General features: G+C 34.9%; 6 protein-coding genes across 11 annotated transcripts; 3 read left to right on the forward strand and 3 right to left on the reverse strand.

The window, feature by feature from the left end:
* Positions 1-5,056: 5,056 nt before the first annotated feature.
* Positions 5,057-5,419, reverse strand: LOC120073521 (cysteine proteinase inhibitor 5-like). Its single transcript, XM_039026362.1, has one exon. The coding sequence runs from the start codon at positions 5,417-5,419 to the stop codon at positions 5,057-5,059; it is 363 nt and encodes a 120-aa protein (XP_038882290.1).
* Positions 5,420-5,960: 541 nt separating this feature from the next.
* LOC120073782 (histone deacetylase 14) lies at positions 5,961-14,689 on the reverse strand. Of its 2 annotated transcripts, XM_039026621.1 has the most exons (9): positions 14,539-14,689; positions 13,916-14,160; positions 13,009-13,083; positions 12,501-12,602; positions 11,493-11,564; positions 7,458-7,514; positions 7,010-7,261; positions 6,614-6,795; positions 5,961-6,420 (listed from the first exon to the last, which is right to left on the reverse strand). In XM_039026621.1, exons 1-9 carry the CDS (start codon positions 14,579-14,581, stop codon positions 6,120-6,122), a joined length of 1,329 nt encoding a protein of 442 aa, XP_038882549.1. In that variant the 5' UTR covers positions 14,582-14,689; the 3' UTR covers positions 5,961-6,119. The 2 variants fall into 2 exon arrangements, with proteins under 2 accessions (XP_038882549.1, XP_038882550.1); XM_039026622.1 differs by lacking the exon at positions 7,458-7,514.
* A 3,290-nt stretch (positions 14,690-17,979) lies between these two features.
* LOC120074774 (2-oxoisovalerate dehydrogenase subunit alpha 2, mitochondrial) lies at positions 17,980-21,994 on the forward strand. Its single transcript, XM_039028019.1, has 9 exons — positions 17,980-18,437; positions 19,359-19,496; positions 19,573-19,755; positions 19,914-20,071; positions 20,160-20,259; positions 20,579-20,690; positions 20,772-20,911; positions 20,985-21,170; positions 21,638-21,994. The coding sequence occupies exons 1-9, from the start codon at positions 18,180-18,182 to the stop codon at positions 21,803-21,805; spliced, it is 1,443 nt and encodes a 480-aa protein (XP_038883947.1). The 5' UTR covers positions 17,980-18,179; the 3' UTR covers positions 21,806-21,994.
* Positions 21,995-34,616: 12,622 nt separating this feature from the next.
* On the reverse strand, positions 34,617-38,074 carry LOC120072626 (SAL1 phosphatase-like). Of its 2 annotated transcripts, none has more exons than XM_039025044.1 (8): positions 37,687-38,067; positions 37,306-37,381; positions 36,405-36,478; positions 36,110-36,315; positions 35,583-35,793; positions 35,383-35,481; positions 35,131-35,284; positions 34,617-34,968 (listed from the first exon to the last, which is right to left on the reverse strand). In XM_039025044.1, exons 1-8 carry the CDS (start codon positions 37,888-37,890, stop codon positions 34,802-34,804), a joined length of 1,191 nt encoding a protein of 396 aa, XP_038880972.1. In that variant the 5' UTR covers positions 37,891-38,067; the 3' UTR covers positions 34,617-34,801. The 2 variants fall into 2 exon arrangements, with proteins under 2 accessions (XP_038880972.1, XP_038880973.1); XM_039025045.1 differs by having other exon boundaries at positions 34,819-34,968; positions 35,131-35,295; positions 37,687-38,074.
* Positions 38,075-45,989: 7,915 nt separating this feature from the next.
* LOC120073939 lies at positions 45,990-50,790 on the forward strand. Of its 3 annotated transcripts, none has more exons than XM_039026861.1 (7): positions 45,990-46,975; positions 47,055-47,358; positions 47,825-48,476; positions 48,577-48,776; positions 48,877-49,121; positions 49,299-50,329; positions 50,418-50,790. In XM_039026861.1, exons 2-6 carry the CDS (start codon positions 47,090-47,092, stop codon positions 50,087-50,089), a joined length of 2,157 nt encoding a protein of 718 aa, XP_038882789.1. In that variant the 5' UTR covers positions 45,990-46,975; positions 47,055-47,089; the 3' UTR covers positions 50,090-50,329; positions 50,418-50,790. The 3 variants fall into 3 exon arrangements, with proteins under 3 accessions (XP_038882789.1, XP_038882788.1, XP_038882790.1); XM_039026860.1 differs by having other exon boundaries at positions 45,990-46,330; XM_039026862.1 differs by lacking the exon at positions 50,418-50,790 and having other exon boundaries at positions 45,990-46,330; positions 48,877-49,175; positions 49,299-49,439.
* A 1,915-nt stretch (positions 50,791-52,705) lies between these two features.
* Positions 52,706-54,313, forward strand: LOC120074636 (photosystem I reaction center subunit N, chloroplastic). Of its 2 annotated transcripts, none has more exons than XM_039027821.1 (3): positions 52,706-53,140; positions 53,731-53,856; positions 53,975-54,313. In XM_039027821.1, the coding sequence occupies exons 1-3, from the start codon at positions 52,841-52,843 to the stop codon at positions 54,077-54,079; spliced, it is 531 nt and encodes a 176-aa protein (XP_038883749.1). In that variant the 5' UTR covers positions 52,706-52,840; the 3' UTR covers positions 54,080-54,313. The 2 variants fall into 2 exon arrangements, with proteins under 2 accessions (XP_038883749.1, XP_038883748.1); XM_039027820.1 differs by having other exon boundaries at positions 52,717-53,140; positions 53,971-54,268.
* The last annotated feature ends 17,390 nt before the right edge of the window (positions 54,314-71,703 follow it).

The following is a 71,703-nucleotide window of genomic DNA, read 5'->3' on the forward strand; positions in this document are numbered from 1 at the left end:
AGTTCCCTCCCATGGCCTTTCTTGCACGATAACTACATGTGAGTTGATAGAAGTTTGAGTAGTAGGTGGATAATAAGTCCTATATTGTTCTTCCACCCTCACCACAAGGCAATAGACTTTCCCTTCTCCCTGAATATGTGTCATATCACCACTCTCCACACAGATAAACTTTCTTGTTACCCCAGCTAGCCTGCGTGGATACGATGACACTGCAAACCTTCCCAAATTTTGGACATGAGGGTCATTCACATTCCCAATGGCTACCCAACCACCAAACCTTTCATGAACCATGGAATAATGGGTTGGAGGTGGGGAAAAATGGAATTCCATATCCTAAATTTTGATGGATGATATTCTATGCTCAAGAACTTTGTTGCAATATAATGCTACTTGTTAGTTTCTGATCTAATGAGTATAGTACGTTTGACATTTATATAGCTGTGTCTTGTATGCATCAAGTTTGCAAACTCTAGATATTGATATCATGGAATTTGATTCGTGTGGAACCTATTCGACTACAATAATGGAAGTGGATAACATGGAATTTTATTAATGGCTTACAAGATAGCTTTGAATCCAAGTCGAGACCAATTATTCTTATCCAGATGTCTTAGTTAACCTAATACAATGAGTCAAAGGTGAGCTTGGTTTATTGATAATTTGATATGCACTCCGTTTCTTGAGGTTAGAGATTATATTTGATTTTCCATCTCCATAATTTTTGTAATTTTGTTGTGGCATAATTAGATCATTTAGTATATAGCTTAGATGTACTTGATCATACCATGACTTTCAAATATTTGACATCACCAATGAGTCTAATTTTAAATTTTGATCCACTTAAAATATCTCATTTGTATACGTTTGTTGGTCCTGCCTATTTAAAGTTTGAGATCTCGAGTTCAATGAACAAAAAAATTTATGTAGTCGAACGTAAATAAAACTACAATTTTTAGATTCAATGCTTTCTAGTTCAACAATATGTAACAGGAAATCGAACCTTTAATCTTTTGGTCGAAGGTACATGTGTTAATGTCAAATAGAGCTATATTGATCATGTCAATAATCTAGTGTGTAAGGCAAAGAAAGCTATGTTATTTACCTGTGGATGTTGCTTGTAGAATTGGGTCCAAATGTAGGCAAAATGGCATCAACAGCCCATTTTTAAAGGCCTGGATGGGATTAGGCCTAGGTTTTAAAAATCAATGATTTTTGGTCTTTTTCTTATGTCGATATTGGGTAAAATTATTAAAATGGCCAAACTCTTAAAAACTTGGGTTTTTTTCATTTGATTCCTATGCACCCGCCATCGTTGATGCTTTTTCTTCCTTTTGCGATTTTTTCACCTTTCTTCCTGATCTTCATTCTTACTTCTTATGTGATTTTCTTCTTTGTTTGTTCACCTTTTTCCTTCCTTCCATCTTTTTCTTTGCAATTTTTTCCTTCTTTTTTTGTTCTGGAACCTCTCTTTTTATGAATTCTAAACCTATGGAAGATGAAACATGAAACAGAGTGAGACCAAGGAGTGAAAGGAAGAAGTAAGAGCGAGAACCGAGGAGCGAGAGGAAGAAGCGAGAATGAGACCAAAGAGCAAGAAGAAGAAGCGAGAGCACAAATCTGAACAAAAGAAAAAATTGAAGGAAAAATGTATGATGCTATGTTGATGAGAAACTAGATGGAGAAGCGAGAGGAAGGAGCGAGGAGCAAGAGGATTGGACGAGAATTTGTGGTAGCATGTGTTTTGGGCCAATCGAGGATAAACCGGAACTTTCACATGTAGCTGACATCAAGAAAAAAAACTATTTTTCAAGTGTATTTGAATCCTCGGTCAATTTTCGTCTACCCCTCTAAAAAGAGGTCGTTCATACGAAAATCCCCCAAATGTAGGGGGTTTGAAGGCGTTGTTGGTTCTATATAGAGCTCTATAGAGGTCGAGTGTTATGGGTTTAGGAAAAATTTGTATGGATGACCCCTATTTAGTAGGGGTGTACACGGGTTGGGTTGAGTTCGGTTGAAGAGGTTTTTAGGACCAACCCGAAAATTCGGGTTGGTTGGGTTGGCAACCCAAATGACCCAAATAAAGTATCTAACCCAACCCAACCCAAATTTTAAGGGTTGGGTTGGGTTGGGTTGGATTGTCGGGTTATAACTTTTTTTTTTCTTTTTAATTAAAAATATGTAAATTTATATAACTAATAACTAAAATCTCATAAAATTTAAGTGCTAAATATCAAATATTTATGATATTTATTGCAGACTTTAAACAAAGGCAAATATCATAAAAATCTTAAAAGAAAAATATTAAAAAAACACAAATTAATTAATACAAACGAATTAAACTTTAAATAAAGATGTATATTATATTGCTAATATATATATAATTCAGGTTGGGTTGGGTCAACCCAATTGTTTTTTAGCCAACCCAACCCAACAAAAATAGAAAAAATTAAACCAAACCCAACCCAAGAACAAAAGTGACCCAACCCAATCCTTACATCTTGATTGGATAGTCCGGGTTATTTGAACACCTCTACTATTTAGGAGTCCACTTGAAATTTGGCCTCATTTTTACAATCAAATGAAATATGGCCTTATGTTATCACGCTATGAATTTACCCTAACTCTTCATTCTTCATCCTCCTTCCTCCTCTCTTTTGCAGCAATTTTTTGTTTTCTTTTTTCTTTTTAAGTTTTTCTTTCTTTTCTTGTTTTCTTGTTTTCTTGTTTTCTTTTTTCTTTTTAAGTTTTTCTTGCTTTTCTTCTTCTTCTTTTTCCTTCTTTTCATTTTCGGTGATTTCTTTCCTTTACGTTGCCCTCGGAGGGATTTCCCTCTTTTCTTCTCTAGTGATTTTTATTTATGTTGCCAATCTTTTTCGTTTTTCTCTCTTTATTCTTTCTTTTCCAGTTTTTTTCCCGAAGAAAAAAACTTGTAGGTGTTTTTGATGAAGAACAAGACGAAGGAAAGAGGAGTGGGTGCAAGGAGTGGGAGTGGAGAGCAGGAGTGAGGAGTAAGAGCAGGGAGCAAGAAAACGAGAGAAAGAATTGAACAAATGAAAAGAAAAATTGAAGAAAAAAATTGCAGTTTGTATCTTATGAGAATCAAGACGAAGGAGTGAGAAGTGGGAGCTAGAAACAGGCCATCGCAGGTATTTTGGGGTCAAATAGCATGTGGATGATGTCAGCAGAAAGCCAAATTTAGAGCATTTTTTAAAATGATGCCAAATTTCGAGTTGGGTCCTAAATAGGGGTCATCCGAACAAATTTCCAATGGATTGTGGCAGTAGTCTTTGTCTCCCAGTGCTGAAGTTTTGGCTATTTTTGTGGGCTTCAATTGGTGGAAATGATGAGTTGTCCCGTGTTTTGGTGATATCTGATTCACTAACGGCAATTCAAATGATTGAGGCTTAGGGACATCCATAGTGAGGTGACCAACATTGTGGCGAATATTTCTGGCATTGTTACTTCTTTTCAACAAGCCTCATCCCGGCATGTTACTTAAAAGCTTCAACCGGCCAAGAGAGGATTTGTGGGTTCTCGATCTTTATGGCTAAGCAATTTTCTCGAGTGGGTCATTTCCTTGTATTCGCAGGATTTCTCTTTCCTTGTAGCCCATGGGGCTTTTTATTAGTAACGTTCTATGTGTTCTTTCAAAAAAGAAAAAAAAGAACTTCAAAATATGAAGATCGTTAAAGAACATATAGTAAAATGTTGTTAATTTTATGTAATGCTAATTAATCATTCTAGGGTTCATCAACCAAATAGTTTAATTTCAGAAGAAGAAAGTTAAGAAATTCTTTATAACCGATTTCAAATCCTCAACTTCTTTTGTGCATCCAAACACAAAAATTCATTCAAATCATAAGTGATTTGAAATCCACCCAAATCTGGAGGTTCCAAATAGGGTTAGTGAAATTAAATGGTAGGAGATATATGGCATTGTGCTATAAAGTAATTTTATCTTTTTTCAAGTAAACCTAACGTGCTTAAAAAGTTTCATATCAATGGTTAAACTTTCTTATAAGCTCACCATGAGAAATGGCATATATCTTTGATCGAAAAGACAAAAGATTCAAATATTTACCCTATATATTAGAACTCAAACAAAATGTAGCTATGATCATGATCATCTCTTTTGACGTTAGTTTGGAGCTCAAGGTCATGTCAACCATTGATATATCAGTTTCTAGTGGTCGAGTTTGGAGGAGTTGATTACTCTCCACTGCCGGTTGGTGTGACTTTGACAAATTAAACGAAAAAGGGGTAATACTTTGTTGCATTTTATGCTTCCCTCTCCCGTCACTCGCACCAAAAAATAATTAAACTATTTCAAAAAATAAATTAAAAAAAATGTCACCTGACAAATTATGATAGGACAAACGATACATAAAAGTAGGTGCTCCCTAGGATGCAACTAAGTATTTTTCAACAAATATGTGTGTGTTTGTGTGAGAAGGAAGAAAAAAAAATTAAAAAAAGAAAAAGAAAAAGAAAAGAGGAGAGGAAAGAATATTCTTTCGTGCTTTGTTTGGTGAAAGACATCATTTTAATCAAAAAAAATTCACTTAACTACTAGATACAAGTATCAAATCATCAATCTTTAAAATAGTAATGGGCTCTTTTAACCACACAATTCTTATTTGATAGAATAAATTAAATTCCAAAAAGTACATTCAAAATAATTATACGTAAAAATACATTTAAAATAATTATACGTAAAATACATACGCACCTAAAAAGAAATTCCTACAATGATTATTGTCAATTAATTAATCTAAGTATAACTCAACTGATTAAGGTATATATCATCAACCAAAATGTGAGAAGTTCAGATTCTCACCCCACTTATTGAACTAAAAAAACCACAAATTATGGGAAAACAGTCGCTTAGACACAAGATTAGACATAGATATAAGCTTTATTTTATTGATATTCTCTCATTATTAATAGATAAAGATGATACATCACATGCATTATTTAGAGTAGATAAGTAAGTAGACAGTAATGCAACTTCGCTCATGAAACAACAAGAGGACCAGGACTAAGTGGAAGCCACATTCTAATTAGAAGATACAAAAGATATGAGTTGCCAAGATCGATCTATTGGCTTCTCCAGAACAGTTGCCAAGTAAAACTTGATTGAAACTGATAACATTGGAGGACTAGTTATTATCTGTTCAGCCACTTCCACCACAAGCCTGTATTCTTTGCCTTGGCTCATCGGCCTAGTCTCACCACTCACCACACAAATGAATTTCAATGATGCTCCTACTAGCTTGTGTGTGTGTTCCATCACTGCAAACCTCCCCATCTCTTGCACGTACGGGTCGTGGATGTTCTTGATCGGTTCCCAACAGCCTGGCTCACACCGGTTCTGGAGCAAGGCATCGTTTTGTCCCGGGGCGACTACCTCGTAATCCATTGTAACTTTTGATAGAAGATCTAGAGTAGTTGTTTGGTATTTATAGTTGTAGTTGTATGCCATGCCAATCGATATCACGATATTTGATTCGTCAACCTGATAAAGTTTGATATAATAGAATCTAATACGTGGATCGTATTAGATGAAGATAGATTTGAATCCAATTCAATCTAGTTGGGACCAATATTGTTCTGTTGTCCTCTTCGACTATTATATTTTTCTTGGCATTCTAATTATTTAACATTTGAGAATAAATGAAAAGAGGGTAAATATGATAGACTAAAACTAACAAAATGGGAGCATCTAATGTTTTTTTTCTTTTCTTCTTTTTTTTTTTTTTTTTTGGGATTGAGTTAGATAATAGTAAAACTTTAGGATTCTGTAAACTTCAAAGATGTATAGGAATATCCTGAAATGAGAATTTCACTGGCCCACTCCTTTACATGTTTGTGAGATTCTCCTTCCTCGCCCAAAAAAAAAAAATCCTTCAAATCTAGAGCATGTACACTTGTTGATATGTGATCACTAGGGGTCTAAATCATTACGTACAACAAGATAGCATTGCTTTATATTTCCTTCTCTGAAGATATGTTCATCAAATATACATCAAGTTACAATGCAGGTCTATCTGAAAGTACACATAATAACTAGGATGAAAGGAAGGTATCTAGAATAAATTGCAAAGAAGTTTATAATAACCTTAAAGTGAATGTATTTGTTTCACTTTCTGGATCACTTGCTTAAACCTCTTTGATGGTTCTTCATACAGGATTGCAGGGTTATCAAATTTTGATGCCAAGCTCGGCTCGTCAAGAAATGCGCGGAATGAATCAGCCACTGAATACGAAAGAGACTCGAGGTTGTAACCTCCTTCCAGGAAAAAAACACAACGACCATCACATAATTCCTTTGCCAGTTGTTTAATATTGGATGCGAGCATGTAGTATGTTCCGGTCGTGAATTGCAAGTTGGCTAATGGATCTAACACATGAGCATCATAACTGCAGAAATAAGTTCCAAGATGTTCAGACTAGAACATAATTAATTAATATGAATTCGGAAATCAGCATATTAACACATTCAAACATAATGAATAACATATGCTTAAACGTGCATGAGTAAGCAAATGTCATTACACAAAAAGTTGTTTGATACTGCAAGCTTATTTAAATTTCCTAGAGGTTGGGAACTCACCCAGCAGAGACAAGAATGATATCAGGCTTAAATCTTTGAGCACAGGGTACAACGACTTCGTCGAACACCATTTTCATGGCATAATCACCTGAGCCTCCCGGTAGAGGAATATTCAGAGTTGTTCCTTCCCCATCTCCACGACCCACTTCATCGATTTTTCCAGTTCCAGGGTAACTTCCATCCTGAACAATAAGGGATCAAATTACCAATGGGCAATGGAAGTTAATGCCACTACGTAAAAGAACGAGTGCAAAGTCCAGGAAACCCCAAGTCTGCGGTTACCAACACTTGTGCATTACAGGTTTACAGTTAATTTCTCATGTCTGAGTTGTTCACGTTTTTGATAACTACATCAAAAAATGAAATATATATACATTGTCCTTAAAGAATGCTAACTTGGTGAGTTGAAAGGAAGAATATGTCTGAATCGTCATAGAATGCATCACTTGTTCCATTCCCATGGTGAGCATCAAAATCTATAATAAAGACACGCTTCAATCCATGCACACGTTGAGCATAGCGAGCTGCAATAGCTACATTCCCAAAAACACAGAATCCCATCGGTCCCTTGGGGACTGCGTGGTGTCCTGGAGGTCTTATCAATGCAAAACCAATTGGCGGATTCTTGTAGGTTTTTGACGCATTGACCTGAAAACCAAGTACACAGGAATGTGAAACTTTAAATATGTATGCATATGCAAAGGATTGAACACTAAGGAACTAAAATCTAACGTCTCAACGCTTAAAAGTAGAAAGCTATAAATTGATAGTTTGGCTAAATATATGGGATAACATACAAAAATTATCATTAAGAAGTGATTAACGGGCTGGGTTGAGACATCACCACTGAATCAACTAAAGAAATTCCTGCTCCAGCTGCAACTAGTGATTCATTAAATGTCTGCATTGGCAACAGTATCAAAATGTCATCATTCTAATTGTATTGCTCCAAATAAAAACATTGATGCTAAATTATCATGTGATATGTTACATATAAGACACTTGCATACGTGGCATGAGTGAGCTTGACATGTGTGCGAAATCAAAGATCAAACTGCTATGGTTAGGAAAAAGGAGTCTTGAGATAGTTTTTATGGGTGAAAGGTATTCACAATCAATCAAGTGAAGGTATTAAAGGATGAAGGACGACTGCTATTTTGTAGTTAAGAGTGACCTTAAGGACATGCAAGTACATCAAAATTCCACACATCTCCACCATTGTACGATATTTTCCACTTTGTGCACAGTTTCTCGTGGCTTCATTTTTTGTTTCACCCAAAAAATTCCATACCAATTAATATGATTTTCCTCAAACATCCCATGGATCTTTCCCCTCCTTGACCAATTTAGGACTTCTTTGCATCGTAACAATCCTCCCATGAACAAAGTACCACTTGAGTCTCTCCTCGAATAATCATTAACCAATCCATTCCCGGCTGGTAAAACCAAAAGGCTATATACCAATGAAAATAATCGTCCTCACTTGTATATTATGGATCTTTCCCTTCCTTAGCCAATTTTGGGACCTTCCTGAGCCAATGTGGGAATTTGTTTGCCTTCTGAACACTCCCTGCTAAGTATAATAGCTTTGCATACCAAGAATAAAAGGATCATACAAATGACAGGAGATTTATTGACCAGTGGTGGATCCTACACAGCTACCAGAAAGTAACAACTCAGAATTGCTGAGTAACTATGGCAATGAGTGCACCATTAAAGAGAACTAGAACAAGCAAGGCAGTGAATGTAAGGTTGGATCAGTAGGCAATAGAGGTTTTCTTTGTCCACATTCACAGGGAATCTGGATACATTTTGCTAAAAATGTACTCGCCAGTCGCCAGGTATCTCTAAAACAAAATTCTGATCTCATAATTGAAGGTTGGAAATGATTGACACATTCCAAGAGAAATGGTTTAAAGTTATTCTTTATAGCAAAAGGTTTAAAGATTCTCTATTGAAGAATACTCCCTTCACGGCATTTTTGTCCACATATTTCTTATATATGTATATATATATATATATATATATATATAATCCCTTGGGACGTTTAGTATATTCCTTTGAATGGATGGAAGCAGCTATAGTCCTTGGTCTTTTATGCATAAGATTAGCCATGATTTTACGACTTTAGTAGCTATAGTTCTGGACTTAAGGATCCTGACTTCAAAAATCATAATTTAGCTTAAAGTTCATGATTGAAGGTGTCACACCCCCTCCCAGATTACCTCCTCAATCTAGGAGGAGATGCAACGACAGCAGGTGCCAACCCTTTTATGACATCCCCTGTCCCCTAGCTCTTAAATACCCGTACTCTTGAATAAATCAGTGATAGAACAACCAATATTTTTCAACAATTCACGCAACGATCTTAAAGCAAGATTTGTTTATATACACAAGCCAAAAGAGTTCATATTACAAGTTTCCCCTTTAAAGTTTACCCCATCCCTAATATGCACGTTATTATACAAACTCATCAACCTAACTATCAAACTCTGAATACCCTTATAGTTCCAGATCTTTGAGTAGCAAACTGACAGATCAACTAGACTCCAGGGTGTAGACTGCTATTTGGGAAGAAAATGTAAACATGGAAAAGAATGAGCTAACGCCCAATGAGTGACAATTAAAACATGTTTCCAAACATAAATCACATTCAGTCATCCTTTTTGTAAACCTCAAGGTTTTAACCTGGAACATCAAGTATAACATTCAAGATAATGTTATAAAAACCCTGAAAACATCAAATAACATTCTTTAGTTTGGAAATTATCATTCACCAACCTTAGTTGAGGGAGAGTGCATTTGCTCAATCGCTCAACGTCGAATCTTTAGTTGGTGTGGAGTAATCTCAACACAGTCAACGTCGAATAATACCTACGTGCACGAGGTTAAGTTCTAGGTACTGTCATACCTTAGGTACCATGGGACCCAGATCTTCTCATAGCCCTTCAGTATCGGGTTTCCTCAATAGCTAACCTAGATACCTTCTCCTAGTCCTTCAGTATCGGGTTTTCTCAGTAACTAACCCAGATACCTTCTCATAGTCCTTCAGTATCGAGTTTACTCATTCAATCATCAAATTTATTTAAGTACTCAGTCTTAAGCCATCAAGCATTCCAATAACAAAAACATCATAAAAATAGTCACTGAGGAGCATCTCCACTCAAGGAATGTTTTATAAAATATGCTTCCGAGCATTTAAAACTCAAGTATGCTTAAGAAATTTATTCAAAAAAGCATAGTTGAAACTTATTTTAAAATTTGAGAATAGCATGCTCGGGAAAACTCGTAAATAAGCAAAAATCAAGAAATCATTAATTTATTTGAAAAACATGAAACTCACTTTTAACCGGCAGTAGCTCTTTTCCCTAGGTTCTCGCTTAGTTTCCCGAGTTCTCCCTCGAATCTTGAGCTTGTACTGAGTCAAAATAACTTTAGCATCCCATGTTTAGGGCTAAATTAACTTTAGAATACCTTCAGGGCCCTATACCTTGCTTACCAAACCAACAGGCATGAAACAGGCTTCAAACTAACTCAGACAGCTGTTGGGCACATGGCAGTCTTCCTCAGCACAATCTGGACGCATGAACTACCCTGACCAACACATGGTCACCAAATTGGCAAATTTGGATGCATGGCCTCCTCCTCCGACATATGGTCTCCCTTAAATCTCTCCAATCACTCTCTTTTTTAGTCCTCGAGCAAGGTTTGAGAGTTAGATAGTGAGAAATGACCCCTTTGGAGATATTTATAGGCAAAATCAATTGATCCTCGTCATCCCCTCAGACCTCCAACGCATGCCACCTCCTACTTGAGGAAATCCAAGTGTCTCCTTCATGCTAAGCCAATGCATAGCTAGTGCCACCTCCTACTTACATGAGATTTGAGGTGTCTTCTCCTAGAGGTGTCCAACGCATGGCTTCTCCCTGAGGTGTCATTTCAGCCTTTTGCATGCTCCTATATGCGTCCACCTCCTCCTTGGCTTGGCCAAGGTTTCACTTGGTTGAGCCACGTACCCCTTCTTGTTGTCAATCCAACCTTACTCCCTAAGTTTCCAAGACCAACGCAAGGTACTATCTTCTGGACACATGATTGCCTCCCAACCACCTCATATGCATCCATCTGCTCTCCCAATGTGTCCAGGTGATGTGATTAACACATGGCCCCCTTATTGGATCATTAGCTTATCCCTAACTCATCCCATAGTCTCAAAATTAGGGTATGCGTCCAAGGCACGCGTCCAACTTATTTTGGTATGTGGTTACCTTGGGTTTTTGAGCCTCTTTGGTGTATCTCTTTTCAAGGATTTGTCTTGTGTTCCCACCCTGCTCCTCATTAGTCCAAGATGGAATTCATAAGGTCCCTGTGTCCAACCCTAGCATCATGCGTCCAAGTTTCTTCCCATGCATCCAACTCTCTTATTTATGCGTCCATCACCCTATTCTTTAGGGTTTCCTCCACTAATTGTGTTCTATGTTGCTCAACACTTAGCCAATTTTCCTCCTTGACTGCCCCATGCGTCCACACTATGTTCACTGCATAGTTTGAATACTTAGTCAAATTTTTTACTCCAACTACTATGCCTCCAACACTTAGAACTTTTTCTTTCTTCTAAGGCATAGCTTAAAGACTTAGCGAAATTTTTTCCTTCTAAAGCTTTACCTCTGAGTTCTCCTCTTCCACCCAAGGAATCTTGCAAGCCTCGGGTATTATAGAAGGGATGGGCTTTTGGAAGAACAGTTGAGTAGAGGTGACCTTCTTAAGCATAAAAGTAAAAGCCTAACTTTCTATCTGGTAAGGCCTAATTAGAAGATCAGTAAATAATAGTACGTGAAATATAGACAAAGAAGCAAGAAAAAGAGGCAGCAGACAAACTCACAGTTGCAGTTGCATATGTCGGTCCAGAGCCTTCAATTAAAATAAGTCCATCTTGAGAAGCCCTATCCATAGCCTGTAAACATGCAGAAAAAAATACGATTACAAAGAGACCTGAAGGAAGATGTTACAACATCAAGAATCTCCCATGGTCAGATCAGTTTGCTTCAGCTCGTCTCAAGTCTTCTAGATGTGCTACTGGATATCCTATTCATGATTTGTGTCCTAATTGTATGGGTTTTATTCTTCCGTAGTAATGTCTCTATTTCAATGTCTTTATTGCTTTCTAGTTCACTCTCTTGTGGAGTTTGCATCTTCTGAGCATTAGTATTTTCATTACAAATCAAAATAATAAGGAAACTGAAGATATAACTCAGACATGCTTTTTTTAGCAAAATTGGATAATGTATAATGTATCTCCTCCATTGGTGTTTTAATCACAGGAAATTTTTCTGTAACTACAGTCTTTTCATGATTATGAACAATCGGAAAGTTCTTTAGTTTCCTGTAGGTGGGGGTTCCCTCTTGCCCCAGCCTAAGGCTTATTCTTTTCTTTTTTTTTTCTTTTTTTTTTCTTTAATACAAACAGGTTTTTTATCTCCCAAAAAAGCAAAAAACAAAAGTTCACAATCCAAGAAGGGGAAAAGCAATGCATAAAAAATGACGCACAACAATTCGACAGCAAAAAATGCCTAAGGGACAGAGAAAGACTTGTGGTTTCCATGCTCACTAACTAAAAACATTGGATTTCTCATCAGCAACTTTCAATAATTTGTTTCCAATCCTGTTACCATTCTCAATGGTCTACAGGCTATAGTAGCAAAAAAAAAAAAAAAAAAAAAAAAAAAAAAAAAAAAAAAAAAAAAAAAAAAAAAAAAAAGAAAGCACAATGACAAGATTGATATCAATAAATTAGATAGATATGTTCTGAAAGTGATTCCAAAATTTCTTTACATCAACTTTAGCAATAGAATGACCCAAAACTTGGAAATAATAGATACCAAGAGGATACCTTCTCAAGGCCTGCCACGTAAGATTTTGAATGAACACTCACAATGTCATCAACTGAGGCAGGTTTGTAGTTTTGAAGTTCAAAGACATTTGTGCCTTGAAACTGAAATACATTGTACCAAAAAAGAATGATCATGGAAATAACTAAGGATAATAGAAACACATTACCAAAAAAGCAAGAGAGGCTGTTATACAATTCTCCAATGGAACTGAAGTTTATAAGAACAAAAATATAATTTATAGTGCAAGTTCAAATGTGCTTTGCTGTACGCCAAGGGAAAAAAATGAAGAACAGTCAGCTTTCTAGTGTTTTACAATGTGGGATTAAGTGAGATTTATTGGCTTCGAAATCTGCTTTCTAGTTTTTTATAATTTCTGGCTTCCAACAGATGAAAAAAACAAATATGATTATGAGGTTATGCCACTTTAAATTGATTAAGGTTCGATTTAACAATATTACTTTTATATAAGTAATAAGTTCCCTCGTTGGTGGTTGTATAATATATTACCTTAGGCGTGAGTTCCATATCTTCAAGAGCATTCGCTATTGCAGGGACCCTGAGATGAGATTCTGGATGAGATTCCTGTTACAGAAAATTGAACAAACAAAACAGTGCAAGAGTAAATGTAGGGAAAAGCAGAAAGATCTTTGATGGTCCAGTAGTTCAAATACAAAGTTCGATAAGATAGACATTTAATTTCACGTAATACAATTCTTTCAATTGAATTAAGCTACCAAAATATAATTTTCCATGGCTGTGAGAGACTGCTATCTAATAAAAATGTTACCATCCATTTCAACCTAAAAGCACAAATACAGATACAAGACAACAAGGACACAGTGACACATCATTTTTATGAAATCTAAAACACGGACATGGCAAGGACTAGTTTATTAAAACACGTATCATTTTTCTAAAAGAAGAAGAAAATTCAAAGTCAATAAATTTATCATTTATAAGCTAAAAACATGAGTTTGACGAATTTCGCTCTTAAAATTTATTATTTTGTCTTATATTATAATGTGTTTGTCTAGTATACTTGGCAAGTGTTCAATACTTGCCTAACAAATGTTGGAGGACCTATATTGAATTTGTGTATAGCACATATTTATTGTACTAACAAGTGTCTGATATACATCCAACAAGTTTTGAAGTGATCAATAGACACACCAGCTAAACTAAAAGTGATAATTTCAAGGCTCAGAGCGATTCCTTGGCCAGATTGTATAACTGACATCAACAGCCTTCTGCTAAAGAAAACCACAACAACAAAATTATCTGATGAATTTTGAGACAGAAGGGAGTTCTCCGAAGAAACCATGAATATTGAACAAGTAAACAAAATTACCATAACATTACTTATTTGCGAGGTATATTGAACATACATGGTCTTAAGTAGACTCAGGGTACCTACCTGATTATGACCCGTGGCAGCAGCTACAGAATAAATAATTTTCACGTTATCATAGTGCGGCAATGGACTGTCATTTAAACTAGTCGAACAGAGTACAGCCGCTCTATTAACTTCCGAACGATATTGTGTTTTTCTTCTAGGTTCATTTCGTGAACATATCTTCTGCAAAAACGTTGTGTTCGTGGAAGCCCAACTAAGAAACTTGCGAATTCTCAAACGGGGCTGGACCAAGCAAAAGACATTTCCTGTTCAATTTAATTCAGAAATGCTTATTCAAATAATCGAATAACCTGCTAAAAAACTTGTGAACAGTCATCAAACAAAGTTGTAAAGAAGGCTCCCCCACTGAAATTGCAGTCGATGTACGAATAACAAATACTAAAACGGGTAAGACTCAGTGAAATCTGATCATAAGTTTGCCAATCATCAAATACGTTAATAAAAAAAAAAAAAATCAGAACACCCGGATAAAATCAATTCAAGACGAGGTTTACACAAGAACCCAGATAGACAAAATCAATTTAAACCCTAGTTTAAACGTGACATTAAGGACAATCCAGAACAAAGAAGACATTAAGGAAACAATGCAGCAATATGAGTTTGTGGGGGAGAGAAAGAGATGCCTGCATAACACGATGGAGATTGTTGCAGAATGCGAAATTCCATTAGAGAGACTTCAGTAACCGAAATGCATAGTCAGATACACTGCGCGCCAAATATGAGGGGAAGCGGTACGGTGGAGGAGCCCAGAGCTTTACAATCTGCAACGTGGCCTAATTGAGACCCACCCTTATTAACGATAACCATTAAAATTCGTTGATCTTTCAATGAATTTTTCTCTCCTTTGTTTCATCAACTTTGTTTTTACTCATAAAAGGATAAATTCATGCTTCCTTAGCTGTAATAATTTTATCAACAAATTAGAACGGTTTGAGGTACTGAAATGATATAGGATGGGAAGAGTTTTGATATTTGGAGAGTTTTTAGAGTATGAACATTCGAGTATGTTCAAGCATTGAAATGATATATGATTCACGGAAGGAAAATGACGGTGAGACACGAAACCTATTCCGAAAATGGGCCCACAAACAATTAAAATTAGTGAGATAAGGTAACGAGCCTCCAAACATTAGGATGATATAGGATGTGGGATATATCATCTCATGTTGGCCCTCAAACAGTCCCTTAATAATACTAATAAATGAGTATTTCGCATCAAAGCTCACTGCTCCCGTTGTGAAAAAACCTCCCAAAGTGTTTCTCATTCCTAGTTAACAATTGTTTGATAGTTCTATGAACTCTAAAACTATCAAATAGATATCAGGTTCTTACCATATCTATCATTTTTTAAAAATTAGTGTATCCATCAAACATGTTGAGTATGACATTTCTTCGTAAATTTTCTTATTTTAATATATGTCAAATAGGTTATTGATCTATTAGACATGGAATGGAATAGAGTTGTTAGATACAAAATTGAAAGTTTATGAACTTCATAGATATTTTTTTAAAAGTTCATAAATTTATTGGATACAAAATTGAGAGTTCACAAATATCTTGTATAGTTTTAGTTTAAACAAGAACAATTATTTTAGATGCACTACTATTTAACATACATTGACCTAACTTGAAATATCTCGAGAGAACGTCAATATACATCAATATAATTATTATGTTACTTTATGTCATTACGTGTCCTTCAAAATGAATATTCCTATAATAAACCAAGCAAAGTCGTTGTGTATCTTTACATTCGTATAGTTGTCTTGACCACCAAATTTTCTTTAATTGGACAAAATCTAGGTTACTCTCTCTTTAGATTGTATGACACTAATTTTTTCCATAGTTCTAACGATACAATATGTGGATGAACTTTCTAGTCAAAAATTATAAAATTTTAAATAATTCTCTTTTTAGAAATAATGTCTTAAATAATTGAATTATGTTTAAGTTGATAATAGAAAAATTGTGAATTAACTTATTCGAATTTAAATTTAAACCAAACCTTAAATTTAAGGTTATGGTAAGATATGAATTGTTTTGATTTAATCATAAAGTTGGGTTTATTAGGATTTATCATATACAAATTTCATAAACTTATTAGATATTTTTAAAATCTTAGGGAATAATTCTTTAACAAAAATTTAAAATATTTGAATTTATTGTATCACTATTTTTTTTTTTTTTTTTTTTTTTGTTCAAGGCATATGAGGTGAAAGATTAGTATATGTATTCTTTTGACCAAAATTATATGTTTTAACCCGTTGGTATGTTCAAGTTACAAGGTTCCAATTTTGTAGCCATAAAAACCGAACAATTATAAACCATCATTTGTTATATATATTAACTGCTGTTAGAATACCATTTTAGTCTAATACCTTTTAGTCACGGACTTTTAAATGTTCAATTTTAATCTATATATTTTTAATAAATTTTAAATTTAGCCGTTGTTGATTTTTTCAAAAAGATTTGTTATTTATTAATATTTTCACTTTAAATTCTAAGAATATACTAAGAAACATATATACATTTAATTATGCAGAAAATCAATATCAAATACATATCAGATACGGTCATACGGATATATTTAGATACGTGACAAATACGTATCTGATACATGATTTAAAGTATCTTATTCTTTTAGTTTTTTTTAATGTCCAAATACGTGAAGGACATAAGTCATTTTTTTTTCCAAATTTAAGCTCATCCAATCCACAACCTATTTTATTTACAAGTCTATTTAAATCTAGCAATCCAAGACAAAATAGATTAAAAATGACAAAAAAAATACAAAATAAAAACATAAAAAGTTTTTTAGAAAACAAAAAATGTAACTAAATCTTCATTCTCTTTTTCTCTCACTATCTAAATCACGATTCACATCTCCTTCATCCTAACTTCATTCTTCAATCTTTATCTTCTATGTCTTTCCTACCGTCTACTCTAATTGCTCAACCACTACTTGACGTTGCTGGATTTTTTTTTTTTTAAGTTTTCACTCTCTTCTTGAATCTACTTTAATCTAACTTAAAAATAAGTATTATAACAATTAATTGGGCATTATCATACATACATACATACATACATATATGTGTGTATCAACTTACAAAGTCCAACCCACAACCTATTTTATTTTCAAGTCCGCTTAAATCTAGCAAGTCAAAACAAAATAGATTATAAATGACAAAAACAATAAAGAATAAAAACATAAAAAAGTTTTTTGAAAAAATCTAAAATGTAATTGAATCTTCATTCTTTGATCTTTATTTTCTAATCCTTTAATCACTCAACCACTACTCGACGTTGCTAGATCTTTTTTTCAAGTCTTTAATCTCTTCTTGAATCTAACTTTAAAATAAGTATTATAACAATTAATTGGGTATTATCATATATAATATATATCCAAAAAGAAAGGTGTTCCTTGTTGGTATAGATAGTAACTTTCAATTCTTTTTAAGTCTTTCCTAACCATACTTTATGTTCTTAGGATCTCTCGCATTCGAATGTGATATCGTTTCATTCATGTACCCCTCTTGAACTCGAGTCGTGACAAATTGGGTCTTATCCACTCAATCATACCATTTTTATATTAGTTTTTTATACGAATGACTCATTTACAAGTGCGATTGATGATTTGTCCCTCACAAACGTATGAATTTTAGTTTCCTGCTTATATCATAGTGCACTTTAAGTTAAGAATGGCTAAATCTATCACAAACGCAATGTCATCCCTATTACGATAAAATCTTTATGTTATGTTTATTGTGATTTAAATTTGACCATTGTAAATAAAATATTAGAATTCATATGTGGCGAGTTATTAATTATAACAACTCTTAAAATGGATCATCAGTATAATTTTTTTTTTAAAAAAAAAAAACTCTTTTTATAACTTCCTAAGACTATGAAAATAAATGCAAAGTTTCTCATAAACATGATTTTAGGGAGAACAAATACAACTTCATAACGTGTCGTGAAGAACATGAACACTTTCACATGTATAAATACGAGTAGTTCTATTTTTCTCGAACGGATATATATAAATACGATCCTGCCGATACGATGGCTTCTTCTTATCCGATTGGCAGTGGAGTCTGAAATTAGATAAACATTTCCCTTTCTTGAATGGAATTAGTAAAACCTGTCCGAATGCAACAAATTTACCAAAATCCCTTTCTTCACTTCATTTATATTACGAGCCCCAACAAATTCATATTGTCTTCTCCGAAGCAAATCACCAATCTGAAGCACTCTCCGTTCAGAAATGGTTTTTCATGTGAGAAAAGCAACAACGAAGATCATCCCCCATTTTAGAAACGGGATGAGTTTCTTGGGTTCGCTGGAAATGGGTTTCTTCAACTCTTATTCAACCCATCTTCGTAATACTTCATTTGCAGCTTATAAGATCGGAACCGGAGCTTTGGATTCTGAAGATATGCCGACCCATTTGTCTGCTCGTCGTTTTGAATCGATTAAAGCGGGGAAACAATTGGATTCTGTCAACGATGATTGTGACAATCAGGTAGAATACACTTTGATGAGGTCAACTTTGATTCTGTCTTCCAATTTCATATTCCATGATCTTTTTATAATCCCAAATCGTTTTTAGATGAGATACCTGTTAATTTTTTAATCTTTAGCTGAGGGTTTTGTTCTTATGATGACTGCATCTATATAATTCTTTTCTCAAAATGCAAAGTGATTGGTTGACAATGTAGCTTTAGGCTTTGAACTGTATTTTTTTTCTTTTTCATTCTGCTTGTCAACTCCCTCCCCCTTATTATGTGTCAGATTTTAAGAGGAATTTCTATTGAACAGAGAGAGATTTTAGGTAAGACTTTGAGGGGAATAGGTTATTCCTTGATCTTCTGTGTGTTTGAGTGCCCCACCTCCTTGAGTTACAAGTCAATATGGTTGTTCTTCCGCTGAGTAGTGTGGAATGTAGAAAATGTATGCCAAAAAAGAGCAAAAAAAGAGTTTACTTTTTGGTATTTACTGAGATCATGTATTCTGGAAAATATTCAATTCAGAATCTTTTCATCCAAGTATAATTTATTTATTTATTATGATAAACCAAACTTTCATTGAGAAACAGATCAAAGAATACAAAGGTATACCTAAAAGAACCCCACAAAAAAGGGGGCTCAGCAACAAATTATAAATGGAGCTCCAATTTAGTAAAATAAGACCTAGTAGGTAATCACAGAAAGATCCATCACCGACAAAGAGAAACATAGAATCTAACAAGGGGTCAAACATCATTATGAGATCTCATCTGCCGTGCTCAAATATAGATTTCCTCTCAAAGTCTTATCTTAAAAGTTAAATCTCTCTATGCTCCCGTTACCAATTGTGAACAATTTCATGATATTCGATGATATTCAATTGTGTGCAAGTTCCTGATGTCATCTGTTGAAACTGAAATTTGCATTTCTTGTACAAGGTTTTGGAGTTTCCAGGAGGAAAGGTTAAATTTACTTCTCAACTGAGTTTCATCCCTTATCGTGAGGAGGAGCGGATACCCTGCTTTCGTGTTCTTGATGACAACGGCCAGCCTAGTATGTACAGTAATTTTACGCAGGTATTGTATGCTGAACATGTCCCAACTCCAAGTGCAATGATAGACATTTATGAAATTGATAGTTTTTTTCATTTAGGTTAGCAAGGAGGTTGCTATGAAGATGTACAGTGACATGGTTACCCTCCAAACAATGGACACTATCTTCTACGAAGCACAAAGGCAAGGAAGAATATCCTTCTATTTGACCTCCCTTGGAGAAGAAGCAATCAACATTGCTTCTGCAGCAGCACTGTCATTTGATGACCTCATTGTCCCACAGGTTACTTCATATCTCCTCCTCATCATCCTCCTTGGTAATATGAGTACATTCTCATCCTCACATGCAAAGAACATTATCAGCTTACACTAGCATCTTATCTAATTAGTTCACATCAGTGAGATTGATAATTCTAAGTGTAATTCTCCCATGTCATACAGTACAGGGAGGCAGGAGTACTTATATGGCGCGGTTTCACTCTGAAAGAATTTGCAAGCCAGTGCTTCAGTAACAAATATGATTATTGTAAAGGGAGGCAAATGCCTGTCCATTATGGGTCTAAGAGACACAATTACTTCACTGTAGCATCAACAATCGCGTAAGATTTGAGCTCCATATGTCAAAACTTCTAAGCAGATCTTCTGACACTTCAAATCTTATTAGTCATATTTTACTTTAATTTCTAGTTCTCAAATCCCCCATGCTGTTGGTGCTGCATATTCAATGAAGATGGATAAGAGAGATGCTTGTGCAGTCACTTATTTTGGTGATGGAGGAACAAGTGAGGTACTGAATACTATGAAAAACTCTTAGAAAATTTGTTGCATCTAACATTACCTTTGTAGCCTCAGTTACCTTGTTCAAATTGGAATCTGAAATTGTAATCCCTCTGATTAGGCTCTTGTATGTCCTATGGAGTATTTCATTCATCAATGAAATTGTTTCTTATCCAAGAAAAAACATTACTTTTGTAGATTTTCGAGGGGATAAGTGGTTTAAATGGAAAGTCGGTCTATTAAATCTCATGGAATCTATAGAGTAAAGTTGTACTCTTCCAAGTTGCAAGGTTGATTTTTCTGTTGTTTCTTTTATCATGTTACATTAGGGAGATTTCCATGGCGCTTTAAATTTTGCAGCAGTTTTGGAGGCACCTGTTATTTTTATTTGCCGGAACAATGGATGGGCAATCAGTACTCCTATTTCAGACCAGTTTCGAAGTATCTTATTCTTCTCAGTATTTACACTTGTGAAGAATGTATTATGAAATCTAGATTTTAGAGCGTGCAATTATTTTGCAGGTGATGGGGTGGTTGTAAAAGGTCGGGCTTATGGAGTTCGCAGTATCCGTATAGATGGCAATGATGCACTTGCTGTATATAATGCAGTTCGAGCTGCTCGAAAAATGGCAATTCAAGAACATAAGCCAATTTTAATTGAGGTAATAAGGATTCACAATCTCTCTCTTGAAATGGATACCTATGATAATCTGATGTCTTTTGTTTCATTAACAGGCTCTCACATATAGAGCTGGACACCACACGACATCAGACGATTCAACCAGGTATCGTCCAGCTGAGGAAATGGAATGGTGGAGGGTTGCAAAGGACCCTGTCTCTAGATTTAGGAAATGGATTGAAAGCAATGGTTGGTGGAATAATGAGGCTGAAGCAGAGCTTAGAAGTAGCCTAAGAAAACAGGTAATTTTCTGTTTGGAACAAGGTATTTTCAGCACAGCACCCACACACTCACGCGCGCATGCACGCACGAGAGACCACTTCAATCCAAAAAAGTGAAAAAAGAGAACAAAAAGAACAACCTAAAAAGTAAAGGGACTGCTGACCAGAAAAGGTTACAAAAATACCATCCAAATTATCATTTTTGCACTAGTCTTCTTTACCAACGAAAAAAAAATCCCCGTTTTCAAGTTCTTCTGGATTTTGGTCAAATTTAGAAAGTAAAAACATATTTTTGAAACTTAGTCTTTTTAAGTTTTTAATACTCAATCAAAACTTTGAAAATACTTTCACCAAGTAGATTAAAAGAAAAGGAAATGGTAAGTGAACAAGCATCTTTTTAAAATACAAGGATAAGAATGAAATAGTTATTGAACGAATCCTTATTCACTATGTACGTTTTTAATTCACTGTGTTTTTGGTTCCAATAGCTATTAGAGGAAATTCAGTTGGCAGAGAGATCAGAGAAGCCCCCTGTGGCAGATGCTTTCACAGATGTGTATGATGTTCCTCCTTCCAACCTCCAAGAGCAAGAAAAGTGGTTAAGAAAAACAATCAAAACACATCCACAAGATTACCCATCTAATTTTCCTCTGTAATCTGTCATTGGGTTTTGGAACACTCTGCCTTGAAGAAGAAATATGAGAATGGTGACAGTGTTTATGAATAAAGACCATAAGGCATATTGATCAAATAATAAAGTAAGTGTTCCTTCTATGAGTCGAATGTCACATCAAAGTTCTAAAATAAATTGCAGTCAAAACTTTAAGAGACTGATTTTGATTTGAGTTCAGTTGCATCATTGAAATCTTTGCAGTATGAAATAACTGAAGGTTGATTAAACACATACATCAGCCAACAGTCGATCTAAAGAAATTTCATGCTTTATTTTTTAGTTTTTAGTTTTTGATTTTTTTTGGGTTTTTAAGAAAGTTACGTCTCCTAACCAAGGTTTAAAATGTTGACGTTGATAGAAATATGGAGGTCTTAATTTTATGAAAATTTTGATGAAAATATCGATAAAATATCGATTTTGATGGATATTTTTGGAAAAATTATACAAACAAAAAATTCAAAAAATAAATTTAAATTAGTAAATAAATATTTTATGATTTTTAAATAAGTTAATATGTTTATTATTTATATTGTATCCATATTAGTGGTGTTTTGATGATTATTTTTGTATTTCGTGGATTTTTTACAATATAATGGAAATATTGATTCACTCCTAATATCGATGTCGAACTCAAGGAAATGTGGAAATATTGACATTTTAATGTAAGTTAAATTATATGCCCCAACATGTGGAATAGAAATTTATATATTATATTTTAGATCAAAATATTATTTTGCTCACTTCTAAATATGCAAATTTAGTTTATATGCTTTCATTAAGTCTTAAAATTAGTTCTTTAAAGATAATGTGCACCACAATTAGTTAAATGGTAATAGTTTATATTAAGTCTTAAAATTTGTCCTTTAAAGATCATTGTCACTACAATCGGTTAAATGGTAATAATTTTGAGGGAAATTGTCAAAAATGATACACAAACTATTTACATATTATAGGGGAAGAGAGAAAAAAAAAAAAGCCAACGGAAAAGCTTCTTTCAGTTTTTTTAAAAATTCCAAAATTACCCCCCGGTCATTTCTCGTCTCACATCTCTAACATCCTCGACAGCAACTTCTTCATCTCGTTTACATCCTTGACAGGAGCTTCTTCATCGATTTTCATTATTGATCTGATCGTTGATTTCTTCCATTCTTCTTCTTTATTGATTTTCATTATTGATCTAATCGTCGATTTTCAAGGTAAGTATCCATCCTGTGACATTGCCACAAAGCTCAGAGGTTTTTTACGATTAGGCACCTCGAGATGTGATTGCGTACATAGTTCCATATCAATTGCTTAGTTTTTTTTTTTTCCTTCTTCAAAAAAAATTTGTTGCATATAATAGGACTCTTTTCAGATACTGACAAAAAATGATTAGATGATTATGTCATTTGTCCATCACTGATAGACAGAGATATCTCTAACTATCACAAGTAGATAGAGATAGATATTTATCTTTGTCTATCTCTTTGTTTTGCCCTTGTTTTGTTTTGAATTGAATTCACTACTTTGTATTCTATCGTATCAACAAGATAGAACTTTCATTGATAGACAACGATATATCACTTTCTTTGTCTATCACTTATCATTTTGTCTTTTGATAGGCAGAGATAAAACTCTATCTTTGTCTATCCCTAATAGATAAAGATGGATGCCTATCTTTGTTTATCACTTTGGTCCTTGTTTTGTTTTGAATTGAATTGAATTCAATACTTTGTATTATATTGTATAAAGGAGATAAAACTATTCATTGATAGACAATGATATATCACTATCTCTATCTACCAATCATCATTGTGATTGAGTCTATCACTGATTGACAGGGATAAAAGTCTATCTTTGTTTATCAGTGATAGACAGAGGTAGAAGTCTATCACAATCTATCTAATAGATAATGATAGAGTTCTATCTTTGTCTATCACTCATAGATAATGATAGAGTTCTAGTGACGAGGATGTTAATAGCATGCCACCAAACTTACACTTAAAAAATGTGCCATCAACATAATATATGATATTTACTTCACTTCTTGACTTTGCACATTTAGATGTTTTTTATTTTACCACAACCAATAAACTTAGTATCTCTAGTTGTCTTTATGTAACTTAAGCATGTATGTAGTGACATACAAGTGGATCATGTCTTAAGTGACAACCAAAAATAGTCCGTAGTATATGAATATAGGAGGGAAACCTTATCCTGGTAACACTACGAATGCGGCCCGCTTTGTGGAATTGTTACAAATGTTGTGACTTGTCACAGATGGTCTGATCCTGATCATTCGTGTAGTGAACATGCAAGCAGGAGCATCCTATACAAAGAGTTTGTATAAGACCTGACCTCGAAGTGTTAATGTCTTGTCATATAACTCTGTTCATGGCTGAGACTTCACTTCACTAAGATGACCATAGGTAACATGACCTCATCCTCCTGAGTGAGTTGGGAACTCCTGCCATTGAGAGTGGTCTTTTGATTTGCATGGGTGCAAGTGGCCAGAGCGTGGACTCAAACCTACCATTTTGGGGATTCGTCTGATTTAAGAGTTGGGAACTCAGCTTCATAAGATGGAGTTTACTCGGGGTAAGTAGATATATTGCTCTCTTAAGGGCTGATCCCGAGGCTTTTACGATGTGGCGGCACACACCTTCTCATGGCTCGAGAGGTGTTTATACATAGTAGGACTATGTTGTATTGTTCATTAGAGGGATCAGTGGTACTGAAGGAGGAAGATGTAAATACATGGCCAAAATTGTAAATTGGCCTGCTGTAATTATGAGCATATGTGAAGGGTCATCGTACTGATGATTGGTTATATCCAATGGATATAGAACTATATTTATGGCAAGAAGAGTTCAATTTTCGGTCTTTAGTGGAATACCCGACAGTTAACAGATGGTGGATATCGTGATTAAAGAGTTTAGTCAACTATTCACGTACCATTGGAGCTTCGAGCCATAGGTCCATAAGGTCCCCTTGGTAGCTTGGATACAAGTTGAGAGTCAGTTTTTGGGTCAGTTTGAAATGTTCAAATTAACAAGAGGGAGTTCGATTATATATGATATAACTGAACGAGTTAATTAAATATGTTATAATTAACTTTATGTAGAGATACATTAATTGGAGGAAATTGGATATAAATATGATTTATATCTAGTGGAGGAAAGTATTATAATTAATATATGATATTAATTTATTTGTTATGAATATGATGAGATCACATTCATTGGACGGTTATAAAGGAAATGGGACAGCGTCTCTTCTGTTCTAATAACGGATGAGTGTATTGAAAAATCATTTTGAGATGCATAAATAGCTGATGGCGTGTTAAGCATGACATGCGCAGACATTGTGTTAAAGAGTGTGTCATCGCTTAGAAAATCAATGCCTATACGATAGTGCCTGCAAGATCGCTTACATATACGATATTGCTAAGCGATCGTTTACCGATTACATCTTCGCACGCTATTTACTAAACGGTCGTTTACCTTTTCCTAAGCAATTGTTTAGCTCCCGATATTTACTAAACGATTGTATGGACGATCACTTAATTTTTTCCTACACGATCGTTTAGACAATCACTCATCCTTTTCCTACACGACCGTTTAGACGATCGCTTACCCTTTCCTACACGATTGTTAGACAATCACTTACTTTTTTGAAAACATATGAAGTAGTTTTGGGAACGAGAGAATTTAGTCATCGTTTCTGATAGGTATATTTAAAGGGATCGGATCCCGCAGTAGAAGCGTTTTGTGAAAACGTCTTACATCCTACAATTCGATTTTTACATAAACAAATTAAGTATACTAAAAGAGAATATAAACATGTAATATAGCATGCTTTAGGGAAAAAGATTAAAACCATTCTTACCTTTGTAGACTCTCAAGCTTCACGAACAATCCTCTTTAAGTTCCAATGAACGGCTCCTCCAACGATCTTGATCATGAATGATTTCTTGAACAATCTTGAATACTACCACGAGATTAACCTCATTATTCTTTAGGATTCCAATAGGGGGAGGTGGTATCCAACTATTGGGAGAAGGATAACAGAAAAGGCTTTTGGAGGGTACAGAGGATTTTCTTTGTGGTCTAGAGAAAATTTTGCACAATAACACTTGTGTATTGCGTATTGTCAATGTCTATATCTCCCAAAGGGGTCATAGGGAAGTATTTATATAGAGAAGGGTCAAACCCTTTTTCTAATCCTTTTTCTATTTTTCTTTTCCACAATTAATTAATTAATTAGTCCAATTAATTAAATAACATTTATTTAATTAATTAGTACAATAATTAAATAACACTTATTTAATTAATTAGTACAATTAAATAACACTTATTTAATTTAATCTGCACATTAATAACTATTTATAAATTAAATTAAATTTAATGTATATATATTTAATTATCATAAACATAGTATGTATATGTGTAATACCTCTCTATTAATTAATTCCTTGTGAATCTAATTCATTTGAATTAATTAATTGAATCTTATTCAAATATTACTCTCTAATTTAATTTGATTTATAGATCATATCCACAATCAATTATATATTAATCACATTAATATATGATTTCCTCAAATTAATTTGAACAATTCAAATCATCCCTCTTAAATATCCTCTAGTGAACTAACAAGAGGACCTAATGGACTTGTTCAAGTTCCAAAGACATCATAGAGAACACTCATTTACTTACCCTTAAGGTGGAAATGAGTGAATTTCATCTTGTATTATTATGTTTCAAGCTTCTTACTCGGTCTCTGCCTTAGGTAGATTCTTATGATCACAGATTAGAGCATGAGCAAGACATTCTTTGAGAGTTCTTCATTCTCACAACCCTTTCTAAGTGACGACCGGAGCTTCGCCGGAGATAGAGCTCGAGAGAGACTACTCCACCACCCATCCATGGCACCACCGGTAGCCTTGACGTACTTCCGATGAAAGCAAGCAAGAAATTGCTTACATCTAGCCATCCACCTCTCTTCTTATCTTTGTATTGTATTACATTTTGGCTTAAGACATTAATACATTTTGTAATCAATACATCTCTTTAGTTCCTTCAACACCATCTTCAAGAAATTGCTTACATCTAGCCATCCACCTCTCTTCTTATCTTTGTATTGTATTACATTTTGGCTTAAGACATTAATACATTTTGTAATCAATATATCTCTTTAGTTCCTTCAACACCATCTTCATCATCTTCTTCTACTTTATCATCTTTTACTTCTATCACAATTAGTTAAGTGTTGATTGCAAGAGTTATCGCATACTCAATCATGCGGTATAGAGATATAATGCATGTAGCAAACCACTGAGAGGTGCGTGTTGCACGAGTATAGTGAACCAATCCTCTTTGCTTCCATCGCAATGCTTGTCTATGAGCTGAGTGGATATAACCAACTGCTGGAGAGGGTAAGTGGTGAAGCTCGCTAAACAAAGTAAGCAGTGTTTCTAGAGATAGGAATAATCTTATGCTCAACGCAACCATGCGTTATAGAGATATAAGTATGTGGCTGACCACTTAAGAGGTGTGCGATGCATTAGTGTGGCGAGCTGAGATTACCCTTGCGACCAAGCTTAATGATGCGGTGATATCCCCGCCATAATTCTATTTCTCCATGCATCTTATTACACGTTAATAGTTGCCGCATCTCTACCAATTCTCATAGTTAAACTTCCATTGCTCAATTTGTTTAGTAGGAGTAGGAGTAGCGCATAATCCATTAACTTCTTTCTTTTTATTTTTATTCATCACCTCAAACGCATTACTTCACAAACATCATTTAGTTACAAGTCCCTATGTTTGACCTCGGATGATCTCGAGAAACTTGCATTCTCGTCATACTTGGTGAGAGAGCAAGAAAATTTGTGATAGAAATGCATGGTCATTGCATACAAGATTACCGCATATTGCATATTCTTCAGTTTAATGCATGACCATCAACGCATATCAAAAGAGTACATTTTCCTCTCACCAGTAACCTCGTACAAGGAGAAGGTAAAAACAAATAAAAGTTACATACTGAAGTGCAATCTACCAAATTTCGTCACGCATTCTAGGTATCAATTCTTACATTTTCTTTACCATAAATGTGTAATGAAATTTCATTACTTTCTTATAAATTAAAATGGTCTTATAGGTTTGGGCATATGAGATTATATCCACTATTGCTGGGAGAGTTGCAGTTCAACTTATAGATAATGTTGTACCTCGATTTCTAAGGTGGTCATGCTCTCATTCATTGTCCAATAGACGAACACCCAGTGTATATGAAGCTTTAGGAGGAAGATATGATGTTGTCAGTGTGAAGGAGCTCAGAAGAAGAACCTGTAGACATTGACCATGAGAAGATATCTGGCAGACATGAACCTCATGAGGGGGACCATATGCCTTTCCAATTTGAGCATGCGTCTTGCCACGAAGCGAAATTTGAGATGCGTGAGTCAAATCGTTGTGTACCAAAGCCCAATGTCAACTCAAATAGGATGAGCATTCCGAGTAGAGACTACTTGCAAATCTTAGACAAGCGGGTCTTGACCGTGGAGACTACATTGGGGGAGGTGAAGTTTGATTTGGTAGAGGTGAAGTCTGATTTTGGGGAGGTGAAGGTACAACTGTGAGCAATCATTGAGATATTGAAAACATTATGTTCGGTATGTATATTTCACAATTTATGGATGAGTGGGTGTGTTTCGTGCGTTACGTACTAATGATATGGTGTAATTATGTAGAACAGTGCAGAAGACGAGTCACGTGGCCATGATGGTGAGGACGAGCAACATGATCATGATAGTGTGGATGAAGAACATGTCGAGAGGAATCCTAATTCTTATTGACCCTAACACTAATCTCACTCTTCCGAGCACTACTCCTATCGACCCTATCTCTGATCCCAGCCTCTCGAGCACCACTTCTATCAACCCTATCTCTTATCCCACTCTCTCGAGCACCACTCCTATCGACCCTATCTCCGATCCCAGCCTCTCCAGCGCCACTGTCATTGTGCTTGTAACCACCACTGACGCCACACTCACCACCACCACTGCCATCGAACCACCTATGCCAGATCCATCCTCTACAAATGATGATATCCATCTACGCTCGATCCCGCCTCCAAAAAAGAAGTTAAAGATCAAGGTGGAGAAAAAACCCGAAAAGGTCACTAAGGCTCCAAGACGTACGGGTAGGAAAAGGAAAGAGGTTAAGCTTTATACCCCTTTAATTGAAGTGAAAAGACCAAAGTTGAAGAAGAAGTACTACGATCTAGGTGCTTGTCCTCCTAATATGGTTGATAGGGCTAGTTATGATCCAGCCCATCCAATCCAGAGGAAATGTTCAATGCCTTCCTACAATGGCTGAAGAACGATGATGTAGAGCCTCACGTACCTGGCATGGAGGCTTTGTTTAGGACGGGTAGAAGCACAAAAGAATTTTTTCGTGAGTTGATGAAGGATAATGAATGGATCAAATGTGATGTATGGACTAATTTTGTTATACAAGTTTTATATCATTACATGTACTCTGTTTTGGTTAGTAACATGTTAGACTTTCATTTGTAGGTGCTTAAGAGCATATTTATGTTTTTTAGGAGAAAGTTGCTTACTCAGCCTGCGATATGCATCCATAAGTTTATGAATTTCCCACCAGGATTATTGGTATGTATATGCTTTTTCAATTAATTAATTCATTCATTCATTTTGTATACTTAGTTCATTAACAATTAATTCATCCTTTGCCAATAGCACCATTTGATCTTTTTGGCACCCGAAAGCTTGTTTAGAGCCATATACAATAGGATCGAGGAAGAAGTCGCGACTCTATGGGCGAAATAAGATAGTGTAACTAACCTTCTACTTGGTTTGGAGTCGAATCACCAACCAGGATGGGCTGACATAGATTAGATATATAGTGTAATCAACCTACATGAACATTGGATCCTGATTGTGATTGGATACTACACGTGAACAAAGGACAGATATTGTTATACAATTTCATGCCATCATGCATCTCGATGAATGATATTGCACTAATGTTGATGCCTTTGACACATACATTGTCGTTATCGGCTCACTTTTGCATACTTTATTAGAAGAAACCAAACTTATATCATGACCCATGGCAAGTTTATCATGCAGAAACAGGAGATATACAAGGTCATAATACATTAAATTGTGGTATTTTCTATTTAAAATATTTTGAGCATATGGTTACCGGATCTCCAACAAAAGGGGTGTTGGTTCAAGAGAAGATGGCAGATTTTAGATTCTAATATGCTTGTGAGCTATGGGCTGATACATTCATTTACTAGATTGTATTTTTCAAGTTGTATACTTATTTGTTCAAATTGTGAATGTAAAAAATAGTACAAATTGTGAATGTAAAAATAGTACAACTTGTGAATGTAAAAATTAGTACAACTTATGAATGTTAACAAACTTGGTTGTCTATATTCACGAGTGGCTCATTACAAGTCTGTTTATTGTGGCCGACACCACCATATCGTTTGCATTTTCTCGGGGGTCGATGTTTAGGGGTGTACATAGTCCAGGTTGGGCCGGGTTGGAAGATTTTTGTGGACCAACCCAAAAATTCGGGTTGGCTAATAATGAACCTTATTGAGTTTCTTTTTTGGAGGGTCAACCCAACCCGACACTAACCCAACCCAAATTTTCGGGTTGGGCCAGGTTGGGTCACCGGTTCTGTTTTTTTTTTTTTTTTTTTTTTGACCAAGTAATATTTGGCAATATATATATTAAAAACCAATATTCTTCATAAAATCTTTATATATATATATATATATATATTCGAGTCGGGTCGGGTCGGGTTGGGTCGACCCGACCCTGAAATGGGGTAATCCGAGACCCAACCCGAATTTAATATTTTTTTAACATTTTTAACCCAACCCAGCCCAAAATAAAATCTAACCCAACCCAACCCTTGCGGTTTGGTTAGGTAGTCTAGGTTTGGTCGGGTTACCGGGTTTTTTGAACACCCCTATCGATGTTCTCAACGGACGAGATCCTCTGTACCTGCCTTCATCCTACTCGAACGACCTTTTTGGTTGAAGGATCATAACTTCAGCTTACTCTAGCGGTTTCTTCCATTCCATCACATGGCCAAGTGGAGATATCAATTATGTGTATGCAAGGACAAGCAACTCCACAGAATAAAACCTACTACATAGGGGTGAATAGGTTGATGTTCCACTCTCTAGCTACGACCCGATCCTGAAATGGGGTAACTCGAGACTCAACCCGAATTTAATTATTTTTTAACATTTTTAACAACAACCCAACCCAAAATAAATCTAACCCAACCCAACCCTTGCGGTTTGGGTTGGGATGGTCCGGGTTGGTCGGATTACCGGGTTTTTCGAACACCCCTATCAATGTTTTCCAACGGATGAGATCCTCTGTACCTGCTTTCATCCTACTCGAACAACCCTTTTTGGTTGAAGGATCATAACTTCAGCATACTCTGGTGGTTTCTTCCATTTCATCACATGGCCAAGTGGAGATATCAATTCTGTGTATGCAAGGACAAGTGACTCCACAGAATAAAACTTACTACATAGGGTGAATAGGTTGATGTTCCACTCTCTAGCTATAACAATAACATGTGAACACGAAATCTCCTAACACTGAAGTTGTCTGCAACTATGATCAAGTGTGTTAAGCCTAACAATACCGTCTAACCCACCTCTTTCAAATGGAACCTGTAACAATCGATTGGGTTGACTCAATATCTTCTGGCATTCTCACATTCCAATGATATAATTTCCTTCGCATATTTTGAATGTGTTGATGTGCCAACTGACCAAATATTATGCCGCTTATAGAACCATTGCTGTATCAAACACCTTATGTATTCTAGTAGTGTTGTATTGGTAGTTTCCTCGCTTCTTTCGTCACTGAATTGAAACACTCGGCACTATTGTTCGTCATGTTATCATATCGATTTGCATATTGATAACATTGTACCCACCACTCGACACCCGCATCCTCTAAATACCTTCTAAAGCTACCGTTCTTGAACTTCAATATTTGGTCCCAATATATTTTGAAAGCGAACTCCTAATATGCTTTTGCTGCATTATCAAACAATTTGCCCACCACCTCATCCTTGAAGTTTTATTGATATTCCTCTTTAAGTGGAATGTACAAAGTCCATGAAATGTTGTTAGGAATACACATCAACTGCATTGGTGATAGTCTGGTGTCAATCTGAAACAAATACAAGATTAGAGCATTCTCCAATTGTAGCTTTCAAATTTGTCATAAACCACTTCCATGATCGGTTAATCTCATTGTCAACGATAGCATATGCCGAAGGGTACACCTGGTTATTACCATTCATTGCAACACCAACCAACATTGTGTCTTTGTACTTACCCTTCAAATGAGTGCCATCAACAACGATCACCAAATGACAACTTTTAAACCCTCTTAAGCAAGGACCTAGTGCCATGAACATATATTTGAAATATTGAGATTCTTCAAGTTCGATCTCAAAAATGGTCCCCAGATTTTCAATCTTTAAAGATTCACCATAAGCATGCAATAGGGCGTAAGATTCCTCGGGGGTACCCCTTACAAAAGTGAAAGCAATTTTTCTTGCACACCATGTCTTGTCGTAACTTATGTTCACACCATATTCCAGACGCATATCCTCAATGATATGGCGTGGGGTTTCAACACGACCAATACCAAACTTATCTTGATTAATTGGCCAATTACAAACGTGCTAGCTTGCCTATGGTCATGATTAAGGACTTGAATTGAGCATGTGTGAGCAGTATATTTGTTGATCTGGAAAATGTCACAAGCATCCATTCTAACTGCACATACTCCCCACTTACATGTCTCGTGGATACATCGGACACTATATAGTTTTTTGTTTGATTTCCTAAGTCGCAACTTGAAATTATTCTTTATGACCAATTTTGAAAACCTCATTTCCACATAGTTTTTGTAAAAGAAAATTTGGCCTTCCTCAATATCCAATCCAGATGAAGAATGTGGTTGCATGAGCAGGTCTCCATTTCTCACAGTACTCACAGATGGTCGAACTTCAGGAGGACAACTCTCTTCTACTGCCTCAATCCTCCGATGCACATTACCAATAAAATGACCAAAGTCATTATGGAGAATTAGGGTCGAAGTAAGGACAGAACCACCCCTTTCAGTAGTCAGAGTCTCATTCACAACGTTCTCATTCACAACATACTCATTCATGATATTCTCATTCACAACATTCTCATACAGCCATACTTCTGGCCATGAGTATACAAATCCCATGGATTTATGTTGTCGTCTCCCATCAACACCACCAATGGAAAAGTATCTGATTCATTATTAATATCACTCACATGCATTGGTTCACATTTTGCCTCTATGTCATCAAATTCTGTCACTTGATGAATTTTCTCAACACTTATGAATATCGGTGATCTGTTAAGATCCAACTTCAAAGGCAGATATTTAATATCGTGGTCATTCATAAAAAATACAGGAGAACATTCACAATCCAATCTATATTTCACCCTCATTATCAAGTTGAACTCTGAAAAATTAATTTCCATAAGGTCAAATGATCGATCTCTCAATTCACTATACTTCAATGTCACTGGCACTAGGATACCCTTTAAACATCTTCCACTAGCATTATTCCTTTTCATCCCATGACCCTTCATATCGAACGAACAACTGCTTCTCTTCCATCCTTCGATACACAAACGAGTAAATTTAAAATTTTAGATTCTGTAAAACTCTCGTTAACAATTCTCGTTTCTTCCTCTCATTAACAATCACTCTCATTCATTTTTCTCCTTCAATAGATTGTACACGATATTTCCTTCCTCATATTGGACTAGCCTCACTCTTGTTTCTTCCTCTCGCCTATCTATAGTAGCATAATACCAACTCACAAACAAACTATTCCTGTCACGACTCGTACGATTTAAGTAAATGAGAAAAACGCAGTCATGTTTATACTTACTTGGAATGTGAAATTTCTGGTATGTGTTAATTCAACAGCGATTAGAACGTTATAAATTTATGGGTATTTGGGAAACTTTGCAGCTAAATGTTATGAATTTTTTTAGAGATAGCGTTTTATGAGAATGATTGATACTCGATTTGGTCAAAATATTTTGTTATCTTAGTGGGACTTAGCGTGCACAACACTTTTCATTATATTGATTAGAAAGAATTGTGAGTTTTTCGAAGTATTCGAAAATTCGTACAACAGCTATCAATTACATGTAAACTGGTGGAAAATTAACCACAATAATGAGAGGAATGAGTGTGAAACGAGATGAACAAGCGGGAAACTGGGATGCGCACGCATCTCCGAACGCTTTGCCGAACGCTTTGAGGACTAAACTGACATTTTACACGTGACTGACATCATCAGAAGGCCCAAGCCAAATTTCGAGTGTTTTTGAAAGATGGGCCAAATTTCGAGTGGACCTCAAAATTTGACCTATCCATACGAAATTCCCAATATTTGTTGAGTGATTATGTTGTACAAAAGTCACTATAATCGTGCATCTATTACAGCTAAGTTATCTTTCTTGGAAATCATGTCCTCCAGACGTAAGTAATTTACACCTAATTGGGTTTTACCAATCTCTGATGTTATGATTGTTTCTTCTTTCTGCATTTTTTGATAACTACCTTGTAAAATCTTATAACATAAGTAGAGATAAACCTCGTCATTTTTCACCCACCATGAAATTTGAATCCATCGCTTCAAACTCTCGGGATGTTATATTTTAGTCTACTGGTATGATCATAAAGAGAGGGCACAACCCAAATACAGGAGCTTTATTGCTAGATTTTGTTCAGTTGAAGTTCAAAAACAGACAACTACCAGAAAGACTAATGTAGTTGCAATTGAGGGAACAGTTGAGAGGGTGGAAGAAAAGGATTCAGAGCTCAAAACAATCTGAACAGAATCAAGGGTACGAAAAATCACAAGGTTGAAGAAGCTGTCTGTTGAAGAGCTTCTTGAACTGCCTTGAGAAGTGATGGCATCAGTCTCTGATTCGTAACGATGATACCCTTGTACAGATCCAGATATCTTCCTCTTGAGAAATCCAGTGCATTCCCAGCTGCATCCGTAACTACTCCACCAGCTTCTGTAGAATTTTCAACGAAAACAAAATGTCATAACAAAGCAAAACGCCATCTGCATATAATGGAATAATAGAAAGTATCGAGAGACAAATTAATTCAATTATGTTTTCCCTCAGTTTCATGTTAACAGTAATGATTCAATAACTCTAAAATTTTGACTTCACCTGTAACAACAATGCATCCAGCAGCATGGTCCCAAATCTTTTCACGATAGCCTTTGTGAGGAAAACGAAGGTATATGGCTCCATCTCCTCGGGAAAGGGCGCCATATTTTGCTTGACTGTCAATTCTAACGGGTGGTGCTTTAACACCAAGTTTCTGTTTTGTAACTAATCATCTCAGCAAATGACAGAATAAATCTTTCAAGGAATAAAACACAACCGGTAGAGATCAAATGTGGACCAAGAATGGCGTACTTGTGCAATGGAGCTAGTAAGGTCATGCAGAGAGTGAGCAGTTTCATATGATTCAAAGAAAGATGCTTCTTCAGGATTTTCAGTAGCACTGACACTCACCTAAAGTGGAACAAAATGCCTCATCTCATTTCAATTTTCTTTTTCCAACTAAGAAAGAAAAATAAAAATACTCCTGAAGAGTAATTCATTGGAGTACGAACCTTTGTTAATGTAGAACCAGTTAGTGACTGCATATACGTTCCTGCACCAACTGTAGAAAAGAAAAGGCAGCCAACATCTCCAACAAGAGAATGTTGATTGTTGCTCCTAATTGGTTCCAAGGGAAGATTTGGACAGGCTAGGATACCCAATACTACTTTCCCATCATCAAGCAATGCCAATGCAATAGCATATTGGTCCCCTCTTAGAAATCTAAGACACAGAGACACATGCACATGATATAGACATATAAACCCATCAATATGAACTCATTAGTAAACATTTAAAAAACAGGGTTAACTGGATGAAATCAACTCCGCCTCATTTATTCAACACCCAAAAAAGACTAATCATCCTATAAAAGTTAATCACGTGTAAAGAGACTTTCTCAAAGGAGTAGATCTTAAAACCCCTTCTTTAAATCAAAAAGCTACCAGATTCTTTGAAGTTACATGATTATGTATGACATTTGCAATCATCAATTACGGGTGCAAAATAATAGAGAGAGAATTCTGATTGGCTAACTTACCCCTTTGTCCCATCTATGGGATCCAAAACCCAATGTTGACCAGTAGGGCCTCCTTCAGATTTCCCATTGTCAATAGCCCTAAGCACATCATCTGCCGTTAAGGTGGAAGCACCATATGATCCCTCACTGGAAAGTATTTCGTTTACAAGTTCTGTAACGCGATGTAGTGTTTCCTGGCCACTCTCTTTTCGGAGATCTCCTGAATCCTAGAGACCCCAGACTTCAAAATTATTTAGCTTAAATAAGTCGAAGAAAATAGAATCTACATACAATATTATACAAACTACATATGAACCTCCTCAGCTACCAATGAAAAAGGTTCAGAAGGGAGTTCCCTTTCCAATACAAAACTAACCAGCGCCTGTGAACCTGGAAACATAGGAGCAACAAAAATCCAGTCAACTTCTGTCCTAGTAAATTAACTCTTTAAGCGGCAATGAGGCACTAACGGAATTTATTTTTAATCTAGATGCCAGTACAAGAATTCGGAAGGGATTTCCCAGTCTTAATAAAAGGAATAAGGATCGATCGTAAGAAGTGAAGAAGCCGAAGACAAAATCATAATAATAATGATGTATAACTTACTATTTATACGTTCAAACTTCAAAATTTTCATTACTTTAATGATTTTCTCAATATTTCATAATTTGAGAACCTGACATTTCCTTCTATGTTGACATTTATCTCCTTAGTTAACACAATTTACATTCCATGGAAACTCAGACTGTAATAGTAGTTTCCTTGAAGATATTTGAAACCACTCATTATCAGATACATGTAGGAGCTATGAAAATTACAAACGAACGTGAGATTATGGTAAGTGGATCAAAATAAATGCCACAGCCACTGATCAAGCAATGCGGTATCTAGATATAATAAAACTCAAGCTAGAGAAACAAATGGAATTCCACTTGGAAGTCAAAAGAACATCCTAAGATTTTGGAATACCAAATATTGTAGACTCAGGTTGGTCTGGTGGGTTGATTCTCTATGGTATTAGTCAAGAATCAAGATACATAGATTTCCCTGGACAACCATAATCGTATTTTTAAACAAAAAAAGAGTTGGAAACAAGATATATTCCCATATTGTTTATTATAAGTATTACCATGATCTAACGACCAGACTAGCTGACTGAAAGGCTTGGAATAGATAACAACAAAATACGCAAACTGAGTGACAGAAGCTTTACGAACCGTAATCGGCTACAGTCACTGGGCTTCTATCTGATTTCGATTGAACATCAGATTGCAACAACCCCTTCTGCACTTTCTGCGACCAGAAACAGCAGATTAAAAAATCAGCTTAAGAAGAGATGCATAGTTAATTACAGAAATCTCCAAGAGCGCAAGATTGAAAGAAAATTTCCAATGATAGGAATTGTAAATAACAAAACCAGAGAAAGAAGGATATGGAAATGTATGACGAATTGAGAACTTGGGTTTAGGTCAAAAAAGGATTACATGAGCAGGGTTCGAATCAAAATATTGAATTGAATTCAGCATTGAAGGCACCCGTTTACAGAATTGTACAAATTTCATAGAAAATAAGAAAAGTATTAGAAAAGAGAGGATTACCTGGCAGAGGCGAGCGGCGAGAGAGGCCGCTTTCTTCGCAGCCGCGAGCTCCTTCTCATAAGACATTGAACAAACCGCTAACGCAACTGGAGAGTATGAGGGAACGGAGAAGGACCTTCTGGTGGTGAAAAACAGAAAGGTTGAAGGTTTTGAAGTTATGGAGGTCTGAACTTTGGGTACAGTTCTCAACAAATTTATAGCCATCTCCTTCTCTCTCTCCCTTCACCCCTTCCTTTGGTCATTTTAAAAGATTTGGAATTTGGAAATGCATATTGTCCTTCTCATGTTTATCATTTTGTTGATTCCTTCGCGATTGGCCCCTTTTTTCCTTCTCCCTAACAATTATAGGAGACTTGTTGATGGAGAGCTTCTAGTATCTGGTTAAATAGGTTAAGTTTAGCTTAGGCAATTGCACTTGATGAAAGTATATTTCAAGTTCTTGAAGTTGATATTTATGGATCGAAATAGATTCCCTTTATCATTTAAAATCTTTTGTTAGGCTAAGGTTGATTTGTCAATGAGGTTTAACCTTTTATTTATGAGTATATTGTAGCTTCTTAGTCAATCACATGTAACCCAGTCGATCATCATTTAGCTTCCCATATATGAAGGTGTCGATTTTTGACAAATTGACTTGAACACTATTCCAGTCGTGCTCAAATAAGTTTACAATATATCATTATTTAATGGGTAGGTTAAAAATTAGAATTTCCAAACCTTATAAAAAGTTACTAATATATCAATAATACGAAGGTTAATCTTAACTTGTAGAGAGATTCGAATTATGGTCCTCATGATAAACAAGATTCTTGTATACTAGTTACTTGCTTTGACTATTAAACATGAAATCTAATTTTATATTTACTAGGTAAATTAATTTATAAAAAAAACAAACTTTTGAAGAAAATTGAACAAACACAACTACTATCGTACAAAATAAAGTATTTGGTTATTAACACACACGACTACTATTGTACAATTTTGATAAAATATGCAAATCTTAAAATCTCTTGGTGTTTTATTTATTATCTTTCTTCTTATTATAGTTCATATATATTAATTAAAGTGTGTAATTTTATTTATTTATTTATTTTAGATAAACAAATATGAAAGGGGAGTAAGAGTGTATTGAAGAAGGGAAGGGAGAAAAAGATGGAAAATAGAGAGGTAAGACGGTATTAATTGTTTTTGTTCATATAAACTTTTTTTTGTTTTAAATTTAAGGTATTTTTGAAACTTATGAAAGTTCATGAGTATTTTTTTTTGTGACAAAACTTTCACAGTTTCCATCCAAATCTAATGATAAGAATATTTTTTAACTCATTTTAAAAGTTGAAGGGTATTTTAAAACTTTTAAAACTTCATAGACATTTTTATATAAAGTGTAAAGTTTATGGGCATTTTTTACAATTTACCTTAAATCTAATAAAATTGTTAATCATCAAAACTACGTTATATTTTTTTTACCAAAATGTAAGAAATTTGGGTCTCGTCCAAGAAATTTGGGTTTCATCCTTGTATGAACTTTTTAAAAAAAATGGTAAAGAAATAAATTAGAGGAATTTGAATACATAGGCACGATTTAAGTTTCGTTTGGAAAAATTTTAAAATCGAAAAATAATAACATGTTTGGTAAATCACGTGTGGGATATTTTTCAAATTCCTATTTTGTCTCTAATGGGGTCGTTCATTTTGTGGTTTGTGTTCATATAAATACACGGTAATTGTTGGGGTTGAAGTAAGGATGTAGTTATGGATACAATGTAATTATTTAGTTATCAGATTTAAACGTACTAATTCAATAAAAAAAACTAAATAAATGAAACCCTAGATTGTAAACCCATGAGTTATTAGATTTCTATTTAAACAAATAATTCTTCTTGATTTTTCTCCCCAAATATCTTATTGAAATAATTCTTCTTGATTTTTCTCCCCAAATATCTTATTGGTATCTATCTTTTCATATTTGATTTTATCTAACTACTTTTCTATTTCTTTGATTATTTGTTACAATAATCAATTTTATCTAAATCCTTTTTTCATTTGTTTATACATATCTGTTTCATCTTTTTTCTATTCATCCGTTACCTTCTTATCACATTTTATTCTTTTTTTTCATTTGTTTATTCATATGGTTATTAGATTCAATTTTTTTCCTATTTTTTTTTTTATAATTTTTAGTGTATATTTTTATTTCATTTTATCTCATATTATATTATATATTATTATACAATTATTAAGGTTCTGAAAACATTTTTGGTTATTTTACATTTCATTCTCTAAAAATCATGTGTTTGTTATTGATGCATAAGTAAGATTGAATTTATACATTTGTTTTTTCCTTCTTAGTTTCAATTTTTTTTCATCCTCGTCTTTTGATTTTACCAAATGATTCTATCCATCGATCAATCGATTTTCCTCCTTTCGTTTCATTTGTTCTTATATGACGATTCAATCTTCTTTTGTTTCATTATTATAATCAAATTTCTTTTTTTTCTGGCCAAAGGAGATGAAATCTTGTTCATAGAGAGAATTAGAATTAGACACTACAACAAATCGAAATTCTGAATCGGAGTTATGATTTTTGTGTGGTGGTTGACTACTCTCTAATTTACCTATGAATCTTGCAAATACATTGTATATAATAATAATTCAGCATAAACAGAACTTTCTCTTCAACCTTTTGAGCACATTATTACCAATTTTGGTTTGTCTAACTATTTTTCATTAGTTTAAACATGTTGTTAACTTTAAAATGCAATATAAAGTTAAACTTATTTCTAGTTTGTCCTCGGTGCACTTTGAAAATTAATGAATATACATTTACAAATACAATTAATTATAGCATAAAGTTGAGATTAACTGATCTACATTTAAATTAGTTGTAATATGAAGTTATGCGATCTTAACCTTTATTTTTCGTGTTTCTTTATTTAAATTAGAGATTCTTCCTGATTTTTCTTCAACAATATCTATTTGAATCTATTTTTGTTATCAGATCTTGTTTTATCTTTTTTTTTAATTATTTGTTTATATATTTTGTTATCACATTCAATTTTTGTGTGTATATTATTACTATTTATATAGTTTATACTTTTTAAAATGTAATCTAATGATATAACAATATATCATTGGTATATAAAACATATTTATATACTTTTTTTTATAAGATTTTTTTATATTGTTGACAGGATATACTAACATGCAACGGAAGCAAACAGAATCAATAAATACTATAATTACATTTAATTTGAGTAAAAAAAACATTTTTTTCAGAAAAACAAAAAAGAGTTTCAATATGCATACCTTTGATGAATTCTCCCTGAAATCCAAGCTGCTCTTCACTTGTTTTCAGCTCCAAATTGGCAATGAACTACCGAAAGATCTTTTCTACTATTCTCAAGCTTAAATTTGAGTGGTGAAACTCCAAATTGGGTGAATTATGTGATGGATTTTTCTGGATTTTTGAGAGGAAGAAGAAGATGAGTGAAGAACTAATTTCTCAACTCCATAAAGAACCCTTTTCTTCTACAATTTAGAGAGTTTTATTACTCTTCAGCATGCGCCTGCACTCATCAGCCAACACCTACTTCAAAATGAAGTGGGATTTGTGTGTGATTGGAAGACCAACACCTCCTCCTTAGGTGTTTGTGGGAAAAATCTACTAAGTCTTCAAAAGACTTCCAATTTCCAGATTTTAATCTCCAATTTTTCAATTAATTCATAACTAATCAAATCAAAATTACAAAATTCAATTTCTTAAATTGAATTAAAATTGAAAATTAATTTGATTTTTAATTAATTAAACATATTTAATTAATTTAATATCAAATATTAAATTAATCACACACTTACTTTTAAACGTGAATCCTATTCATGTAATTGATATTTAAATCAATATTTAAATATTATAAACTCTCCAATTTCATTTAATTTCAATAAATTAAACGTTAATTAATTATATCAAATATAATTATACAAATCCTAATTCGAATTTGAACTTATTCAAATTCAAACCCTAATTTCAAATTGAACCATTCAAATTGATATCATTCCAAATTCACTCAATTTATTAATTCAAGGTGTTCATGTTTTACGAGCTAATAGAGAGACCTTATGGACCTACAAATCATGAGCTTCAACGTTTTAAGATTAATTGGCTAAAACTTGTTAACTATCAAGTCACACCACTATAGCTCGATAGTTGCACTCTCTTCTAGATATATTTGTGTTCACATGATTTAACTATAACTAGTAAGTCGACCCTTCATAGGTTATTCGTAATAACGACTGAGTCAATTTGTTGTTTTGCCCCTGATATTACGTCTTGTTCCTTAAGTTCCACTAATCAACAATTGGTTTGTGATCCAATCACTAAACTGGATCCTTTTCGAGCTAGAGAGGGTGAGGCCCCTTGTTCAAGACTTGGATTCAATACTTAAGAGAACAATCTTTCTCCTATCCCTCAAGTAGGCGTGAAATTCGTCTTGCACCTTATGTCTCCAGCTATCTACCCGGTCTTACCCCTGAAATGGGAGGCTTTGAGCCGGTATTGTTAAACCAACCCTCACCTATGCAAATCTAAAGATAAGCCTGAATAAATAGGAGTTTATAGTTAGCTCAAGATTAAAATCGAGTTACCTAGGCCATCTAAGTGAAATAGTCAATCTTAGATAGTAAACAGAGTTATAAAGTAAGAGTAACTTATTTATTGGCTCGATCTTATGCAAACTCATTGCATAGGATGCCCCACTCCTCATGTCAATACATGAACGAATCAGGATCACTTCATTTGTAAAACCTTTACAATAGTTTGTAACAACTACAGAGTGGCCACATCCATTAGTGTTACCAGAATAAGACACTCCAACCTTATTCATATACTATAAACCATTTTGGCTTGAACTTAATCCATCTTTATGACTCTACATAAAGTTCAAGTATTCATGTAATAACCATGAATCTTAGTTTATTGAATTTAGACTTTACAAGTGCAATTATAGATTCAATAACAACTTTATTAAAGAAATATTTGAATAATATTTTTATTGATAATATAATATGTTTAACTCTATAAACTGCGAGTTTTAGGACATATAACCCAACAATTGTTTTTTTTTTAAGAAAAAAAACTAACCCTTATTTTCAAAGTTTCAATATATTTATATTTTTTTGTGAAAAAAAAATCTATGCACTTTCTTCTCTACATATTTATATATATTAAAGACCCTAATTCTACCTTACCTCCCTCTCATCCCACCCTTTTTCTCTCTCTTTCCTATTTCCTATTGTAGCAAGCTTGTAACCATAACATGTTCGCAACTTCTCCTTTAAAATCTATGGTGGCACACCCTCCTCATCATAGTTGCATCTTAGGTCACCTCCTTTAGAACCTTCCATTCTTTTTTCTCTCACCATCACCTTCTTTGCTACATTTTGGTTTGCATGACTATCAAATATTCTTTTACTCATCATCGACTAGTTCTCTAAGCAACCGCATGCCACCATCTATAACCATCACACCATATGCACACCACCGTGGCCGTCCATTGAAAAGCTGCCAATTGTTTCTTGGTGATGACCATATTGGCGGGTTTTTAGATTTTGAAAATGTTTCAAAGTTTTTGGCCATGCTATTTGTTTTTTAATTTTTGGTTGAGATTGTTTTTTTTTTTTTTTTTTTTTTGTTTTTAGAAGTTTAGGTAGAGTATATTTGTAGTTTTCGAGTTGTTTTTTAGGCATTGTCTATTTCTACTCAATTTGTTAGTCTCTGGGGTAGTTTGGTCATTTACCAATTTGTATTTTCTAATAAATTTGTTTTGCTATTTTTACAATTTTGAAACCTTTTTGCCATTTTTCCAAATGAAACTTTAAAATTTATTATTTCTCTTATTAGCACAATAAATTAAATTTCCATGTCCAAATTTGTATAGGGCTGACAAGAGAAATAGAAAATTGTAAAGTTTCATTTAGAAAAATGACAAAAATGTTTCAAAATTATAAAAATAGCAAAATGAATTTATATAGTAGAAAATACTAAGTATTAAATGACAAAACTACCCTAAACAAAATTAAGTATAACCGAGAATGCAAAGATATACTGCTTCAAAAACAACTCGAATACCACAAATACACTCTACTTAAATATTCTAGAATCATAAATACACAATATCTAAACATTCTAGAACCAAAAATTAAAAATCACCTATTATGATCTTTAACACTTCCAATTGTTTATAGAATACGTGTATGCGAAGGAAGATGACGACCAGACGGTGGGGGTCATTAGAAACTTATGGATACCTACAACGATGGACTTCCTTCAAGGTGAGAAAAAGAAAAGTTGATTGTACCCATGAAGTTGTTGGCAAGTGAATATTTGAAGGAATTGAAAATTCGGAATGAGGTAACTATTGGAAATATGATTGTGTTTGACACCAAAATAGTTGTAGGAAATTTCATCATCTTCATTCCATGTGACTATCTTTAAACACTATCATATCACAAGACGTTATTGTTGAAAACGATGTTCAAAGTAAACAAAAGCAAGAAACATGTATGCGAACGAAAAAAATTGATGACCTAGCAAGGGTGGTTGTCAAAAGTTAGTCAAAACGATGAAATTCTATAAAGGTTGCTGTGATTGATAATGAGAAAAAAAGATTTTGGAGGCGGCTAAGTGAAGAAGATGAAGAATGTGAGATATAGGATTTTTTAAATCTTATTTTAATAATAATAATGATGATGATGATGATAATAATAATAATAATAATAATAATAATAATAATAATAATAATATGAATATTAATAATAAACTGACCAATAAATAAATAAATATATATATATATATATATATCGCACATGTTTCAAACATTAAAAGTTTAGTTCCTATTTATATGTTTCTTTTGAAGTACAACAATCCATTTTTCCGTGTATATGAAAAATTAAAAACATCGAAAATATGAAAAAAAAAATCAAATTAATTTGATAACAATATATATATAACAAAGAAAAAGTATTTAGATACAATTGAATTTGTAACAAACATTTAAACAAATAGAAAGTTAGATAAAATCAATTTTGATAATAAAAGATAAATTCAAATATAAACTGGAGAGAAAAATCAGGAAGTTTTTTGTTTATTTTGATTAATTCGATAAGTAGTTAAATAAAATCTAATTTGATAATAAAATATAAATTCAAATATAATTTGAGGAGAAAAATTAAGAACGGAATCCATTTATTTATAATTACATTGTATTTATAATTTCTTTTTCATTTAAGCTTCAACAATTATACTATATTTATAACTCTATCTACCACAAAACCTACTAAAGAAGCTTAACTCGTTGTGGAGGCATAGCAAAAAAACTGTAAAAGTGAATACTTATTTGTTTGTTAAAAAGATAGATAAATTGTATAATAACCTAATAAGATGACGATGAATAAAATGTGATTAAAAAAATACAAAAATGATAAAATTTAAATGAAATATATAATTTATTACATGATAATATGTATAAAATATTAAGTAAAATCCGATAAAAAAATAATTTTGAATTTAAAATAATAAAAAACCAATAAAGTAACGTAAAATCTAAAGATATAATATAAATTAAAATCAAAATGGTGATAAACAAATTAAAGATTTATTAGTTCTAAATTTGAAAAGTGGTTAAATCAAATCAAAACAGATATGAAACCGTTAATTCAAATTTTAAACTAGAAAAATTAGGCACCTTTATCTTTTGAATCAGGTTGAAGTCCCATAACCGACGATTTTATTTACATTGTATTTCTATTGAAAATTAATACAAGGTCTGTAGGTCTCATAACAGACGATTTTATTTACATTGTATTTTTATCGAGAATTTATATATGGTATAGCAATTACACATTACTTGGAAAAACTATTAATCGACGAGCAATTTGGGGATTGAAAAAATATATCATGTGCGCTTTTGTGAAATATCTTATTGTTTTTATTTTTGACAAAAATCAAAAGACAACCTCCGATTTTGTTCCCAATTTGCATATTTCAATTTTCAACTAGATGTGATTTGAATTTTGGAGGACCTATGGCACAAAGACCAATAATGATTGGGGCGACTCATGGGGCACCTTGGTTTGGGCTTTATTCAGGTCAATATAATGGGCCAAATCAATAATAAGCCCATTGGGCTTAGGGCTCAGTCAGACCGATGATCTTAGCCTGTAATTTTTCTCGGTCCAGACTAATGAAGAAGATGATGATTTATGCCATTTTTTTTCCCTTTCTAAATTGTTCAAATAATTGAATTGATTGCTTAGGGTACACAGCTTATTACTCAAACTTCTTCTTCATTTAATTTGTTCTGTTTTAGCTCTCTTTCTCATCCTCTCTTCGCTTCCCTCTCCTCCTCTGTTTCAACTCTTCATTTACGCTTGCATCTTCACTCAACCCCCACTTGTTCCCAATTCAAAGCTTTCATTTCCCAGAAGGAGTAATCAAGCTTGAGTTCTGAGTTCTGTTCTCAAGTGTGCTGAAGCGTGTTCTTCAAAACAACAACATGCTGTCGAGCAACTAGACCTGCCAAATTTTGAATTCAGTACTTTGGAGATCAGTTGTTGCAATCAGAATTCGCGTTTCTAGCTAAGATGCTCTGTAAGGATTCATACAAGATAAATTGCTGTGGCCTTTTTCTGTTTTTCTTCTTTATCCAAAATGACCCGCGGTTTTGTTTACTAATAGCTCATGTCGTGGCATTATTAGATATGGGATAATGAAGTTTGATTAAAACTTAAATTTCTATGGGATTAATTGCTCTAAGGGACTGCTTTTCTTGGAAAATCATTTTATGAAGAGGTCTTATCCATGTGGAAATATAATGGTTGGTTTCTTCTATGAGGGATGGTGTTGAATTTCATCTAAATGATACAGGACGACTTTGGTAGAATAGAAGAAGGCGAAATGAGAATAATATTTAAGCAGGAAGAAGAAAGCACACTCTGATAGTTCTTAAATCATATCTTAATAGAACTGACAACCCAAACCCATGGAAATTATAGAGTATTTGTAATACGAAACTAAGATAACTAAGAACTCAAATTATAGTTAAATGATATCAAAATAATGCCTGAGGCCTCTGGATGTTTTCAACATCTATGATTTGAGGCTGTAAATTGCTAATACAAATTAGGATTGACATGTTCAAGTGGAGGGTGGGCTAGAATGGAAGTTTCCTTGTGCTTCCTGGGAATGGGATACTAAACTCCTGTAGTATCCTCTCTATCCCTCTCCTGTGAGGAAGTAAGCATCTAAGCTTCTCTTGACTGCTTATTATTATATGATTATGGAGTCTCATTATTCCATGCACCGAGTTTTGCAGATTGCTAGGAATTGGAGTTTGGCAGCTACATATTGATGGCTATGGTTGAATCGATTCTTGATCTTCAAGTACAAGATCCGCCAGAGGAAGAGTTCTATTCAGCTGATTTAACTTGGACCAAGTTTGGCACTGTTGAACACCATGATGAAGTAGCTTTGATTCCTTATGCCCGAGTAGATGCATTTATAATTGGTGAATGTACTAATATAGAATGCCCGACCCGGTTTCATATTGAGAGGGGAAGGAAGCGATCGAGGGGTAGCTTGAAAGAGTTCAAGGATGATGAATATTTGGAATATCGACAGTAAGTTTCATAGCAGTTTTTATATTTCTTATTTCTCCTTTTATTTATCCTACAAAGATACAGCCTGACAGCGGGGTTTTCTTATTGGGTTTATTTGTTAGGGTTTTTCCACTCTTTCATGCTTCCCACAATTTAAATAAAAAAAAAAAAAAGAAAAGAAAAAAAAAGAAAAGATGGAGTATCTTTTTCTCAGCCCGAATGCAATCTTTTCCATCTTCATGGATATTACGAAGTACTTCTACCATCATTTCAGCACTATATGAAGCAGTATGGTTGAAGAAAAGTTCAGCAAATTAAGGATTTAATTTTTCATTTAGAAAAATCTAGCTTGAGTTTCTTTCATTGAAAAACAAAAAGCAGCAGTGTTCCTACGCAGTAACCCTCAAATAGGTTCCCACATTGTATCTTTCTATAAACTCTTTGATTTCTTTCATTGACACACAGTCCCTTTTATGCATGTGTGAAGATACTGGTGCTCGTTTGGTCCAGAAAATTATGGGGAAGGTGGAAGTATTTTACCTAGTAGAAGATATAGGCTCAACACTCGAAATCGTGCTGCTAGACCTCAATCAATGCGAGGTTGTACCTGCCATTTTGTTGTAAAGAGACTGTATGCTCGTCCATCTCTGGCACTTATAATATATAATGAGAGGCGTCATGTGAACAAGTCTGGCTTTGTATGCCATGGGCCATTTGACAGAGAGGCCATTGGCCCTGGTGCGAACAAGATTCCATATATTTGTAATGAGATCCAACAACAGACAATGTCAATGATTTACCTGGGAATTCCTGAGGCAAACATTGTGGAGAAACATCTTGAGTGTCTTCAGCGATATTGTGGTTCAAATGCAAAAGCGAATAGTCTTGCTTCCCAGTATGTTCACAAACTAGGGATGATCATCAAACGGTCTACCCATGAGCTTGATCTGGATGATCAAGCTAGCATTAGCATGTGGATTGAGCGCAATAAAAAGTCCATATTTTTTCATCAGGATACTTCAGAAGAAAATCCTTTCATTCTTGGGATTCAAACAGAATGGCAATTGCAACAGATGATTCGGTTTGGCCATCGTAGTCTCATTGCTGCTGATTCAACATTTGGCATTAAGAGGCTTAAGGTTATTGAACTTGCCTTAAAATTTACAAAAATGTGTGGATATCAATCACTTCTGGTTTTATCTAAAAATTGTAGATGCTTCATCTTCCTTATGTGTGCAGTATCCCCTGTGTACACTTCTCGTGTTTGACTCTAGACAGCATGCACTCCCTGTTGCATGGATCATCACTCGCAGCTTTGCGAAATCAGATGTTTGCAAATGGATGAAAGCCTTACTTGATCGTGCTCATTCTGTAGAGCCTGGATGGAAAGTTAGTGGGTTTTTAATTGATGACGCAGCCACAGAGATTGATCCTATCATGTAGGTTGACCAATCTTTCTCTGTTTTCTCTTCGTTTTTTTGCTTCCTCAATTCTCTGTAGCTTAAACATAGTTCTGATTAACATGGACTCATTTTTCAGGGACATATTCTGTTGTCCTGTGCTTTTTTCCCTGTGGCGCATTCGTAGGTCATGGTTAAAAAATGTTGTTAGGAAATGCAGTAGCATTGAAGTTCAGAGGGAAATATTCAAGCGGCTGGGAAAATTAGTGTACAGCATTTGGGACGGAGTCAATACTTCGGTTGTTTTGGAAGAACTTACCCGTGATTTTGCTGACCAAACCGCTTTCATGGAATATTTCAAGGGTTCTTGGGTGCCAAAGATTGGTTAGGCTTCTTGTATTTCAGTCTATCTCTGCCCTCACCGAAAAATAAGTAAAAGTAATTGATGAAGTACTTCAACGTTTAGAGTTCTATATATTTTAATATTTGATGGGATGGCACATGTTTAACCTAGACTTGGCCCTAAATTTTCTTTTTGCTAATATTTTTTTACCGTTACAGAAATGTGGCTTTCTGCGATGAGAGCTTTTCCACTTGCAAGCCAAGAGGCATCTGGTGCTATTGAGGCCTATCACATGAAGCTGAAGGCAAAACTGTTTGATGACTCTCATCTTGGTGCTTTTCAGAGGGTGGATTGGTTGGTTCACAAGTTGACCACTGAATTGCATTCAACCTACTGGCTAGATCGCTATGCTGATGAAAGTGATTCATTTCAAAATGTGAAGGAAGAGTATATTTCTTCTACTTCTTGGCACCGTGCACTGCAAATTCCAGATTCTTCAGTTACCTTAGATGAGGAAAATCACCTGTTTGCCAAAGTTGTGAGCCAAAAGGACACCAGTGTTTCACATGTAGTTTGGAATCCAGGGTCGGAATTCTCATTTTGTGATTGTTCTTGGTCAATGCAAGGAAATCTTTGCAAACATGTGATCAAGGTGAATATGGTATGTGAAAATTGCCCGGGTTACAAACCTTCCATGTCTTTTCAATCATTTGAGGAGATATTGATGAATATGTCTAAACTACCAATGGATGATTCTGTTGCTTTGGATGTGTCAATGGCCTGGACCCATCAGATTCTCGATGAAGTTCAGAAACTTGTTGAATTGAATTCTTCAAATGATATTAGCTCTGTGGTAAATAAGCTGCCCTTGAAATGGGCTTCTGGGAAGGGTAGAACCAGTTTTAGGAAACCATCATCTACCGTGTCTCTTCCATCGGAGTCCAATACTGTCAAAAAGGCCATGCAAAAGAAGAACCAGAAAAGGAAAAGATTGTCATCAATAAGATAAATTGCTCTACTTGTCCACCGTTTTATTCCCATACGGATTTGGACATTGAACGTTGGGTTTCTTTCAAAACTTCGAGTTCAACTCAAATGATTGTTTAAGGTCTGGAGCCTTATTGAGTAACTTAAGATTGAAGTATGCTCATTTAACAAGCACAGATTACAACTAGGACAGCCAAGATTAACTGGACGTCACTCATTATGTCGCCACACGAAGGCGTAGTTCTCGAGTCTTTCCATTGAGGTTTGACTTCTAACTAATTTTAAAGCATTGGCAATTCTGCTTGGCCATCTGCATTATTTTTACATAATTTATGTTTAATCTTTTTCAGGCCCTTTTGATACACTTCAATTTACCAGGGATCATTTGCGGAAACAGTCCTACTTTATTACATTACATTCAGAGTTGATGCTTCCGAGTTTTGCAGGAATATTTATATAGAAAACATTGTCAATATGATCATTTCAGATACTTGTTCATTTTAGGTAGCTTTGCTCGAGTATGAGTAGAATTATTTAGTTAGGCAGTTTTTTGCCATGCTGATTTACTGATTTTAGGTAGCCACTCCAGAAGCTAGAGAGAGATTATCATTGTACTTACATTCAATCCCATTGCTGAGAAAATAAAGTTAAAAGTTGCTAGCAAGTTTGATTGGTTCTGTAGCTTATTTGAAGAAGTTCACTCTTTTTTTGGTCTCTGATGAAGTGATAATCTGTCTACGCTGTCATCATTGTTCATAATAATGTTTTACTTTTTCTCCAAGTAGGACTTGGAGAATATAATTGCTGAATTCAAGCAGTTTAATCGAGGGACAGTTGAAGCTGAGGGCAGTCTTTCAACTGTTGTTTTGTTTTTGTGATTGCTTTAGACCTGGAATTATTTTTCAAATACTTGTAATTTTTTCTTTTTTTTTTACCTAAAAAGAGATTTTTTTTTTTTTTTTGCACTTAAAAAAAATTGGCTCATTCTCCGAAATTTATATTTGTTAGAGTAAAATACATTTTTGGCTACTATGTTTTGGATTTAATTTCTATTTAGTCCTTAAATTTTGAATTTGGTTTCAATTTAGTCCTTAAGTTTCAAAATATTACAATTTTACTCTTAATATTTGAGTTTTGCTTCAATTTGGTCCTTAAGTTTCAAGATTATACATTATTAATTTCAATTTTTCATTAAATACTTATTTTTAATCATAAATGTCAATATCTATTAAATAATTAAAAATAATTGTGAAGTGAAATTTTAAATTCTTCAAAAGTGATGAATATATAGTGAAACTTTATTAATTTTTTTAATTATTTTAAATGTATTAATGTACACTTACACTAAAAATAAAGGAGTATTTAATGAAATCTTAAATGTGTAAAATAGGGACCAAATTGGAGCAAAATTTAAATATAAAAAATAATATTATAACATTTTGAAATCTAAAAACTAAATTAAAATCAAACTCAAAATTTAAAAAGATTTAACATTTAGAAATTTAAACATGAAATAAACCAGGGACTTAAAAAGTATTTTTTTTTCCCTATTTTTACCTTACACCCTAGTAGTTGAGATCTGATAAAATTGACCCATTCTCCAAAACTTTAATAACTCGCTTAAATCAAACCATGGACTTGTCTTGTGCTCATTTTGACTTTTTAACAACTAAATATATCGTCAATAATAAGGTAAGATGAAATAGTTAAACAATGTAGGAAATTTATTAAGTTAAATTATAAATTAAGCCCCTGATTTCTTAAAGGTGTTTAATAGGTTTCTCTTACAAATTTGTATATAATAGTTTATTAACATATTCAAAGTTTTAAAAATTGATGTATTAGATATAAATTTGAATCTCACGTTTTATGGAAATCTCAACTTCAATCTTGTGTCTAGTAGATTATTGAATTTTAAAACATGTCAATAAGTCTGTATCCTATTAAGCACAAAATTGAAAATTCACTATTTATCAAGCATAAAATTGGAGGTCTAAAACCTATTAGACACTAATTTAACAAAATTATTAAGAAAAAAAAAATATTCTTTTGGTTTTTAAATTTCAAAATGTTATACTTTTAATCTTAAATTTGTACTTCTAAAAATTTCATTTATAGTTCTTTTAATTAATTTATGAAAGGGATTATTAAGTGAAAATTGAAATCAAAAGTATAAAATTTGAAATTCAAGGACTAAATTAAAATAAATTCAAAACATAAGAATTAAAAATGTAATATTTTAAAATTTAAAGAATGAATTGATATCGAACTCAAAACCAATAACTAAAAATGTAATATTTTAAAATTTTGAGGACTAAAAATATATTTTTTACTAGTTATTATTAACATGATGTGACATCCAAATGATTTGAAAGTTTTAAACCTAAAGAAAAAAATTAATACAAATAATAGGGACTGAAAATGAAATTATAGTTGAAAGGGATTAAAATAATAATGTAGCCAATTTTATTAATAAAATAGGAGTTCTTCGTGGCAATGAAACAACTGGGCGGCACTCGTTAAAGATTTCAAAGTGGGTCCAAAATTGAAGCTTGCCACACAAATTTCCATGTCCAAAAACCCTAATCACAGCCATGGTTTGCCAATTGGGAGTGAGGAAATCTCACCTTATCCACACTCTCACCACAATCCCTTATCTGATTCCATCTCAAACATCCCCTCTTTTATCAGATTCTCTCATAATCTCATTACCCCATTAACAACTGACGGCCATTAATTTCATCTCCGAGCTTGTCCAATCAGTTGCAAACCAATGGCGACCATGAATTCCAGTGTTCTGGCTTGCAACTACGCCATTTCCGGCGCTGGATCGGCTGATCTGAACTCCAAACTCACCGCCGTCCCTTCTGTTGCGTCTCCTGGGGTTGTGGGTTACAAGTTGCCTGCGATTAGGGCTCAACAGGCTAGGGTTCCTGAAGCCAAGAACGAAGGAAGGAGGACTGCGCTTCTTTACCTTGGAGCCACGCTCTTTGCTGCGGCTGCGGCTGCCTCCAACTCCTCTGCTAATGCTGGAGTCATTGAAGATTACCTGGAGAAGAGTAAAGCTAACAAGGTAGCTACCTGTTCGTATTTGGCTGACTAAAATATATATAAAAATTCATCTTCACCCATTGATCCCAAAGTTTAAGTTGGTGGGTGAAAGACAAATTTAGTTGACCCAAATGTTTAATCCATCTTCACCCATTAGTTTAAATGTTTGGGTTAATCGGTGATTTAAGATAGTATTAGAGCAAGTGATCTAAAAAGTCCTAGGTTTCAAACATGCCTTCAATTTCATAGATCAGTTTAAACTTTTGAATCAAGTGATGATTTAAAATGATATTAGAGTAGTTGGTTCAAGAGGTCCTCTGTTTAGACCTTGTAATGTTATATCCTCTTCAACTAATATTAATTTTCACTTGTAGGATCTTCTACAATAAGGTCAATCGGTGATTTAAGAGTTTCTTAAACTAGAAATATCTATTCAAGGACCAAAACAGGAGTTCAAGTCTTTAAGGTTCATGTTGAATATTATGCTGAAGTTTGAAGCCAAGGACCGATATAGAAATAGAATATTTCAAAGTGTAAAGAAAGGATCAAAGTAAAGGAACTTAGATGAAAAATCCTTCATGTTTCTAACCCTTTTATTGTAACATGGAACAGGAATTGAATGACAAGAAAAGATTGGCAACAAGTGGGGCAAACTTTGCAAGGGCATACACTGTTGAATTTGGAACATGCAAGTTCCCAGAGAACTTCACAGGGTGCCAAGATCTTGCTAAACAAAAGGTTTGGACATAGTTTAGTTGGAATCACTATTGGCTTTTCTGAATTATTGACAATATGAGATGAGTTTTTGCTGAGTACTAAGTTAGTTCTCTGTTCTGTTTTTGATTGATGCAGAAAGTTCCATTTATCTCTGATGATTTGGAGTTGGAGTGTGAGGGGAAGGACAAGTACAAGTGTGGTTCCAATGTCTTCTGGAAATGGTGAAGAGAAGAGAACCATTTAAAGCCTTTGTATCCCTTACCACCATTAGTTACTCTTCCCCTTGTATCTAATTTTCAACTATTAAAAAGTGTGAAATTTTATTGTGCCTTTTTGGGGACGTGTGTTCCAATTCCATTGCTTTCTTTCTTCTCTTTTGAGACCAAAAGAAGCAAAATGAGAAAGTAGAAACCCTAGACATCTATTGCATTAACCTTCGTTAGAATTCTTCCTCAATAAACATCGTACATGCATTTAATTATGTTTAATGGGAATTATCTGGAGGAAGAGTGCTAAAAAAAACTTAGGCAATTGGTGTTATTTAATGTAGGCAAAGATGTATTCAGTGAGCTATATCCAAATTAAGTCATCAATCATTTAAACTTCTTATCTTTTGATCGAGAATAAATATCTTAGTTAATTGAGTTATGGTCAAGTTAGTTAATATTTTTTTTACAATTAAAGAAAGACAAAATGAGCATTCAGTGAGTAAACAATAGTTATATTAAATGATTTTTTTTCTACAAATGGATCACAAAATTTGGAATAAACTACCTACGATAGGAGAAAATAGTATAGAAATCCTAGAAACTAAGTAATCAACAACAAATTTTTAGTCATGAAAGTAAATATATGCATGTTATTCAAGAAAGAATGTGGATATACCTTTTTTTTAGTATTAATTACATGATGGGGATCAATTCGATCTCAAGTGAAATGTGTATGTCAATTTCATCTCCATGCATCTCGTCCAATTACATATCGAAACAAAATTATATATATATATATGCCAACAAGAGCATAGCTCAATTGACATAGTGCTCGTACTATGGACTCAACTTGTATCCAACATTTCAAACTGACCAAAAACTAATTTTCAACTTGTATCCAAGCTACCAAGGGGACCTTATGGACTTATGGTTCGAAGCTCTAACGGCACGTGAATAGCTGACTAAACTCTTTAGCTACGAGATCCATCATCTATTAACTGCCAGACATTCCACTAAAGATTAACAACTAAACTCTTCTTACCAAAGATATATTTCTATATCCATCGAATATAACCAATCATGAGTACGATAACTCTTCATAGATGCTCGTAAGAACAGCTGGGCCAATTTACTGTTTTGTCCCTGTAGTTACATCTCACTCCTTAAGTACCACTGATTCCTCTAATGAACAATACAACATAGTCCTACTATGTATGAACAACTCTCGGACCATGAGAAGGTGTGTGAAGCCACATCGTTCAAGCCCTGGAATCATCCTTTAAGAGTGCAATCTATCTACTTACCCCTACTTTGGGGAAGGAGTGAATTCCATTTTATATAGTTGAGTTTCCAACTCCCAAATCAGACAAATCCCCAAAGTGGTAAGTTTGAGTCGGCAGCCTGGCCACTTGCACCCATGCAAATCAAAGGACCGCCCTCAATGGCAAGAGTTCCCAACTCACTCAGAATTAAGGTAATGTTACCTATGGTCATCCTAGTGAAGTGAAGTCTCTATCATGAACGACATTATATAACGAGACGTTAACACTTCGTGGTCAGATCTTATACAAACTCTTTGTATAGGACGCCCCCGCTCGTATGTCCCCACACGAATGATCGGGATCATACCATCTGTGGCAAGTCACAACACTTGTAACCATTTCACAAAGCGGGCCGCATCTGTAGCGTTACCAGGATAAGGTTTCCCTCCTATATTTATATACTATAGACCATTTTGGTTATCACTGAAGACATAATCCATTTGTATGTCACCACATACATGCTTAAGTTACATAAAAACAACCAGAGATTTTAGTTTATTGGTTTGTAGTAAAGCAAATAAAACATCCAAATGTGCAAAGTCAAGAAGTGAAGTAAATATCATATATTATACATCACAAACGTTCGTACAAACTATTTACAAACTACAGGACACGAGACTTTAGGGCATCATCCCCAACAAAGGATCCATTGTCTTACAAGAAGGCAATGGAGGATGTTGACAAACATAAATGGATCAGAGCTATGGATCTCGAAATGGAGTTGATACACTTCAATTCGGTTTAGGATCTTGTAGATCAACTTGATGGGGTTAAACCTATAGGTTGCAAATGGATTTACAAGAGAAAATGAGGTGCTGATAGGAAGGTGCCAACCTTCATGGCTAAACTAGTGGTAAAAGGTTATACCTAAATTGAGAGAGTTGACTATGAGGAGACTTTCTCACCTATTGTCATGTTAAAGTCTATCCGGATCTTCCTGTCCACTACCTTATATTATGAATATGAGATTTGGAAAATGGACGTCAAGACTGCTTTTCTGAATGGCAATCTTGAGGAGACAATTTATATGAAACAGCCTGAAGGATTCATAACCCAAAGTTAAGAGCAAAAGGTTTGTAGGCTTAATCGGTTTATTTATGGACTGAAACAAACTTCTCGATCTTTGAACATATGATTTGATACTGCGATCAAATCTTATGGCTTTGATCAGAATGTTGATGACCTTGTGTATACAAAAGGATTATCAATAGTTCAGTAGCTTTTCTAATGTTCTATGTAGATGGTATCCTACTCATTGGGAATGATGTAGTTCTACTGACTAAAGTTAAGAACTGGCTAACGACCCAATTTCAGGGAGAGACTCAGTTTTTTCTGGGAATTCAGATCTTTAGAGATCGAAAGAACAAAATGCTAGCTCTGTCTCAAGCATCGTACATTGACAAAATGCTTATTAAGTATTCAATGCAGAACTCTAAAAGAGGTTTATTACCTTTTAGGTATGGAGTTATATTGTCTAAGGAACAGTGTCCTAAGACACCTGAAGAGGTTAAGGAAATGAGATGGATCCTCTATGCATAGGTTGTTGGCAGCCTAATGTATGCGATGTTATGTGCTAGACTTGACATCTGCTATGCGGTGGGGATAGTCAGTAGATATCAATCTAATCCAGGATATGATCATTGGACTGCCGTTAAGAATATCCTCAAGTATCTATGGAGAACAAGGGACTACATGCTCATGTATGGTTCTAAGGATCTGATCCTTATAGGATACACAAACTCTAATTTCTAGACTGATAGAATTCTAAGAAATCCATATAAGGACCAGTGTTCACTCTTAACAAAGGGGCAGTAGTCTGAAGGAGCACCAAGCAGGGGTGCATTGTTGACTCTGAAGGAACTTTGATTACAGAGGACCTTTGAGAAAAAGCAAATCGTCCAAACCCCATTATGAATGAACGCATATGTTTACAATCATATAGAATAAATTATGTACTATAAACTAAATTAAAACATGCTTTCGATATAAAAACAAAGATTAGAGGTTATAAATTTGAAGGGTGCATTGTTGACTCTGAAGGAACTTTGATTACAGAGGACCTTTGAGAAAAAGCAGATCGTCCAAACTCCATTATGAATGAACGCATATGTTTACAATCATACAGAATAAATTATGTACTATAAACTAAATTAAAACATGCTTTCGATATAAAAATAAAGATTAGAGGTTATAAATTTGAAGAAACTTTCTTCAAGACAATCCCTCAATTGTTCACGAACGCAGCAAACAACACGCACTCCCTCGAACAACAACGAGCAGCAACTCGATCCTCAAACAAACCGAACACTACCACAAGATTACCTTGGTATTCTCGGTGTGAGAATCCAGGAGTGATGGGCTTTGACTTATTTTGGTTAGAGGGAAGGTTTAGAATGAAGGAGAAAGACGATCGAGTAAACGAAAAGACTATCGTGTAGATGAGAAAGTCTATCACATAAACTAGCTACTTGATCATTTAGGCTCTCAAGTGAGCGTGTAGTAAGACTCTCTTACTCGATTGCTAAATAATGTCAGTCGTGTGTTTTTCGTAGAATAATTAGAAAACCAATTTTCATCTTTATCCCACTTTGCCATAAAACCGTATAACTACCCACTAAGGGTGGTTACAATGAAAAAGATTTTTTAATTATCAAATAATAAATAAATATAAATAAATATGATAACTAACTTATTATATTCATAACCTATAGTTTTAATATTGCATTATATACAATATATAAACCATAGTTCTTTTTTATATTTTATTTTATGACATTTAATATAAATCATATTTATATTAAATTTAATAACTATGAATCTTATTCATAGAAAATATATTTGAATCATATTAAAATATTAGTTCCTCCAATCAAACAATAATGTATCAAATATATTATATCAATTATATCTTATACAATTGACTTAATTTAATTATATCATATATAATCAAATTCCGTCTTATTAATTTGAAGATTTCAAATTAACCCAAAAACTGATTCTCAACTTGAATCCATTGAGCTACTAAGGGGACCTTATGGATCTGTAGCTTGAAGTTTCAACGGTACGTGAATAACTTACTAAACTATTTAATCACATTATCCACCATTCTTTAACTTCCGGGCACTCCACTAAAGATCATATCTGCACTCTTCGCACTACTGATATATTTCTTTGTTCATTTGATATAACCAATTAATAGTATGCACAAATGCTCGTAAGTATAGCTGTGCCAAATTACCGTTTTGCCTCTGTAGTTACATCTAACTTCTTAAGTACCACTGATCCCTCTAATGAACAATAGATCATAGTCCCACTATGACTAAACCCCTCTCGGGCCAAGAGAGGGTGTGGCGCCATATTGTTCAAGATCTGGAATCAACTCTTAAGGGAGCAATTTATCTACTTACCCCTGCTTCAAGGAAGGAGTGAATTCCATCTTATGTAGTTGAGTTCCCAACTCCTTAATCAGACGAATCTCCAAAATGGTAAGCTTGTTGAGTTGGCGATTTGGCCACTTTCACCCATGAAAATCAAAGGACCGCCCTCGTAAACAGGAGTTCACAACTCATTCAGGATTAAGGTCATGTTACCTATGGTCATCCTAGTGAAATGAAAGTCTCAATTATGAACAACGTTATATAAAGAGACTAAACATTTCGTGGTCCGATCTTATACAAAATCCTTTGTATAGAATATCCTCGCTCGCATGTCTAATACATGAATGATCAAAATCATATCATTTGTAGCACTTAGTGTCACCAGGATAAGGTATCCCTCCTTATCTATATCCTACAGACCATTTAGGTTATCACTTAAAACATGATCCACTTGTTTGTGTCCACATACATGTTTAAGTTACAACGACAACGATGAATCTTAGTTTATTGGTTTATGGTTAATGCAACTAAAATATCAAATATTTTATAGACAAGAATGAATAAAATATCATATATTATAAATCATAAAATGTTTGTTCATACAAGTGCTTATAAACTGCAGGACCCTACGAGAATTAGGGCATCAACCCTAACAGACTCCACCATGGTTGAGTACGTAGCGGCTTATGAAGCTGCTAAGGAAGCTATTTGGCTCAGGAAATTCTTGATAGATCTGGAAGTCGCTCCAGACATGTCAAAGCCCATCAAACTTTATTGTGATAATAATGGTGTTGTGGCTAATTCCCGAGAGCTTAGGAGTCACAAGCGCGGGAAGCACATAGAGCAAAAGTATCATCACATCCGAAAGATTACGCATTGAGGGGATGTGATTGTCATGCAGATAGTTTCGGAGCACAACATTGCTAATCCATTTAAAAGGCCCTCACGAATAAGGTGCTGAGGGTCACCTGCAAAGTATAGGTCTATGGAACAGGTCGCGTTTAGACTAGGACAAGTGGAAGAGTTGTACTGGGCATGTTATGTCCTAGTTTATTGTTTTGTGTACTTTGTATATTAGTTTGACTTTTATATTGTACAATCCACTAGCTTTAGGTCAAGTGGGAGATTGTTAGGGTTGATGCCCTAAATCTCGTAGGGTCCTATAGTTTAAAATACAAATGACTAAGGTGTCTGAGGGTCACCTGCAACTATAAGACAAATTACATTTAGACTAGGGCAAGTGGAAGATTTATACTAGGTGTTATGCCCTAGTTTATTGTTTTGTATACTTTGTATATTAGTTCTTTTATATTGTACACTCCACTAGCTTTAGGTCAAGTGAGAGATTGTTGAGGTTGATGCCCTAAATCTCGTAACATCCTATAATTTGTAACTGTAGTGCACAAACATCTTATTTATCTAATAAAATATGTGATGTTTTATTTGACATTTAGTTGCATTAATCCATAAACCAATAAACTAACATCCAATGTTATCTTGTAGCTCAAACATGTATGTAGAGACACACGAGTGGATCATGTTTAAGTGATAACTTAAATGGTCTGTAGTAAATGGATAAAGTTGGATACCTTATCCTGGTGACACTACGAGTACGACTAATAACTTGTAGAAATACAAGTTATTTATATTGTTTTATTTAGATATTGCGGCCAAAAGAAAGGAAAGTTACGTCAATTGTATAGAAATTAGCTAAGAAATGCGAGAATTATAAATTGTCGTCAATACACCCACTGACACCATTGCGATGGTAGAAAAGAATATTTCAAGTGTGTTTTGCAGGAAATCAAGTCACCACATGAATTCATGGCTCAGATAATCTGAACAACGCATCTACGTCACATTGCGCCAATCATTCAGGAATGAATAGATGATCAACGCAATGACAGCGCATGCGATAATCGAGCAAGAGCTAAGCGATCAACGTAATCTCAACCACATGCGGGCAAATGATTGAAGATGTAAAGAGCAACGCAATTGCGGAGGATTCTGATGCGTGTACAGTTGACCGTTGTGCATTTCTGACGGGATTGATTGCGTAACAGAAGGAATATTCACTCCACCATTTAAGGAACTGCCTTAACAATAAAGTGTGGACCACAATGCAAAAAGTCCAAGCTTAGCCTATAAATAGCTCCGACCATTGCACTGAAAAGTCATGCTTGAATATAGAGAAAAGTGTATATATTGATCTGAGAGAGAGACTGGTTGAGCGACTAATCAGAGTAGATCCCGGAAGAATTAAGAGACAAGGCCGAGAGGTGAGTCTCCGGACAAAGAATTTTTTTGATCCCCGCCATTGAAGCTCTTACGAAGGTCACTTCTACCGGACGAGCAAGCCTGAGAGGGAAGCTCTTCTCTTCATCCACTCCATACGCCGGCAAGGAAAACCACCATCCAGATCTGTGTCAAGACGTTGACACTCTTCTATATTTGTTTCTCTCTCTTTATCATCAATTGTATTCATCTTCTTAGTCTATCATTCATACCATGTATCAGATGCTTTACTCTATAGTTAAATGTTATGATCATTTCCATCTCCATCTCTTTGCCTATTTCCATTAATCCATATTCACTTTCTCCATGATGTTTTCTTAATCCCTTGGATAATTAGCAACAATTGAGAAAATGAATTAATTGGGTTAAGGAAATGATTAAGTTAATTAAAGCATGCTAGACAACATCTTCACCTGTGAGAGCAGAAGTGAAGATGCCATTCCGCCTATCGAGAAAGGGTTGGAAGAATGCGTTCACTAAAGTGAGAAGTACTTCTAGAGATGGAAGCAACCTTGCATTCATCACGTTCATCCCTGTTTCACCATAGAGATATGGGGATGCGGCCGATCATCGAGAAGTGTATGCCAAGGGAAAACGGAACCTTAGTTGTATCTTTAACGCAATTAACAAACTTGCGATGTTTGTACTAATTATTCTTTCTCCTTCTGATTCCTCCATAAAGCCTTGCCATCACATACCACGATCCTTGTATAAACTTCACAGTCAGTCTCGAACTCAGCTTCATGTATATCATGTATCTTGTATCTTGCATCACGTTAGCTTAGGTTTATCGCAATTTATTTTATTACTGCAACTTTAGTTTATTTGCACAATTTTACTTTACCGCAATTTACTTTCCTGTACAAACACAATCTTTATTAGTTGTAACAACCGATCGCATATATCACATATGTAACACATTAACGACAAAAATCCCTGTGTTCGACCTCGGATCAATCCGAGAAACTTGCGTTGGAATTATACTTGGTTTTAGCGTAAGGAAACTTGTGACAACGCATTACTCCATAGCATACTACATGCATTTAGTTAACAACGCATATATCTAAAAGTAGTATTGCCTAAAGTGTGCATGAGTAACAACACAACATAAGATTACATTTTGCATTACAAGTTTATGGCAACATGAGCTTGTAGCACATCATCATGCATGCACATTACATTCACCATATTTCAAGTCAACACGTTTATGGCACCATTGTCGGGGATTGGTAATGGTTATTGTTGAATACGTTTGTGATATTTTGCAGGACATATCTCTTTGTACTGGCTGCTTATCACGGAGAGCAGTCTGACAGTTTATGAGTACTGGAATTGATCCAAAATTCGAGGCTGACCCAGAGATCGAGCGTACATTTCGCGCAAGGGCACGCTAGAACCGAGCGAGGCGAAAGAGAGGCAACATGGCAGACAATAACAATGATAATGTGGCACCCGAAGTGAATCAGGGGGTAAGACGACCAGTGCAAGATCTTGTTTTTCTTGTGGCTGACCGCAACATCCCGATGAGGAACTGTGCGGTACCCCATCTGTATGATTTTTCACCCGAAATTTCAAGGCCGATGTTGAGAAGAACACAAGATTTGAGATCAAACCGATCATGCTCCAAATGATTCAGAATGCGGAGCAGTTTGGTGGTCTGCAAGGTGAGGACCCACATGTCCATCTGACCAGTTTCGTCGAGATGTGCGGTAACTTCTCTATACCGGGCATTACCCTAGAAGGTATCAGACTATATCTCTTCCCTTACATCTTGTGGGATGAGGCCAAGAGGTGGGCTCATTCACTGGAGCCAAATGAGATTACTTCCTGAGATTAGTTGGTTGAGCAGTTTATGAAGAAGTTCTTCCATCCGGCAGTCAACGCAAGACGACGAAAGGACGTGCTAAACTTTGAATAGATGGATAACGAGACCCTTAACACCGCCTGGGTGCGATTCAAAACACTGGTGAAGAATTGTCAGCATATCGGGATACCCGATTGCGTCCTGATGGAAACATTCTATAATGGCCTGAACAGATCAACACATGCTATTGCTGATACCTCCGTGGCAGGAGGTTTTATGGATAAAACATACACTGAGGCCAAGGTCATCACATCTCGCGGAATATGGATGACTGGGTTCATGACAGGTATGGAGGAAGAGGCTCCGTAAGAAGAAGAAATGATACTGCCATTGTCCCTATTGAGACAATGACGACTTTGGCCGCACAGATGGCCGCGTAACCTCTATCCTTTAGTTAATGGCGCTTAATCAACGTGCCCTCTCCCAAGGATCAGCGCAACCCAATGCGCCGACACAAGTAGCCGCAATCAGTTGCGTCAATTGTGGAGGAGGCCATGCGGTGGAAATGTGCCCATCGAGCATGCAGCAAGTATGTGAAATCCAGAACAACCAGTACAACAACACATATAATCCTGGTTGGAGGAATCACCCTAACTTCGGTTGGGGAGGGAATCAGAACCAAGGTGGGCCAAGTAACCATTAGAATAGCAATTCAGGGAATCGAGGAAACCCTCCACCTTTTCACCACAATCAGAATCAGGGTCAAAAGAGACAATCGCACAATCAACCATCCTCTTCTAACACTAGTAATTCATTGGAGTCCCTACTCAAGCAATACATGGATAAAAACGATGTGGTGATGCAGGCGCAGGTGTCTTCAATCAGAAACTTGGAGATTCAAGTAGGGCAGTGTTGACGAATCACTGATAGGTATGATTGATGATGTTTTAGGCTCGAAACAATACGATACTACTGCTAGATATGCATTAATTATGGATGTTCACGTAGTATGCCATGCGTTATCACAAGTTTCCTTATGATGGAACCAAGTGTAATTCCACCGCAAGTTTCTCGGTGTGATCCGAGGTCGAACTCAGGACTATTTTAGATTATTGTGATATGTTCATGATATATGCGACTAGGTTTTCAATCTTTGAAAATGTGTTTGTACAAGTATATAAATTGCAATAAAATAAAGTAAAGCAGTAAAGATGCGATAATAAAATAAAATACAATAAACCTAAGCTAGATGATATAAGATACAGGCTTCATGTTATAAGATGCTGGGGTCAAGACTGGCTGTGAAAGTTATGCAAAGACGTGGAATGCGGCGAAAAGTCTTATGAACAGAATAGAAAGAGAAAGATAAATAATATAAACAGCGCAAGTTTTTAATTGCGTTGAAGCTAGAAATATTGTTCCGCTATTCTCTTGGCGTACATCTTTCAGTGATCGGCCACGCTCCCACATGTCTGTGGTGAAACAGAAAATAATGTAATGAACGCAAGGTTGCTTCCATGTCTGGAAGTACTACTCGCTTTAGTTAACACATTCTTCTAACCCTCTCTCGATAGATCAAAATGGCATCTTCACTTCTGCTTTCACAGGTGAAGATGCCGTCTAACATGCCTTACCTAAATGCATTTTATACCTTTAACACAAATTAAGTACTTGTTTGATTCATATTAACTATCAGGGGATTGAAAAGACATCATGGAGGAAATGATTAATGGAGGAACAGAAATAGACAGAGAATGGTATATGAAAGCTATCGAAACATTTAATATATCTATTAAGCGTTTGATACATGGTGTGTAAATGAAAAGATAAGGAGAAAGTGAAATACAATGATGAAAGAGATAGAACAGATACAAACAAGTGCCAATGTCTTGGCATTGATTCGATGGAGATCTGCTTGCCGGATAGGATGGATTTGATAGTAGGGAGAGATTCCCTCTCAGGCTTGCTCCACCGATTATTATTATTATTATTATTATTATTATGGCCAAATAGTTTATCGTTGTTAACCAGTTTTATGAGCAATACGTGAGCGGTGTGAGGTTTTAAAACTGGTTTATCACTTAGACATCATAGGTTAAATCCAAATATAAATGTTATACTTAGATAAACACCATGACTTAGGTTGTTTAATTAGTCGGAACATTCCTAAGTAAAGATTTACCCAGAAACAAATAGAACACTTCAGTGGGAGTTTAATAACATATATGATATGTCACTAGAACACTTTAGTGGGAATTTAATAACACTCTAATGGGAAACTGATAACATATGTGATATGTTTTTAGCTCTCACGTCCCTAAGAGTTAATAATCGAGATTCATGTTTCGCTTCGTGTCACCCTGAGAGTGACCTCCATTCGGAAAGTGTTTGCAAGGGATCAAAATCAAGGTGAATGAAGAGAAGTTGTTCAACATAAAATCAAATATATGATATGTTGATTTCAACTCTCACGTCCTTAAGATGTTCACACCGTGAGATTCGTGCAACACTTCATGTCGATTATACCTCGACTGCTCCATTCAAAAAGTGTTTGTATGGGATCACGATCAAGGTGAATGAAGGAAAGTTGTTCAATGTAAAATCAAATATAAAATATGTTTATTTCAACTCTCACGTCCCTAGAAAATTCACACTGTGAGGTCCATACAACGCTTCGTGTCGATTATACCTCGACTGCTCCATTCGAAAAGTGTTTGTATGGGTCAAGATCAAGGTGAATGGGGGAAGTAGTTCATAGTAAGTGGGTGAAGGATATGTGTCAGCGTGTCCTGCGGTCTCTTCCATTGGTTTGGACCGTGAGATTCCTATGTTGCGCCTGTTTGTCGTCTTTAAGTCGACTTTGCTAGTTGTTTGACGGCTATCCCCTTGGAAGGTTGTAACATAGAATTTAAAACAACTCTAACTCTAGAAATGGATATGATTTCTGAGGTCGTTTTCCAACCTTGACTTTCCAATTCGGTAGCATCGTTGAGGCCGACCTCTGAGGTCTAAAAATGGTGGGTTACACTTATAGAATTACTAAAGTGTTAGTAAGTTCTGACAAAAAATGGTAGCTAAATGACTATTAAAATATGAGTATTATGGAGATAGTATTTAGAATGTCTTGCTTTAAAAGAGTATTTGACTGCCCCTCGGTAGAACTTATTATGATTCGCTATAGTATCATCGCAAAAATAATGAAATTTGGGTACATTATTACTTTGCTAAAACATGATTGGGTTTAAAAACAATTCATTGACAAAGAATTTGCTTATATTCTCTGAATGACTAGTTCATTAGTACAATTGTTGGCTTTGGACAAATTAACTGGGGACAACTATGCTACATGGAAATCAAATTTGAACACAATACTGGTGATAGACGATTTAAGGTTTGTTTTGACAAAGGAGTGTCCTCCCACTGAAGCTCAAATGCAAACCAAACTGTTCGGGATGCATACGGAAAATGGACGAAGGCGAATGAGAAAGCGAATGTCTACATTCTTGCTAGCATATCTGATGTCTTGTCTAAGAAGCATGAAAGCATGTATACTACAAAAAGATTATGGAATCTCTACATGGGATGTTTGGACAACCGTCCTTCTCCATAAGGCATGATGCTATCAAATATGTTTATAACTGCCAAACGAAAGAAGGGGCCTCTGTTAGAGAACATGTCCTCGACATGATGGTCCATTTCAATGTGGCAAAGGTAAACGAAGCTATCGTAGATGAGAGAAGCCAAGTCGGTTTTATTCTAGAGTCTCTTCTGAAGAGCTTCTTGCAATTTCTCACCAACATGTTAATGAACAAGATAGAATACAACCTGACTACACTTCTAAATGAGCTACAGGCTTTTCAGTCCATTTTGAGAACAAAAGGACTAGAAGCAGAGGTAAATTTTTCCGCTATTAAGAAAAGAGGATCGTCCTCTAAAAAGACTGATGTTGTTTCTTTTTCTAAGTATGAGAGTATTCCCTTGAAGAAGAACAAGTGGAAGGGAAAAAGAAAACTTTTATTGGCCGCAAAGGCAATGCCAAAGCTGCAGACAAAGGAAAATGTTTCTATGACAGTAAGGATGGGCACTAGAAGAGAAACTACCCACAATACCTTGTAGAGAAAAAAACGGAGAAAGCAAAATAAGGAAACTAGTTCTTGAGGATTGCTTGCAATGAGATAATGCTCTAGGTTGTAAACATGGGAGAATATCTCAGAAAGACCAGTGGGAGATTTTGGAGTTGATGACAAAAGATGAATCCTGTTACTTTTATTAATGTAATAAAAGTTGTTTTATCTTTTGTAAAGGACATATTGTATATAATCTTTTGTTATAAATTAAATGTTCATTAGAAAAAGTTACATTTTATATTGTTCTACTATAAAACAACTTTTGTTAAAACCAACCAAAGTTCAAGGCCATTTCAAATATCTAGATATTTAAAACGGCTGAAAAGATGTATTCTGGTACTTATCTTTGGTAATTAAGATGATTGTCACATCATGTCTTAACGAGATTAAGAAGGTTAAAAGTGGTCATCTAAATAAGTTAGAAGACAAATCTTTTAACTCTATATGTATCTTATCTTGAAGATAAGATGATCAAAGAAACCAAAATCCCTTAAAAGCTTATACATTCAGATCTTTATGGTCTGGTGAATGTTAAAGCATAAGGAAGGGTATGAATATATCAGTAATTATTCTAAAGTACAGTTATATTTACCTAAGTTGTAAGTTTAGAACACTTGAAAGGTTCAAGGTGTATAAAAATTATTAGGTAAAATAAGCAAAACACTTTGATTAGATTGAAGTAGAGAGTACAAAGAATCAGAGATTTCCAGGGCTATTTTGATAGAACATGAAATCTAGTGACAATTCTCTACATCTAGTTGCCTTAAATCATTTTGAACGTTATTCCATTTTAAGGTGTTTCTGAAACTCCATATGAGATATGGAGAGCTTATAAAAGCTGTTTATGATATGTAAAAGATGTTTACATAGTTCAGAAATTTGGAATAGATCAGCACATGTGTTAATGTCGAAACCTTAAGTATTGGAATATCGCTCAGATGGCATGCCTATCTATAGGCAACCCAAAAGTAGTATATTTTTCAAGTAAGAGAAAATCAAGTGTTTGTGTTGATAAATGCTAAATTTTTCTTGAAAAGTATACGAGATCACCATATATTATTTAGTTTCCATAAAAAGCAAAGTGTATATCAATAAAGAGTTATTGATTAAAGCTGACACTGTAACAAAAGTTGGTTGGACAGGTCAGATGCATCTTACTCAAAGAGTTGATGGTACAACAATGTAGTGGGAGGAATCTATGACAGCCTAGCCATTATTTGGGTTTAGTAGAAACTTAAGTCATCAGGTCTTGGTGACAGGATCGAGAAACAAGAAGCTGTGGAAATAAGATGCATTCCTTATATTTTGAATAGAAGTCCACTATATACTAATATGTTTACAGCGATCCTCTCAGCTAAAGTGTTTAAGGATCACCTAGTGAGACTAGGACTACGGGTTGTATAACTTAGGGCAAGTGGGAGAAAACCCATGGGTATGTGATACCTAAAGGCAAACCATGGGCATGTGATGCCCTAGTTTATTATATTTCTCTATAAAAGTCAAAAACTCAATGTATTCATATATATGTTACCACTGGAGTTTTAGTCCAAGTGGTGGCTTGTTGGGTTTTATGTCCTAAAACTTGTGGTTTAGAGACAATAAACTCATTTTGTAAATCGGTAAAGTTGTTATTGAATATATGAATTGCTTATTTCATTTTAGAAATAAATCCAAAACTAAAAGATCCATGACTATTATATGAGTACTTGAACTTTATGCGGAGACATAAGAGTGGATCAGGTTCAAGTAAATAGTCAAAATGATCTATAGTATATGAATAAGGTTGGGTGCCTTATTCTGGTAACACTATTAGATGCGGCCCACTTTGTAGCTGTTACAAGGAGTTGTAAAGTGCTACAAACGAAGTGATCCTGATTCGTTCATGTGGTGACATGAGGAGTGAGGGCGTCATATGCAATGAGTTTGCATAAGATCAGACTAAGAAATTGTTGGGATTGGTGTCCTAATTCCCTCGGAGTCTCGTTGTTTGTAATTATACACATTTTTTTATGAATAAAATAATTATTATTTCATTCTGGCATTTACTCATATCCAATAAAAAAAAGATCCATGGTTATCTTATGTAAACTTAAGCATGTATATGAGATATACAAGTGGATCATGCCTTAAGTGATAACCTAAATAGGTATGTAGTATAAGGATTAAGGTGGGATACCTAATCCTGGTGACACTACGGATACGACCCGCTTTGTAGGGGTTTGCAAGTATTGTAAACTACTACAGATGGTAGATCCTGACCATTCATGTGGAGACAAGCAAGCTTGGGCATCCTATACAAAGAGTTTGTATAAGACCAAACCACGAGATGACTAGACTCTATATATAACGTTGTTGATACTAGAGACTTACATCTCACCTAAACGACTATAGGTGACACGACCTCAATCCTGAGTGTTTTGGAATTTCTGCCTTTGAGGGCAGTCCTTTGATTAGTATGGGTGAGAGTGGCCAGATTGCCAACTCAACATGCCTACCTTTTTAGGGACTTTTCTGATCTAGGAGCTGGGAACTCAATTACACAAGATGGAATTCACTCCTTCCTCGAAGCAGGGATAAATAGATAAATTGCTCCCTTAAGGGAAGATTCCGGGGCTTGAACATAGTGGCCACAGCTTCTCTTTGGAAGAGAGGGCTCAGTCATAGTAGGACTATGACTTATGTTCATTAGAGGATTCGATGGTACTTAAGAAGTTAGATGTAAGTACAGGGGCATAACGGTTATTGGCCTAGCTCAACTTACGAGCGATCTATGAAGGGTTGTCATATTGTGGATTGGTTAAGATGGACACATAATATATTTGTAGTAAGGAGAGTTTAGTTGTCAATCTTTAGTGGAGTGCCTGGCAGTTAACGGATGGTGGATCCCATGATTAAAGAGTTTAGTCAGTTATTCAGGTATCTTTGGAGCTTCGAGCTACAGGTTCATAAGGTCCCCTCGGTAGCTCAATAGATTCAAGCTGAGGATCACTTCTTGGTATTGATTTGAATTGTTCAAATTGACAAGAGGTATTTCGATTATATATGATATGATCGGTATGGTGTATGAGATACATCTAGAGGAGGGTTAATGTAAATGAGATTTACATTAAGTGCCATGGAATAGAAAAAGAACTATGATTTATATGTTTCATGAGATGAAATATTAAGTTATAAATATATTATGGTAAGTTAGTTATCATTTATATTTATAATAATATTACGTATTGGATAATTATCTCTTTTTCTCTAATAACCAATTGATTGAGAGGTTATTGGTGGTTTCATGGTAATTGTGAGATAAAAAGAAAAATGTTTTCCTAATTTTAGGAAGAGAAAAGATCTGCAAAACTGTGAATTTGAGATTTCCACTCTCGAAAATTACTCACAGATAGTTGTTAAGTAAATCAGATTTACTAAACGACAGCTTGGAGTTAGCTAAACGATCTTGGAGTATTCTTACACGATAGACACTCAGCTAAATGATGAGCTAGATGATCACATAGCTTTTACTAGACGATCACATAGCTTTTACTAGACGATCACATAACTTTTACTAAATGATTAGGCATCAACCTATACGATAGGTTTTTTCATCTCCCACTTGCTCAATCATTTACACAATTGTTCTTCCTTTGGTTTTCTGCCTCTAACCAAGTCCACACAAAGCCCACCCTCTGGATTCTCACACCGAGAATACCAAGGTACCCTTCTTGGTAGTGTCATACTTAACTTGACATAGTCGAGGTTCTGTGGAGGCCATTTGCGGTGTTCGGGGTGTTTGTGACCGTGGCGATCACTTAGTTTGAGTTCGTTGTGTTCGGATAGTGTAGCCGTCATGTTGGATGAACGTTCGTATGTTGCTGTGTAGCTGTGATCGAGCGTTCGTGATCAAGGAACTTGAAAATGAGTCTTCAAAGGTTTGTTAGTCCTATCCCTTGATCATGTAATAAAGCATGCTGTAATTTCTATTTTATGCATAACTATATGTTTTTGTTTGTGATTGTAATTGTAATGTTCATATACGATTGAAATTTGGAAAGATCTTTCCCTGCTCATGGAAATCCTTGTGTCTAATTTCCTTCAGAAATAAGTCACTCTACCTTTATAACGTTGTTTACTGTTTAAGACTGAATATTTCATAGCGATGACCTAGGTAACTTAACCTTAATCTTGAGCTAACTATGAACTCCTGTTTATTCGGGATTATCCTTAGATTTGCATAGATGAGGGTTGGCTCAATAGCACCAGCTCAATAAGTCTCCCATTTTAGGGGTAAGACTGGGTAGATAGCCGGGGACATAGGGTGCAAGATGGAACTCACTTCTACCTACTTTCGGGATAGTAAAGAGGTTGTTCCCTTAAGTGCTGATTCCGGGTCTTGAACAAGGGGCCCTATCCTCTCATTGGCTCAAGTGGGACTTAATTTGATGATCGGATCACAAACCAATTGTTTATTAGAGGATTAGTGAGACTTAAGGAACAAGAGATAATCTTAGGGGTAAAATAGCCTTTTGACCCAGCCGTTATTATGTACAACCTGTAAAGGGTTAACTTACTAATTATGGTTATATCTAGTGGACACAATATATCTATAGTGAAGGGAGTGCAACTACTGAGCTTTAATGAAGTGACCTGGTAGTTAACGAATGTGGGTTAATTCGATGTAAAGAGTTTAGCCAATTAATCTTGGATCATTGGAGCCGATGATCTGTAGGTCCATTAGGTCCCCCTACT

Source organism: Benincasa hispida, chromosome 3 (assembly GCF_009727055.1).
Source record: "Benincasa hispida cultivar B227 chromosome 3, ASM972705v1, whole genome shotgun sequence".
NCBI lineage: Eukaryota > Viridiplantae > Streptophyta > Magnoliopsida > Cucurbitales > Cucurbitaceae > Benincasa > Benincasa hispida.

Bases quoted from the DNA above. Each gene is read 5' to 3' on its own strand.
- LOC120074636 (XM_039027821.1), top strand. From the start codon at position 52,841: ATGGCGACCATGAATTCCAGTGTTCTGGCTTGCAACTACGCCATTTCC. The intron at 53,141-53,730 runs GTAGCTACCTGT...AACATGGAACAG, and splicing joins AGAAGAGTAAAGCTAACAAG to GAATTGAATGACAAGAAAAG. The intron at 53,857-53,974 runs GTTTGGACATAG...TGATGCAGAAAG, and splicing joins AAGATCTTGCTAAACAAAAG to TTCCATTTATCTCTGATGAT.
- LOC120074774 (XM_039028019.1), top strand. From the start codon at position 18,180: ATGGTTTTTCATGTGAGAAAAGCAACAACGAAGATCATCCCCCATTTT. The intron at 20,260-20,578 runs GTACTGAATACT...ATGTTACATTAG, and splicing joins GTGATGGAGGAACAAGTGAG to GGAGATTTCCATGGCGCTTT. The intron at 20,691-20,771 runs GTATCTTATTCT...ATTATTTTGCAG, and splicing joins TATTTCAGACCAGTTTCGAA to GTGATGGGGTGGTTGTAAAA.
- LOC120073939 (XM_039026861.1), top strand. From the start codon at position 47,090: ATGGCTATGGTTGAATCGATTCTTGATCTTCAAGTACAAGATCCGCCA. The intron at 47,359-47,824 runs GTAAGTTTCATA...GCATGTGTGAAG, and splicing joins GAATATTTGGAATATCGACA to ATACTGGTGCTCGTTTGGTC. The intron at 48,777-48,876 runs GTAGGTTGACCA...CTCATTTTTCAG, and splicing joins ACAGAGATTGATCCTATCAT to GGACATATTCTGTTGTCCTG.
- LOC120072626 (XM_039025044.1), bottom strand. From the start codon at position 37,890: ATGGCTATAAATTTGTTGAGAACTGTACCCAAAGTTCAGACCTCCATA. The intron at 35,794-36,109 runs GTAAGTTAGCCA...TCTGTGTCTTAG, and splicing joins CCCATAGATGGGACAAAGGG to ATTTCTAAGAGGGGACCAAT. The intron at 35,482-35,582 runs GTTCGTACTCCA...GTTCCACTTTAG, and splicing joins CTGGTTCTACATTAACAAAG to GTGAGTGTCAGTGCTACTGA.
- LOC120073782 (XM_039026621.1), bottom strand. From the start codon at position 14,581: ATGGAATTTCGCATTCTGCAACAATCTCCATCGTGTTATGCAG. The intron at 14,161-14,538 runs GCATCTCTTTCT...TAAATTGAACAG, and splicing joins ATCTCCATCGTGTTATGCAG to GAAATGTCTTTTGCTTGGTC. The intron at 7,262-7,457 runs GTGATGTCTCAA...CTTGGTTTTCAG, and splicing joins TTTCTTTAGTTGATTCAGTG to GTCAATGCGTCAAAAACCTA.
- LOC120073521 (XM_039026362.1), bottom strand. From the start codon at position 5,419: ATGGATTACGAGGTAGTCGCCCCGGGACAAAACGATGCCTTGCTCCAG.